Here is a 72,089-nt window from a genome sequence, read left to right on the forward strand (position 1 = left end):
GAAAGGGAGAGACAAACAGACAGAGAATTTGAACTTGAGAAGTTGTGGCTTCATCAGCAAAGGCGGAAGTGGGTATTGCAGATGCTGGAGATTAGAGTTTAGATTAGAGTGGTGCTGGAAAAGCACAGCAGGTCAGGCAACATCCGAGGAGCAGGAAAATCGATGTTTCAGGCAAAAGCTCTTCATCAGAAATGAAGGGTTTTTTGCCCGAAATGTCGATTTTTCTGCTCCTCGGATGCTGCATGACCTGTTATGCTTTTCCAGCACTATTCTAATCATGACTTCATCAGAAAAGTCAAGTTAACAAGCTGGAGATTAAAAGAGCATGTAGTGATATATCCAAATATGTCAAAACTTTGAAATAGTTTGATGAGAAAGATGTTGAAGCCTTCTTTACTTCATTTGAAAAATTGGTTAGAGAGATGGAGTGGTTTGAGGACTTGTGGGTAATGCTAGTTCAGACTATGCTGGTAGGTAGAGTGAATGAGGTATTTGCAGTGCTGTCAGATGAGGGGTCAAGAGATGATGAAGAGGTCAAACCAGCAGTTTTAAGTGCTTATGAATTGGTACCCCCATTCCCCCACCATCACACCTACTCCAGGTACTGGCTCCGACCCCACTCCCAGCTCTACACCCACACCAGCTCCCAACTCCCAGCTCTGCTGAGTTTTCACCATCCCCTCAGACCTCCCCCTCACTGAGGATGAACGATCAGTCCTCAGCAAAGGACTCACCTTCGTCCCCCTCCGTCCACGCATCAATGAATTTAATACACGCCGTGACATCGAACTATTCTTCCGTCGCCTCCGCCTCCGAGCTTACTTTCACAATCAGGACACCCGCCCACCTTCCGAGGACCCCTTCGCCCACCTCCAACACACTACATCCACCTGGACACCCCGCGCTGGCCTATTACCTGCCCTCGACCTCTTCATTTCCAACTGCCACCGGGACATTAACCGCCTCAACCTGTCGACCCCCCTCCCCCACTCCAACCTCTCACCCTCACAACGCGCAGCCCTCCAATCCCTCTGCTCCAATCCTGACCTCACCATTAAGCCAGCGGACAAAGGGGGCGCAGTGGTAGTCTGGCGCACTGACCTCTACATCGCTGAAGCCAAACGCCAACTCGAGGACACCTCTTCCTACCGCCCCCTTGACCATGACCTTACCCCCCATCACCAAACCATCATCTCCCAGACCATACAGAACCTCATCACCTCAGGAGATCTCCCACCCACAGCTTCCAACCTCATAGTCCGGGAACCCTGCACTGCCCGGTTCTACCTCCTTCCCAATATCCACAAGCCTGACCACCCTGGCCGACCCATTGTCTCAGCATGCTCCTGCCCCACTGAACTCATCTCTACCTACCTCGACACTGTCCTATCCCCCCTAGTCCAGGAATTCCCCACATACGTTCGAGACACCACCCACGCCCTCCACCTCCTCCAAGACTTCCGTTTCCCCGGCCCCCAACGCCTCATCTTCACCATGGATATCCAATCCCTCTACACCTCCATCCGCCATGACCAGGGCCTCCAAGCCCTCCGTTTTTTCCTCTCCAGACGTTCCCAACAGTACCCCTCCACCGACACTCTCATTCGTTTGGCCGAACTGGTCATCACCCTTAACAATTTCTCCTTTGAATCCTGCCACTTCCTCCAGACCAAAGGGGTAGCCATGGGCACACGTATGGGCCCCAGCTATGCCTGTCTCTTTGTTGGCTACGTAGAGCAGTTGATCTTCCGTAATTACACCGGCACCAGTCCCCACCTCTTCCTCCGCTACATTGATGACTGCATTGGCGCCACCTCGTGCTCCCGCGAGGAGGTTGAGCAATTCATCAACTTCACCAACACATTCCACCCTGACCTTAAATTTACCTGGACCATCTCTGACACCTCCCTCCCCTTCCTGGACCTCTCCATCTCCATCAGTGACGACCGACTTGACACTGACATTTTCTACAAACCCACCGACTCCCACAGCTACCTGGATTACACCTCTTCCCACCCTACCTCTTGCAAAAATGCCATCCCGTATTCCCAATTCCTCCGCCTCCGCCGTATCTGCTCCCAGGAGGAGCGGTTCCACCATAGAACACACCAGATGGCCTCCTTCTTTAGAGACCGCAATTTCCCTTCCCACGTGGTTAAAGATGCCCTCCAATGCATCTCATCCACATCCCGCACCTCCGCCCTCAGACCCAACCCCTCCAACCGCAACAAGGACAGAACGCCCCTGGTGCTCACCTTCCACCCTACCAACCTTCGCATAAACCAAATCATCCGCCGACATTTCCGCCACCTCCAAAAAGACCCACCACCAGGGATATATTTCCCTCCCCACCCCTCTCCGCCTTCCGCAAAGACCGTTCCCTCTGTGACTACCTGGTCAGGTCCACGCCCCCCTACGACCCACCCTCCCATCCTGGCACCTTCCCCTGCCACCGCAGGAACTGTAAAACCTGTGCCCACACCTCCTCCCTCACCTCCATCCAAGGCCCTAAAGGAGCCTTCCACATCCATCAAAGTTTTACCTGCACATCCACTAATATCATCTATTGTATCCGTTGCTCCCGATGGGGTCTCCTCTACATTGGGGAGACTGGGCGCCTCCTAGCAGAGCGCTTTAGGGAACATCTCAGAGACACCCGCATCAATCAACCAAATCGCCCAGTGGCTCAACATTTCAACTCCCCCTCCCACTCTGCCGAGGACATGGAGGTCCTGGGCCTCCTTCACCGCCGCTCCCTCACCACCAGACGCCTGGAGGAAGAACGCCTCATCTTCCGCCTCGGAACACTTCAACCCCAGGGCATCATTGTGGATTTCAACAGTTTCCTCATTTCCCCTTCCCCCACTTCATCCTAGTTTCTAACCTCCAGCAACTCGACTTGTCCGGACTTGTCCAACCTGCCCAGCTCCTTTTCCACCTATCCACTCCACCCTCTCTTCCCTGACCTATCACCTTCATCTCCTCCCCCACTCACCTATTGTACTCTATGCTACTCTATCCCCACCCCCACCCTCCTCTAGCTGATCTGTCCACGCTTCAGGCTCTCTGCCTTTATTCCTGATGAAGGGCTTTTGCCCGAAACGTCGATTTTGCCTGTCCTCGGATGCTGCCTGAACTGCTGTGCTCTTCCAGCACCACTGATCCAGAAACTGGTTTCCAGCATCTGCAGTCATTGTTTTTACCAGAAGCATATGGACAGTGGTTTAGAAACATAAAGAAGCAATCAGGTCAGATGTATGTTGAATTTGAAAGAATTAAGCACAGTCATTTTGATAGATGGATGCGGGCCTCAACAATAGATAAGACCTATGAGACTGTCAGGGAGATTATTCTGCTGCAGGAGTTTAAAACCTCACTTCCAGAGATGGGAAGAATTCACATGGAGGAACAGAAAGTTCAGGAAGTGAGAAAGGCAGCAGATCTAGCAGATGAGTACATGTTGGGGCATAAGGCAAGCTTCTGGCTAGAATTTCATCCTGTGAGGGATAGAAGTTGGGAGAAGGGGAGATCCTACACTATGAAACAAAGAGTAGAGGACACTGGTAAGAGCTTACCGCAGGATAAAGAAGAAGCCCAAGAGGGTGGAAAAGGCTCCAAGTGTTTCTACTGTGGTAAAGTGGGCCACATAAAGTCAGTGCTGGTCTTAAAGAAAGGCACTGTGGGAAAAGATGTGGTAAAAGAAGCTAAGCCAGTGGTATTAGTGAAGGTAGTAAAGGAAAATTGGAAAGAAAAGTTGAGGAGCTGCAGGAGACTGCACAGCCGAGGCAGGGGCTGACTGTACAGTTCGTGCCTGATCTCTATAAAGACTTCGCCTCTGTGGGTAAAGTTTACTTAGAAAGAACAGGGGAGAATGAGGAAGTTACAATTTTGAGAGATACAGGATCAAACCAGTCTCTAATAGTAAGAGATGAACAAATTTACATTCTTTCTGACCTGTTGTCTGAGAGAGTGCTAATTTATGGGATAGATTGACAGAAATTTAGTGTTCCCCAATGTAGGATCAGATTGGAGTGCCAACTGAAGACTGGAGACGTAATTGGCAGAGTGTCAGTTCCAGGAATCCATTATGTTCTTGGGAATGATTTTAGCAGGGTCCAGAAGTGGGAGTGCCACCCTTGTTGTGGGAAAAACCCAAGTTTGGTAAAATTCTGGAATCCATTATTTTAGGATGAGATTTCTAAATTCTTGGAAGTGCAGGGTCAGATTAGAACAAGTCAGCATGGATTTAGTAAGGGAGGTCATGCCTGACAAACCATTCACCGCAGAACAATCAACAGACAGGAGTATTCCCTCCCAGTCAGAGAACTCTTCAGTGGTCCAGAACATTTGACCTCAGATCTTCGGGTGACCTTCCTCCAGGGCAGACTTCGGGACAGGCAACAACGAAAAGTGGCCAAGGAGAGGCAGATAGCCAAGTTCAGTACCCATGGGGATGGCCTCAACCGGGACTTTGGGTTCATGTCACACTACAGGTGACCCCATTACACTAGACACAGACACAGACACAGACAGACACACTCAGACCCTCTCTCATACACTCATACATACACTCCCACACACACCCTCTCACAGACTTAAATCCCTTGACACTCACACTTACATACATACACATATCCTCTCACAGACACTCATAACCCCCCCCCCCACACACACCCCACATGCACACATACACATATAAGTTTGTGGGGTGAATCTGTACTTGCCAAATTACATTTTATTTTGCTCAAAAACTGCATGAATCCATGTAAGATTCTGTCAATCTGTTTTTTAGATTCAAATCAGTCTGACCATTGTGGCACAAACAGCCTCACAGAGAGTTAACACCTTCAATACCTTATCTGGGCCGACATGACACCAATTGTTAAAGTGCTCTTGAAAATGTAACTTTTAAAAGAAGTTTTGCGATTTACATATGAAAGAACTGAAACCAACATGGTCATTCCAAAAGATGAGAGACTTAGCAAACAATCCAGGTCTTTTTCAATATATAATTTCAGTTACATCACACTGTAAACGTTTGCTATAAATTCTGTGTCTTACAATCTTATTCTCCACAATCACCTGATGTAGGAGCAGCACTCCGAAAGCTAGTGCTCCCAAATAAACCTGTTGGACCATAACCTGGTGTTGTGTGATTTTTAACTAAGTAAAGGATGACTTGGTGATGGGATAGCAGCCTCTGTGAACTATTTCAGTGGTGACGAGAGAAAAAAATGGAGAATCCTAAAAACATTCACTCGCAACCGTCATCTTTGAGCTGTGGTAAGCATTTCGAACATCGTGCTGTTATTTGGGAAGCTTGACTCGTTTAAATCTGCCATCGAAGACTGGGGCCCAGTGTGTGGAAAGAATGAATTATTTTTTCCAGGAAAATAACATTGGTGACAGATGAAAAATGAGTAATTCTCCAGACAGCTGGTAGACCTGCAGCTTTTTCAGTTAATAGGAACCTAATGTCTCATGAGGCACCATATAACAAAAGTTTCAAGAATTGATGGATTTACTTAAGAAATACTATGATCCAAAGCCTCCTCTAATTCTGAGATGCTATCGGTTTTATTTGGCAATTCTAGAGCCACAGGCATTCGTATCAGGATTTTTGATGAGGTTTAGGCGACTGGCAGAGGTGTGAGATTTTGGTTTAACCCTTAATGAGAAGCTGAGAGACCGTTTGATATGTGGGAATAATGATGTAACAATACAAAACCTGCTTACTAGCTGAAGCCCAACTAGACTTCAAACAGTCACTACAACTGACTTTCTCATTACAAAATGCACCCTTCCCACAGAGGGTGGTGGGCGTTTGGAATGCGTTGCCAGCAGGGGTGGTAGAGGCGGCACGGTAGATTCATTTAAGATGCGCCTGGACAGATGTATGAGTAGGTGGGGAGCTTAGGAATTGACCTACAGGTTTAGACAGCACATTTGGATCGGCTCAGGCTTGTAAGGCCGAAGGACCTGTTCCTGGGCTGTAAATTTTCTTTGTTCTTTGTTCTTCTTTGGAACATATGAGTTACAGAGTGTGCTGTTGGAAGTGGACACCATCACCAGTCTGACAGAGCTTGGGGAACACAACTTGAGCGATGGCAATTGCATAGTCTTACTCAGGACATATCCTGAACACAGGGTCTCTCGGTCACCCAGCAGCAAAACCCCAAAACAAAGTTAAGCCTAGGCCAAATGGTTAATATTTTCTTCAGGATTGGCAAACCATTGTATTTGCTGCTGATATGTGAATTGCAGATAGCAAAATGGTTTCAGTAGACCAGAATTGAGGAAGTGAACTCATAGGCTGTATCCAGAAGAATGCACTCCCTGGAAAGCCCACCTACATCTGGCCTGGAACAGTTAAATTGCTCAGCATAGAGTCAAAGAGATGTACAGCATAGAAACAGACCCTTCGGTCCAAACCGTCCATGCTGACCAGATATCCCAACCCAATCTAGTCCCAACTGCCAGCACCCTTCCTATTCATATACCCATCCAAATGCCTCTTAAATGTTGCAATTATACCAGCCACCACCACTTCCTCTGACAGCTCATTCCATACCCGTACCACCCTCTGTGAGAAAAAGTTGCCCCTTCGGTCTCTTTTATATCTTTCCCCTCACACCCTAAACCAATGCCCTCTAGTTCTGGACTCGCCGACTCCAGGGAAAATACTTTGCCTATTTACCCTATCCATGCCCTTCATAATTTTGGAAACGTCTATAAGGTCACCCCTCAGCCTCCGACGGTCCAGAGAAAACAGCCCCAGCCTGTTCAGCCTCTCCCTATGGCTCAAATCCTCCAACCCTGGCAACATCCTTGTAAATCTTTTCTGAACCCTTTCAAGTTTCACAACATCTTTCAGATAGCAACATCCAAATCAGAACCGATTAAAATAAACATCTTGTGAATTGGTCGTCTGGTTCTCATGGAGTTGAGAGTGTGTTGCTGGGAACAGGTCAGGCAGCATCTGAGGAGCAGGAGAATCAACATTTCAGGCAAAAGTCCTTCATCAGGAATGGAGGTCAATATTGGTGCAACTGTATCAGTGATTACAGAACCAGTTCACAAGTTTGTGCAAGAGTTTGGCACGGTGGCCCAGTGGTTAGCACTGCTGCCTCACAGCGCCAGAGACCCGGGTTCAATTCCTCCTCAGGCAACTGTCTGTGTGGAGTTTGCACGTTCTCCCTGTGTCTGCGTGGGTTTCCTCCGGGTGCTTCAGTTTCCTCTGACGGTCCAAAAATGTGCAACTTAGGTGAACTGGCCGTGCGAAATAGACCATAGTGTTAGGTGTAGGGGAATGGGTCTGGGTGGGTTGTGCTTCGCTGGCTCGGTGTGGACTTGTTGGGCCGAAGGACCTGTTTCCACACTGTAACTAATCTAATCAAGAACCTAGCTGGAAATGTGTTGCTGGAAAAGCGCAGCAGGTCAGGCAGCATCCAGGGAACAGGAGAATCGACGTTTCGGGCATAAGGGCTTAAGGAAACCCACGCTTATGCCCGAAACGTCGATTCTCCTGTTCCCTGGATGCTGCCTGACCTGCTGCGCTTTTCCAGCAACACATTTCCAGCTCTGATCTCCAGCATCTGCAGACCTCACTTTCTAATCAAGAACCTACACTAGGGAACCTTTACAGATAAAAGGAACAACTTTGCCACTGGTTTCATATGAGTAGCAGCTGATTGTAGTAAAAGATTCAGGCCCAAGCCTGGTGAGGTGAAATGTTTTTTTAGATTAGATTACTTACAGTGTGGAAACAGGCCCTTCGGCCCAACAAGTCCACAATGACCCTCTGAAGAGCAACCCACCCAGACCCATTCCCCTATATTTACCCCTTCATCTAACACTGTGGACAATTTAGCATGGCCAGTTCACCTAACCTGCACAGCTTTGGACTGTGGGAGGAAACCCACGCAGGCACGGGGAGAATGTGCAAACTCCACTCAGACAGCTGCCTGAGGAGGAATTGAACCCGGGTCTCTGGCGCTGTGAGGCAGCAATGCTAACCACTGTGCCACCATGCCGCCCTTGATTGGTTGAGAAAGATTCACTTTGATTGGCTCAACATTTTTTGATTAGAAAATGGCTGCCTGAATGATGTCCTAATTAAATACCCAATCCCTCACAAAACTGGCTGTTGGGTTGTCCTTCACAAAACTGGACATGAGCCATGCTTATCTGCAATTACAGGAGTCCCAGAAATATGCAACAATTATTACCCATAAGGATTTGTACCAATATGTGAGACTGCCATTTGGAGTATTGTCAGTCTGTGCCACTTTTCAGCGGACAATGGGGAACATTTTGTAACATCTACCCCCATGTCACTATTTATGTGGATGAAATGCTAATAATAACAGGGAAGACCAATAAAGAGCACTTGGTTCAGGAACTCCCCACATAGAACATAGAACATAGAACAATACAGCACAGAACAGACCCTTCAGCCCACGATGTTGTGCCGACCATTAGAGTCATAGAGTCGTAGAGATGTACAGCATGGAAACAGACCCTTCGGTCCAACCCGTCCCTGCCAACCAGATATCTCAACCCAATCTAGTCCCACCTGCCAGCACCCGGCCCATATCCTTCCAAACCCTTCCTATTCATATACCCATCCAAATGCCTCTTAAATGTTGCAATTGTACCAGCCTCCACCACATCCTCTGGCAGCTCATTCCATACACGTACCACCCTCTGCGTGAAAAAGTTGCCCCTTAGGTCTCTTTCATATCTTTCCCCTCTCACCCTAAACCTATGCCCTCTAGTTCTGGACTCCCCAACCCCAGGGAAAAGACTTTGCCTATTTATCCTATCCATGCCCCTCATAATAGAGGTGATCCTCATGTATGCACCCTCAAATTTCTGTGACCATATGCATGTCCAGCAGTCTCTTAAACGTCCCCAATGACCTTGCTTCCACAACTGCTGCTGCCAACGCATTCCATGCTCTCACAACTCTCTGTGTAAAGAACCCGCCTCTGACATCCCCTCTATACTTTCCTCCAACCAGCTTAAAACTATGACCCCTCGTGTTAGCCATTTCTGCCCTGGGAAATAGTCTCTGGCTATCGACTCTACCTATGCCTCTCATTATCTTGTATACCTCAATTAGGTCCCCTCTCCTCCTCCTTTTCTCCAATGAAAAATGTCCGAGCTCAGTCAACCTCTCTTCATAAGATAAGCCCTCCAGTCCAGGCAGCATCCTGGTAAACCTCCTCTGAACCCTCTGCAAAGCATCCACATCTTTCCTATAATAGGGCGACCAGAACTGGACGCAGTATTCCAAGTGCGGTCTAACTAAAGTTTTATAGAGCTGCAACAAGATCTCACGACTCTTCAACTCAATCCCCCTGTTAATGAAAGCCAAAACACCATATGCTTTCTTAACAACCCTGTCCACTTGGGTGGCCATTTTAAGGGATCTATGTACCTGCACACCAAGATCCCTCTGTTCCTCCACACTGCCAAGAATCCTATCCTTAATCCTGTACTCAGTTTTCAAATTCAACCTTCCAAAATGCATCACCTCGCATTTATCCAGGTTGAACTCTATCTGCCACCTCTCAGCCCAACTCTGCATCCTGTCAATGTCCCGCTGCAGCCTACAACAGCCCTCTATACTGTCAACGACACCTCTAACCTTTGTGTCGTCTGCAAACTTGCTGACCCATCCTTCAATCCCCTCATCCAAGTCATTAATATAAATTACAAACAGTAGAGGCCCAAGGACAGAGCCCTGTGGAACACCACTCACCACTGACTTCCAGGCAGAATATTTTCCTTCTACTACCACTCGCTGTCTTCTGTTGGCCAGCCAATTCTGTGTCCAGACAGCTAAGTTCCCCTGTATCACATTCCTCCTGACCTTCTGAATGAGCCTACCATGGGGAACCTTATTAAATGCCTTGCTGAAGTCCATATTCACCACATCCACTGCTCGACCCTCATCAACTTTTCTAGTCACATCCTCAAAGAACTCGACAAGGTTTGTGAGGCATGACCTGCCCCTCACAAAGCTGTGTTGACTGCATTTAATTAAGCCATGCTCTTCCATGGGCGGCACGGTGGCACAGTGGTTAGCACTGCTGCCTCACAGCGCCTGAGACCCGGGTTCAATTCCCGCCTCAGGCGACTGACTGTGTGGAGTTTGCACGTTCTCCCCGTGTCTGCGTGGGTTTCCTCCGGGTGCTCCGGTTTCCTCCCACAGTCCAAAGATGTGCAGGTCAGGTGAATTGGCCATGCTAAACTGCCCGTAGTGTTAGGTAAGGGGTAAACGTAGGGTTGCGCTTCGGCGGGGCAGTGTGGACTTGTTGGGCCGAAGGGCCTGTTTCCACACTGTAAGTAATCTAATCTAATCTAATCTAATCCAGATGGTCATAAATCCTATCCCTCAGAATCCTTTCTAACACCTTGCAGACGACAGATGTGAGACTTACTGGTCTGTAATTGCTGGGGATTTCCCTATTTCCTTTCTTGAAGAGAGGAATTACATTTGCCTCTCTCCAGTCCTCAGGTACGACTCCAGTGGAGAGCGAGGATGCAAAGATCTTCGCAAGTGGCGAAGCAATTGCGTTTCTCGTTTCCCAAAGAAGCTGAGGACAAATCTGGTCCGGGCCTGGCGACTTGTCAATCTTAATGTTTGACAAAATTTTCAGCACATCAGCTTCCTCTATCTCTATCCATTCCAGCATGCACACCTGCTCTTCAAAGATTTCATTCACGACAAAGTTGGTTTCTTTCGTAAAGACAGAAGCAAAAAAATCATTTAGGGCTTCCCCTATCTCCTCAGTCTCCACACACAAGTTCCCTATGCTATCCCTAATCGGCCCTACTCTTTCTTTGACCATTCTCTTATTCCTCACATAAGTGTAAACTCCCACAGTTCTCTAAAGTTTCCAAGGGGGGGACAGGACGGTGTCAAGGTATGAGAAAATAAGTTTGGTGGGGCAGGAGCAGCGGAGATGATAGGTCGACTGAAGCAGTCAGGTGTTTCAATTTTGGGTAAGAGGTGGATAACTCCTCACACACATTTGTGACACCACCCATGCCCTCCACTTCATTCATGACCTCATTCATGGGCGGCACGGTGGCACAGTGGTTAGCACTGCTGCCTCACAGCGCCAGAGACCCGGGTTCAACTCCCGCCTCAGGGCGACTAACTGTGTGGCGTTTGCACATTCTCCCCGTGTCCGCATGGGTTTCCTCCGGGTGCTCCGGTTTCCTCCCACAGTCCAAAGATGTGCAGGTCAGGTGAATTGGCCATGTTAAACTGTTAGGTAAGGGGTAAACGTAGGGTTGCGCTTTGGCGGGGCAGTGTGAACTTGTTGGGCCGAAGGGCCTGTTTCCTCACTGTAAGTAATCTCATCTAATTTAATTTCAAGTTCGCTGTTTCATTTCCCCGGCCCTTAATGCCTCATATTCACCATAGACAGCGAGTCCCTATATACGTCCATCCGGTATGACAAAGGCCTCCAAGCCCTCCATTTCTTCCTCTCCCACCAACCCAATCAGTACCCCCCCATCGACACACTCATTCATTGGTGGAACTGGTTGCCACCCTCAACAACTTCTTCTTGGAATCTTCCCACTTTCTTTAGACCAGAGGGGCCCCAGCTATGCCTGCCTCTTCATTGGGTACTTGGAACACTCCATCTTCTGCAGCTACACCAGCACCACTCCCCACCTCTTCCTCCACTACATTGATGACAGTATCAGCGCCACCACGTGCTCCCACGAGGAGGGTGAACAGTTCATCAACTTCACCAACACATTCCACCCCGACCTTAAGTTCACCTGGACCATCTCAGACACCTCCCTCCCCTTCCTGGACCTCTCCTTTTCCAGCTCAGGCAACTGACTCAACAAGGACATTGAATACAAGCCAATGACTCCCACAGCTACCCGGACTGCACCTCCGCCCACTCTACCTCCTGTAAAAATGTGATTTCTTATTCCCAATTCATTCACCTCTGCCCGCATCTGCTCCCAGGAAGAGCAATTCCACCATAGAACATTCCAGACAGTCCCCTATTTCCAACTGCAATTTTCCTCCCACATGGTCGATGAGGCCTTCGAGCGCATTTCCTCCACTTCCGGCACCTCTGCCCTTGAACCCCACCCTTCCAACTGCAACAAGGATAGAACCTCCCTTGTCCTCACCTTCCAGTCCACCAACCTCCGGATTAAAAATGCGCCTTTTCCTCTGCCATTTCCACCACCTATAATCCAATCCCACCACCAGAGATATAATTCTCCCCCTTCTCCTATCCGCATTCCACAGAGACCATTCCCTCCGTGAGTCCTTCCTTAGTCCACGCCCCAAACCAACCCACCCTCCACAGCCGGCACCTTCCCTTGCCACCACAAGAAATATAAAATCTGCGTCCACACCTCCCCCCTCACCTCCATCCAAGGCCCCAAAAGGTCCTTCCACACCTGGCAGAGGTGTTCCTGCACATCTACCCACCTCATCTACTGTGTCCATTGCTGTCAATGTGGTCTCCTCTGTATTGTGGAGAAAAGACACTGACTTGCAAAACGTTTCAGGGAACATCTCTGGGACACATGCATCGAACAACCCCACCTCCCTGTGGCTGACCACTTCAACTCCTCTCCCACTCCATCAAAGACATGCAAGTCCTGGGCCTCCTCCACTGCCCCCAGCAACCTATCACAATCACCCTCACCTATCGCCTTTCCAGCTACCTGCCCCCCACCTCCACCCCCGAACTCCTATTTACCAGTTAGGGAGCCCTAGTTGACAGGTATGAACAAGCGTGTCAGAGGTTCTACTTACTCTGAAAGCTAGCTCTGAGGAAGTTGGACCAGTATTAAGTACTATGCACAAACAAATAAAAGGTGACTTAGTGACATAAACTAGCCTCTGTGTCGTTATTTCAAACACCATCCAGAACAAAGCAGCCCATTTGATTTGCATTACATTAACAAATATCCATTCCCTCCACCAGCAACAATGTGTATAATTATCTATAAATGCAGAAATTCACCAAAGATCCTTTGACAGCATCTTCCAAACCAACTGTCACTTCTATATCAAAGGACAAGGGCAGCAGATATATGGGAACATCACTGCCTGCAGCTTTCCCTTCTAGCCACACACCATCCTGAGATAGAAATACATCACCGTTCTTTCATTGATCCTGGGCCAAAATCCTAAATTTCCCTCCCTGTGGGCATTTTGGTCAACCCACACTATGTCAAAAAGTGTGGTGCTAGAAAAGCACAGCCAGTCAGACAGCACCTGAGCAGCAGGCGAGTCAATGGTTTGAGCATTGCTCTTCATCAGGAAACCCACAGTATGTGCGCTGCAGCAGTTCAAGAAGGCAGCTCACCACCACCTTCTCGAGGGCAACTAGGGATTGACAGCGATGCATCGATCCCATATAATGACACTATCAATCCTGTCAAAGGCTTCAGTCAGTCTGAGAGAGAATGTTTACATGTTTCACAATGTTAGAACACTCTGTGATTTTTCATTGTTTTTAGCTTTGTTCTCTTATCGCTTTTGGTTTGGAACTGGGAATTGTTAGCTGAGAATAACTTTTGGACTTGGAAATGTTTGTGGTGAAGAAAAAGAACAGAGAAAACAAGCTTTGTTTCTTTGTGAGGTCAGGTACGGAGGGTAATTATGGGCTGACTCTTGATTAAAAAAGATCCTACATTTACAGCAATCCCAGGAAGAGCAATGTAGCAATGTGGTTAAAAAGGTAGCAGAGGCTGGCTATTAACCAGGTCCGAATCTGAGACTTGGTTCAGACACGTCTGGGAGGTAGCCTTTGTTCAAGCAAATTGCAGATGTTCAACGATCATTAAGTCTTTGGGAATGGTCAGTCAGTCTGGCAAGGTGGAAGTAGAATTGAAGGTGGTTCTATTGAACTGTGCTGATGGAGGAGACGAGCTTGGCTGCTGACAAGACAGCACGAAGATTTGAAAACTTCCTGCCCTACCTGCCACACTTTCTGCTGTAAACCCCAAGAGTAGAAAGCTGAGTTGAGCAGCAATTCCAGAAAAGTAACCAAGGAGTCCACGTCAATGCTTGTGAAACAACGCATTGTGAAAATCATTTAAGTGATTTGGCCAGTTTTACTCTTTTCTTTATATTTATCCCCTAACTGTGTTTGTTTGTCTGTCTGTCTGTCTGCATTTTGTGTGAATGGGGGCTGGAAACAAATGTTTTGGGTTTAAGGTATCAACATTAATTATGGTTGAAACTTTATTGCTGGAACAGCACAGCAGGTCAGGCAGCATCCAGGGAACAGGAGATTCGACGTTTCGGGCACAGGCCCTTCTTCAGGAATGAGCAGAGAGTGTTCAGCAGGAGAAGATAAAAGGTAGGGAGGAGGGACTTGGAGGAGGGGAGTTGGAAATGTGATAGGTGGAAAGAGGTCAAGGTGAGGGTGATAGGTCGGAGTAGGATGGAGGCGGAGAGGTCAAGAAGAAGACTGCAGGTCAGGAAGGCGGTGCCGGGCTGGAGGGATCCGGCTGAGACAAGGTGGGGGGAGGGGGGATGAAGAAACTGGTGAAGTCCAAGTTCATCCCCTGCGGTTGGAGGGTTCCCAGTCGGAAGATAAGACGCTCCTCCTCCGACCGTCGGGTTGTTGTGGTTTGGCGGTGGATGAGTCCAATGACCTGCATATCCTCGGTGGAGTGGGAGGGGGAGTTGAAATGCTGTGCCACAGGTTGGTTGGGTTGGTTCGTCCGGGTGGCCCAGAGGTGCTCTCTGAATCGCTCCGCAAGTAGGCGGCCTGTCTCCCCAATATAGAGGAGGCCACACCGGCTGCAGCGGATGCAGTAGATGATGTGGGTGGAGGTGCAGGTGAATCTGTGGCGGATATGGAAGTTTCCCTTGGGGCCTTGGAGAGAAGTGAGGGGGGAGGTGTGGGCGCAAGTGTTGCACCTCCTGCGGTTGCAAGGGAAGGTGCCGGGAGTGGTGGTTGGGTCGGTGGGGGGTGTGGATCTGACAAGGGAGTCGCGGAGGGAGTGGTCTTTACGGAAAGCTGATAGGGGAGGGGAGGGAAATATATCCTTGGTGCTGGGGTCTGTTTGGAGGTGGCGGAAGTGACGGCGGATGATGCGCTGTACATGGAGATTGGTGGGGTGGTAGGTGAGGACCAGTGGTACATGGAGATTGGTGGGGTGGTAGGTGAGGACCAGTGGTACATGGAGATTGGTGGGGTGGTAGGTGAGGACCAGTGGTACATGGAGATTGGTGGGGTGGTAGGTGAGGACCAGTGGTACATGGAGATTGGTGGGGTGGTAGGTGAGGACCAGTGACCACTCCCGGCACCTTCCCTTGCAACCGCAGGAGGTGCAACACTTGCGCCCACACCTCCCCCCTCACTTCTCTCCAAGGCCCCAAAGGAAACTTCCATATCCGCCACAGATTCACCTGCACCTCCACCCACATCATCTACTGCATCCGCTGCAGCCGGTGTGGCCTCCTCTATATTGGGGAGACAGGCCGCCTACTTGCGGAGCGATTCAGAGAGCACCTCTGGGCCACCCGGACGAACCAACCCAACCAACCTGTGGCACAGCATTTCAACTCCCCCTCCCACTCCACCGAGGATATGCAGGTCATTGGACTCATCCACCGCCAAACCACAACAACCCGACGGTCGGAGGAGGAGCGTCTTATCTTCCGACTGGGAACCCTCCAACCGCAGGGGATGAACTTGGACTTCACCAGTTTCTTCATCCCCCCTCCCCCCACCTTGTCTCAGCCGGATCCCTCCAGCCCGGCACCGCCTTCCTGACCTGCAGTCTTCTTCTTGACCTCTCCGCCTCCATCCTACTCCGACCTATCACCCTCACCTTGACCTCTTTCCACCTATCACATTTCCAACTCCCCTCCTCCAAGTCCCTCCTCCCTACCTTTTATCTTCTCCTGCTGAACACTCTCTGCTCATTCCTGAAGAAGGGCCTGTGCCCGAAACGTCGAATCTCCTGTTCCCTGGATGCTGCCTGACCTGCTGTGCTGTTCCAGCAATAAAGTTTCAACTTTGATCTCCAGCATCTGCAGACCTCACTTTCTCCATCAACATTAATTACCTTATTTAATTTTCTCTATGTGAAAGGCATTGTGTATTTAATAAATAATTGTCTTTCATTTCAGATATATAGCTGATTTCTGTCAATTAATTATTCACAAAGTCTGGTTAGGAATGTTGGAGTGATTAATTGGGGTCCTCAGTGGTTTAGTTATACTATTAGCGAGTTTTGAGAAGATTAATTATACTATGTTGTGAAGATAAAGATAGAAAGGCTGATTTGGTTTAGCAGTCAGAGTCATAACAACAGTTTAATGAGATGCTTATCAAAATTAAAATCTTGTAAAAGGTTGTAAAGATTGCTTCTAATTCCATATTTTATGAGCAGATTTTCTGTCATAAAACATGGTGTGGAGGTGCCAGAATTGGACTGGGGTGGGCAAAGTTAAAGATCAAAGTTAAAAAGATTCCTGAGGAAAGGCTCATGCTTGAAACATCGATTCTCCTGCTCCTTGGATGCTATCTGACCTGCTTTTCCAGCACCACACCCTCGATTCTGATCTCCAGTATCTGCAGTCCTCACTTTCTCAAAGTTAAAAATCACACAACATCAGGTTATAGTTCAAGTTTATTTTGAGGTATAAACTTTCAGAGCACTGCTCCTTCATCATGTACCTAACTACCTAATGGACGAGCAGCACTCTGAAAGCTCCAAATAATCTTGGATTATAACCTGGTGTTGTATCATTTTTAACTTCGTCATAAAACAGGTGGCATAGTGACACAGTCAGCAACACCTTTTTCCTGTTGAATATAAACATTTTATTTCACTTACAACCTTTTCCCAACTGAACGAACAGGTCACAGGTTAAAATCATTGACTATTTTAGCTTAAGTTTCACGAACATGAATAAAATGCAGAGAAGTATCTGTCAGTTTACCTGAGTCCTGAGCAGGTGCTTGCAGAGACCTGGGATCCAGGGAATCTTCTCACAGATCCCTGATAGTAACACTGGTACTGTAAGAAGATGGTCAGATCTCAGTATCAATCCCTTCTCATTTCATAGCGTCCCAAACAAAACTCTCAGTCATTTCTCCATATGTTAAATGCCATTAACATTACGGAACAGATGTAACAAGAACACTGGGTCTTGTAAAGAGACAACAGGGACAAAACATTGACTGATATTCAAATCCAGAATGAAAATGAGAAACGTCAAGCAGGTGCTGCTTCAGACTTGCATGTTGCAGATGAGCAAAGATCATCTCAGAGCATGTTCCATAGGCACCAACTGCATGCACGCCTTCATCAGGGGCATCAGCAGATGGCATTAATTAGTTCCTTCCTGAGGCACTGGCCAGCACAGCAAAACTAGAACATAGGCAAGACCAGGAAAGGCAAGACCTTTTTAAGGATTATCAGGAACAAGGCATCAAATTAAAGAATTGTCCTCAAGGGTTATAACCTCCGATTCAGCATGGTGGCTCCATGGTTAGCACTGCTGCCTCACAGCACCAGGGTCCCAGGTTTGATTCCAACCTTGGGCGACTGGGTGTGTGGAGTTTGCACATTCTCCCCGTGTCTACATGGATTTCCTCCGGGTGCTCCGGTTTCCTTCCTCAATCCAAAGATGTGCAGGTCAGGTGAATTGGGCATGCTAAATTGCCCATAGTGTTAGGTGCATTAGTCAGAGGGAAATGGGTCTGGGTGGGTTACTCTTCTGAGGGTCGGTGTGGACTTGTTGGGCCGAAGGGCCTGTTTCCACACTGTAGGGAATCTAATCTAATCCACTGCCCAAGCCACACACAAATTGGCACAGGGACACGAGAATAAGGGAAGTAAACACGTGACTAAAAGAGTGGGGTGGGAAAGAGGGATTCCTTCTCATGGGCACTGGCATCAGTATTGGAAAAGGAGGGATCTGTACTGTTGGGACGGGTTCTACCTGAACCGAGCTGGGACCAGTGTTCTAGCGAGAAAGGTAAATAGGGTGATCAACAGGACTTTAAACTAGAAAGTTGAGGGGAAGGTAAGGGTAAAACTCCAATGACCAATGGGAAGCAAAGCTGCAGGGTAACATCGGAGGGGGTGGATTCAACTGAATTGAAAAATATGAAAAGGAAGGAGAACTCAGGAGCGGTTATTAAAGTCTCCACCACACAAAACAGGAAGGGTGTTTGGAAAGGGTTAGGAATCAAACTCCAAACACACCAGGCTAAATAAATAACAGGACTGAATGTGTTGTATCTGAATGTGCACAGTATACAAAATAAGGTTAATGAGCTTGTGGCGCAAATCAAAATTGGTAGGTTTGATGTGGTGGGCATCACAGAGACGTGGCTGCAAGGGGATCAGGACTGGGAGCTAAATACCCCAGGATATACATCCTATCGAAAAGACAGGAAGGTGAGCAGAGGAGGTGGGGTTGCTTTATGAGTAAAAAATGAAATTAAATCAACAGCAAGAAGTGAACTCGGGTCAGATGATGTTGAGTCTGTGTGGATAGAGTGAAGGAATTGCACAAGTAAGAAAACCATAATGGGAGTTATCTACAAGCCACCAAACAGTAGTCAGGATTTAGGGTATAAGATCCACCAGGAGTTAGAAAACGTGTGTAAGAACGGTAAGGTGACAGTGACCATGGAGGATTTCAATATGCAGGAGGACTGAGAAAACAAGATTGGTTGTGTATCAGAAGGAAAGGAATTTGTGGAATGTCTATGAGATGGCTTCTTGGAACAACTTGTGGTGGAGCCCACGAGGGAACAGGCAATTCTGAATTTAGTGTTGTGCAATATGACAGACTTGATAAGGGAGCTTAAGGTGAAGGAATCCCTAGGAGGCAGTGACCATAACATAATAGAATTTACTCTGCAGATGGAGAGGGAGAAAATAGAATTACAGCTGAATAAAGGCAACTTCAGAGGCACGAGGGAGGAGCTGGGTAGAAATGACTGGGAGAGAAGCCTCGCAGGAAAGACAGTGGAACAGCAATGGCAGGAGTTTCTGAGGATATTTCAGGAAACGCAGCAAAAATTTATCCCTGGGACAAAGAAGCAGACGAAAGAGAGGAGTAGGCAACCATGGCTGGCTGGGGAGGTCAGGGACAACATAAGAGCAAAAGAGAAAAGCAGAAATGTGGTGAACAAAGAGTAGTGAACTCAGCCTGGACAACCACAAAGGCCAACCTCCCATCTCGAGACTCCATCTACCAGGCCCGCTGTCAAGGAAAGGCCACCAGCATTCTCAAAAATCCATCCCACCCTGGCAATGTTTTTCGACAACCTCTACCATCGGGGAGAAGGGACAGAAGTCTGAACACACACCAGCCAGATTTGAAACAGTTTCTACCTTACTGCTGTAAGAATACTGAATGGACCCACAAACACTTAGCATTTGCCTATACCTCTGGTTTTTGCTTTTGCCGCTTTTTACTAATTTTTTTTCTTATCTCTGCTACTTAATGATGTGACCTGCCTATATTGCTCGCAAGACAAATCTTTCCAGTGTGCCTCTGCATACGTGACAATAAATTCAATTCAATGTAGCATAGGGTAGTAGTAAGCCAGAGGATTGGGAATCCTACAAAGACCAACAGAGAGCATTGAAGAAAGAAACAAGGAGAAAGAAAATTAACTATGAGGATAAGCTGGCCCAGTAATATTAGGAAAGATTGCAAGAGTTTCTTTCGATATGTCAAGGGCAAAAGAAAAGCAAAAGTGGAGACTGGGCCACTGGAAAATGATGCTGGAGAAGGGGTAGCGGGAAATAAAAAAACGACTGAGGAGCTGAATAAGTATTTTGTGTCAGTCTTTACGGTTGAAGGCATGAGTAGTACCCCATAAATTCAAGAGAGTCGGTGTGTGGGTGGGGTTGGGCAATCAGAGATGAGTACGGTGGCCATCTCCAAGGAGAAGGTGCTAGAAAAACTGAAAGGTCTGAATGTGGACAAATCACGTGGACCTCATGAACTAGATCACAGAGTTCGAAAGGAGATAGCTGAAGACATAGTGGAGGCGTTAGTGGTGATCTTTCAAGTATCACTGGAGTCAGGGAGAATCCCAGAGGACTGGAAAATTGCTAATGTAACCCCCATTTCAGAATGGAACAAGGCAAAAGATGGAAAATGATAGGCTGATTACCTGACCTCATTCATTGGTAAGATTTTGGATTCTGGATTAGTGGTGCTGGAAGAGCACTGCAGTTCAGGCAGCATCCGAGGAGCTTCGAAATCGACGTTTCGGGCAAAAGCTCTTCATCAGGAATAAAGGCAGTGAGCCTGAAGCGTGGAGAGATAAGCTAGAGGAGGGTGGGGGTGGGGAGAAAGTAGCATAGAGTTCAATGGGGGAGGGGATGAAGGTGATAGGTCAGGGAGGAGAGGGTGGAGTGGATAGGTGGAAAAGGAGATAGGCAGGTAGGACAAGTCCGGACAAGTCATGGGGACAGTGTTGAGCTGGAAGTTTAGAACTAGGGTGAGGTGGGGGAAGGGGAAATGAGGAAACTGTTGAAGTCCACATTGATGCCCTGGGGTTGAAGTGTTCCGAGGTGGAAGATGAGGCGTTCTTCCTCCTGGCGTCTGGTGATGAGGGAGCGGCGGTGAAGGATGCCCAGGACCTCCATGTCCTCAGCAGAGTGGGAGGGGGAGTTGAAATGTTGGGCCACGGGGCGGTGTGGTTGATTGGTGCGGGTGTCCCGGAGATGTTCCCTAAATCGCTCTGCTAGGAGACGTCCAGTCGCCCCAATGTAGAGGAGACCGCATCGGGAGCAACGGACACAATAAATGATATTAGTGGATGTGCAGGTAAAACATTGATGGATGTGGAAGACTCCTTTAGGGCCTTGGATAGAGGTGAGGGAGAAGGTGTGGGCACAGGATTTACAGTTCCTGCGGTGGCAGGGGAAAGTGCCAGGATTGGAGGGTGGGTTGTAGGGGGGCGTGGACCTGACCAGGTAGTCACGGAGGGAATGGTCTTTGCGGAAGGCGGAAAGGGGTGGGGAGTGAAATATATCCCTGGTGGTGGGGTCTGTTCGGAGGTGGCAGAAATGTCGGCAGATGATTTGGTTTCTGCGAATGTTGGTAGGGTGGAAGGTGAGCACCAGGGACGTTCTGTCCTTGTTATGGTTGGAGGGGTGGGGTCTGAGGGCGGAGGTGTGGGATGTGGATGAGATGCATTGGAGGGCATCTTTAACCACGTGGGAAGGGAAATTGCGGTCTCTAAAGAAGGAGGCCATCTGGTGTGTTCTGTGGTGGAACTGGTCCTCCTGGGAGCAGATATGGCGGAGGCGGAGGAATTGGGAATACGGGATGGCATTTTTGCAAGAGGTAGGATGGGAAGAGGTGTAAGCCAGGTAGCTGTGGGAGTCGGTGGGTTCGTAAAAAATGTCAGTGTCAAGTCGGTCGTCGTTAATGGAGATGGAGAGGTCCAGGAAGGGGAGGGAGGTGTCAGAGATGGACCAGGTAAATTTAAGGTCAGGGTGGAATGTGTTGGTGAAGTTGATGAATTGCTCAGCCTCCTCGTGGGAGCACGAGGTGGCGCCAATGCAGTCATCAATGTAGCGGAGGAAGAGGTTGGGAGTGGTGCCGGTGTAATTACAGAAGATCAACTGCTCTACGTAGCCAACAAAGAGACAGGCATAGCTGGGGCCCATACGTGTGCCCATAGCTACCCCTTTGGTCTGGAGGAAGTGGGAGGATTCAAAGGAGAAATTGTTAAGGGTGATGACCAGTTCGGCCAAACGAATGAGAGTGTCGGTGGAAGGGTACTGTTGGGGACATCTGGAGAGGAAAAAACGGAGGGCTTGGAGGCCCTGGTCATGGCGGATGGAGGTGTAGAGCGATTGGATATCCATGGTGAAGATGAGGCATTGGGCCCGGGAAACGGAAGTCTTGGAGGAGGTGGAGGGCGTGGGTGGTGTCTCGAACGTATGTGGGGAGTTCCTGGACTAGGGGGGATAGGAAGCGTCGAGGTAGGTAGAGATGAGTTCAGTGGGACAGGAGCATGCTGAGACAATGGGTCGGCCAGGGTGGTCAGGCTTGTGGATCTTGGGAAGGAGGTAGAACCGGGCAGTGCGGGGTTCCCGGACTATGAGGTTGGAAGCTTTGGGTGGGAGATCTCCTGAGGTGATGAGGTTCTGTATGGTCTGGGAGATGATGGTTTGGTGATGGGGGGTGGGGTCATGGTCGAGGGGGCAGTAGGAAGAGGTGTCCTCGAGTTGACGTTTGGCTTCAGCAGTATAGAGGTCAGTGTGCCAGACTACCACTGCGCCCCCTTTATCCGCTGGCTTAATGTTGAGGTTGGGATTGGAGCAGAGGGATTGGAGGGCTGCGCGTTGTGAGGGTGAGAGGTTGGAGTGGGGGAGGATGGTAGACAGGTTGAGGCGGTTAATATCCCGGCGGCAGTTGGAAATGAAGAGGTCGAGGGCAGGTAATAGGCCAGCGCGGTGTGTCCAGGTGGATGCAGTGTGTTGGAGGTGGGCGAAGGGGTCCTCAGAAGGTGGGCGGGAGTCCTGATTGTGAAAGTAAGCTCGGAGGCGACGGAAGAATTGTTCGACGTCACGGCGTGTATTAAATTCATTGATGCGTGGACGGAGGGGGATGAAGGTGAGTCCTTTGCTGAGAACTGATCGTTCGTCCTCAGTGAGGGGGAGGTCTGGGGGGATGGTGAAAACTCGGCAGGGCTGGGAGCTGGGATCTGATGTGGGTGTAGAGCTGGGAGTGCGGGCAGAGCCAGTAACGGTGCGGCACGGTGGCACAGTGGTTAGCACTGCTGCCTCACAGCGTCTGAGACCCGGGTTCAATTCCCGCCTCAGGCGACTGACTGTGTGGAGTTTGCACGTTCTCCCCGTGTCTGCGTGGGTTTCCTCCGGGTGCTCCGGTTTCCTCCCACAGTCCAAAAGATGTGCAGGGTCAGGTGAATTGGCCATGCTAAATTGCCCGTAGTGTTAGGTAAGGGGTAAATGTAGGGGTATGGGTGGGTTTCGCTTCGGCGAGTCGGTGTGGACTTGTTGGGCCGAAGGGCCTGTTTCTACACTGTAATGTAATCTAATCTAAACTTAGAACATAGAACATAGAAGAATACAGCGCAGTACAGGCCCTTTGGCCCTCGATGTTGCGCCGATCCAAGCCCACCTAACCTATACTAACCCACTATCCTCCATATACCTATCCAATGCCCGCTTAAATGCCCATAAAGAGGGAGAGTCCACCACTGCTACTGGCAGGGCATTCCATGAACTCACGACTCGCTGAGTGAAGAACCTACCCCTAACTTCAGTCCTATATCTACCCCCCCTTAATTTAAAGCTATGCCCCCTTGTAATACCCGACTCCATACGCGGGAAAAGGTTCACACTGTCAACCCTATCTAACCCCCTAATCATCTTGTACACCTCAATCAAGTCACCCCTAAACCTTCTTTTCTCTAATGAAAACAGCCCCAAGTGTCTCAGTCTTTCCTCATACGATCTTCCTTCCATACCAGGCAACATCCTGGTAAACCTCCTCTGCACCCGTTCTAGTGCCTCCACATCCTTCCTATAGTATGGCGACCAAAACTGCACACAATACTCCAGATGCGGCCGCACCAGAGTTTTATACAACTGCATCATGACCTCAGGACTCCGGAACTCAATTCCTCTACCAATAAAAGCCAGTACGCCATATGCCTTCTTCACCGCACTATTTACCTGGGTGGCAACTTTCAGAGATCTGTGTACATGGACACCAAGATCCCTCTGCTCATCCACACTACCAAGTATCCGACCATTAGCCCAGTACCCCATCTTTTTGTTATTCTTCCCAAAGTGAATCACCTCACACTTAGCTACATTGAATTCCATTTGCCACCTTTCTGCCCAGCTCTGCAGCTTCTCTATATCCTGCTGTAACCTGCCACATCCTTCCCCACTGTCAACAACTCCTCCGACTTTCGTATCATCCGCAAACTTGCTCACCCAACCTTCTAACCCCCCTTCCAGGTCATTTATAAAAATGACAAACAGCAATGGTCCCAAAACAGATCCTTGCGGAACACCGCTAGTGACGGCACTCCATGAAGAAACTTTGCCATCAACTACTACCCTCTGTCTTCTTCCATCCAGCCAATTCCTAATCCAAACCTCCAACTCACCCTCAATGCCATATCTCCGTATTTTCTGCAGTAGCCTACCATGGGGAACCTTATCAAATGCCTTACTAAAATCCATATATACCACATCTACCGCTTTCCCCTCATCAACCTCCTTCGTCACCTTTTCAAAGAATTCAATAAGGTTTGTGAGGCACGACCTGCCCTTCACAAAACCATGCTGACTTCCTTGATCACATTATTCCTATCCAGATGTGCATAAATCCTATCCCTTACAATTCTCTCTAAGACTTTGCCCACAACAGAAGTGAGACTCACCGGCCTATAGTTACTAGGGTTATCCCTACTCCCCTTTTTGAACAAGGGAACCACATTTGCTATCCTCCAGTCTTCTGGCACTACTCCTGTAGACAAAGAGGACATAAAAATCAAGGCCAATGGCTCTGCAATCTCCTCCCTTGCTTCCCAGAGAATCCTAGGATAAATGCCATCAGGCCCAGGGGACTTATCTATTTTCACCTTTTCCAGGATTGGAGTGGGTGTGATGGTGGGGGGAATGGGTGTGGAGTCATGAGCAGGGGTAGTGTTCCCCTCGGGGTTCTGGGGCGTGGGGATAGTGACAGTGGGATCTGTGGGGACGTGTCAGCAGAATGCAGGTGAGTGGCGCTGGTGGGGGCGGAAGTGGTGGTGACAACGGCAGTAGGGGTGGCGGAAGTCACTGAGCATGTGGCATCAGCGATGATGTGAAGGGCGGAAGTGATGTCACGTGTGATGCATGAGGAATTGTGAGGGGTGGAATTGGTTGTGGGAGTGGCCATGATGGGGGCGGAAGTGACATCATCAATCAGCGTGGGGGTGGCAGCTGCATCAGCCGCATGGCTAATGGTGGAATATGTTCCGAGGCCGGAGGAATCTTCTGGAATGTTTGAGGAGCGCTGGTTATGGAGGTGGGTGGATAAAAGTTTGTTGTACTTACAGTTTTTGATGTTTGAGATGGAATTGAAATACTGTTTGTTGAGAGTATGAATTCTCCTGAGGATGTAGTACAGAGTGGGTCCTTTGCAATTCTGAGAGAGTGTGGCCCTCAGCTGAGGCAGGGCTGACTGTAGAGAGGTTAGGTGCCGGCGCATTGCTGCAAGCGTGGAGCGGAGGATCTTGAAGGAGAACCCTTGCTGGTGTTTTTGAATCTGTAGTCTGTAGTGTTTGTCCTGTTCAGGTCCGAACGCTGCTGGTTTAAAGGTGGACCGGAGTCCGTGTGGGATGAGTTGGTTACGGAGGCAGGCACTGAGGAAGCAGATGTGGCTGTGATAGCGAGTTTGTTTCAGGACATGGTTAAAGAGCTTCAGGGCAGAGGAAATGACCTGGGAGTTGCAGTGGGAAAGGGACTCCCTGAGATTCTTGTAGAGAGAGGAGGAAAACTTCTTCAAGTCAGGCATCCTTGCAAGAGGATTCGCAGTAGGGTTTTTACCTCGTAAGATTTTGGAGCCCATTGTGAAGGATGAGATTTCTGAATACTTGGGTGTGTATGGTAAAATAGGGCAAAGTCAGTAAGGTTTCATCAAGGGTACATCATGCCTGACAAATCTGCTAGAATTCTTTGAGGAAGTAACAAGCAGGTCAGCCACTGGATGTTGTCTACCTGGACTTCAAGAAGGCCTTTGATAAGGTGCCATATGGGAGTAAGGTTAGGGCACATGGTCTTAGAGGCCAGGTACTAGCATGGATAGAAGCTTGGCTGTCTGTCAGAGGGCAGAGTGTGGGGATAAAAGGGGCCTTCTCGGGATGGTAGCCGGTGGCTAGTGGTATTTCACACAGATCAGTGCTGGGACCACAACTTTTTACTTTGTACATTAATGATCTGGATGAAAGAATTGAGAGCAGGTCATACGTTTTGGCAGGAAGAACAGAGAAATAGACTATTTTCTGAAGAGGGAGAAAATTCAGAGATCCGAAATGCAAAGGGACTTGGGAGCCCTAGTCCAAGTTTCTCTTAAGGTAAACGTGCAGGTTGAGTCAGTAGTTAAGAGGGTAAATACAATGTTCTCATTCATCTTGAGAAGACGAGAATATAAAAACTGGGATGTACTTCTGAGGCATTAGAAGGCTCTGGTCAGAGCACATTTCAAGTATTTTGAGCAATTATGAGCCTCATACCTCAGGAAAGGTGTACTGGCACTGGATCAAGTCTAGAGGAGATTCAGAAGAATGATCCCAGGAATGAAAGGCCGAACATATGAGGAACTGGGATTATACTCGATGGATTATATTAGAAGGATGAGGGGGAATCTGATTGAAAGGTTCAGGATACTGAATGGCCTGGACAGTGTGGACATTGGGAAAATGAACCCATTGGCAGCAGAGACTAGGACCCTACAGCACAGCTTTAGAGTAAAGAAAATTCCCTTTAGAATGGAGATAAGGAGGAACTTATTCAGCCAGAGAAGCCACAGAAGGCTGTGTCGGCCAGGTCATTGAGTATATTTAAAACAGAGATAGATAAGTTCTTCATTGCTAAGAAGATCAAAGGTTATGGGGAAAAAGTGGGAAAATGGAGTTAAATAGCCCATCATCCACAATTTAATGGAGGGAGACAAAAAAACTTGCAGATGCTGGAATCTGAAATACACAGGAGGCTGGAAGAACACAGCAAGCCAGGCAGCATCAGGAGGTGGAGAAGTCAACGTTTCGAGTGTAACCCTACTTCAGGACTGGGGGTGCATGACCAAATCTCTCTTGTACACATCTTCATGGTCAAGCCTATTTATAGACCCCCCGCCCTCCTGCCCACTGTTTGAAGCAGTAGCTGTATAAACAGCACTTACAAAGAGGGTGAGGTCACTTGCTTTTTAAAAGTGCAGTAATCCTTTCCACATTCATTGGTTTCCCATCTCAGTTCACAATCAAAAATACAGGAAAATAAAAAGACACGGTTTTTTTGACCACATTCAATGAAATTCCATCTAGTCGCATTTTACAAGAGATTGCTTACCAGATCAGTGTTTGTCTCTGTCATCCAAGTGTTATTTGATAGATAGTATAATACCTGGAACTCTTTGGTTATGAGGTATCTGTGGAGAAAAGAGCATGTTGAACAGAGTTCCTCAGTACTGATCTATCCATATAGGATATACTGAGGCTGAGATGCTGACCATTAAACTGTCACAAAGGCCAAAAGACAAATACAGCAAAAGATGCCTTTCCCTTAAGGATATGAATGAACCAGATATTCTTACAATAATTAATGATAATTTCATGCCACTGTTACTTCAACTAGATTTCAGATCCAGATTAATTCATGGAATTGGAGGCAGGGTTGCATCACAGGAATTACACTGGATTAGTAATCCAGAATCTGGAGTTTAGGATGTGGGTATAAATCTCACCATGGCAGAATGTGAAGTTTAAATTCTGTAAACATTTTGAATTTGTTTAAAAGGCAAGGTTGCTGTGGCAATTGAATCTTTCTTTCTGTGATTCATAAGAAGATGTTTTCAAATAGATCTTGTGCAGTGCAACGGAATTTGCACTTTTCTTGTGTTTTATAGTTAAAAGTACACAGGCAGCCTCTTGTGAAGATGTTCAGTGACTGATCATCACTGTAAATGTAAACAACAAATAAAACTTCTGATGTATCAAACCGGAATTTCTTTGGTGTCTGACTGGTGTGTAACCAGGAGCTCTAGATTTAGTCATATTATCTTTTACTTTGTCAGAACATGTCTGCACTGAGCCCATAGAATCTCATTTATGAATGTCACCAATTGATATGTCACCAATTGGCCACCAAGTAGCTATCGGCAGAGGTGGGTACTGAAGATACTAGAGATTAGAGTCAAGATCAGAGTGGTGCTGGAAAAGCAGAGCAAGTCAGGCAGCATCCGAGGAGCAGGAAAATCAACCTTTCAGGCAAAAGGAATGATGAAGGATTTTTGCCTGAAATGTTGAAAGTAGAGTCGCAGGTAGATAGGATAGTGAAGAAGACGTTTGGTATGCTTTCCTTTGGTCAGAGTATTGAGTACAGGAGTTGGGAGGTCATGTTGCGGCTGTACAGGACATTGGCTAGGCCACTGTTGAAATATTGCGTGCAATTCTGGTCTCCTTCCTATCGGAAAGAAGTTCTGAAGCTTGAAAGGGTTCAGAAAAAATTTACAAGGATGTTGCCAGGATTGGAGGATTTGAGCTACAGGGAGAGGCTGAACAGGCTGTGCTGTTTTCCCTGGAGCATCGAAGGCTGAGGGGTGACCTTATAGAGGTTTATAAAATCATCAGATACATGGTTAAGATAAATAGACAAAGTATTTTCCCTGGGGTGGGGAGTCCAGAACGAGAGGGCATAGGTTTCGAGTGAGAGGGGAAAGATATAAAAAAGACTAAGGGGCAACTTTTTAACCTTGTCTGGACTGGGCTGCCTGAGGAAGTGGTGGAGACTGGTACAATTGCAATATTTAAAAGGCATCTGGATGGGTATATGAATAAGAAGGGTTTGGAGGAATATGGGCCAGGAGCTGGCAGGTGGGACTAGATTAGGTTGGGATATTTGGTCGGCATGGACGGGTTGGACTGAAGGGTCTGTTTCCGTGCTGTACATCTCTAAGACTCTATGACTCTAAATCTGGTAGGTTGATCAATCGAATTCCATTTGGAATGCAATACCTTACATTTACTTTTTAAATAAGATAAAGTGAGGGTTGAGGCTACCTTAATATTTTGAGGGGGTTTGGTCTGACCCACAACAAAGGTAAATTATTTCTTGCTGTTAAAGTGCATCAAGATGTTTCATCTTCTGGGGCAATCTGGAACAAGAGGCCATAGTATTAGGATAAGAGTAGCCGATTTAAAACAGATAAGGAAAAATCACTTCTCTCAAAGGGTTGTGACCCTGTGGAATTTAGTCCTACAGAGTGTGGTGGATATTGGGACATTGAGTAAGTTTAAGGGGGAGCTAGACAGGGTTTAATTAGTTGCAGGTTGAAGGGTTATGGAGTGCAGGGCAGGAAAGTTGATGATAAGACCATTAGCAGAATTAGGCCAGTTGGCCCATCGAGTGTGCTCCACCATTCAATCACGGCTGACATGTTTCTCAACCCCATTCTCCTGCTTTCTCTCTGTAACCCTTGCTACCCTTACCAACACATCAAAATACAGAAAGGAGATAAAGGGATTGGTGATGTGGTGCATTGAGAACAGTTTCTCTCAATGTCAGCAAAACTAAAGAACTGATCATTTACTTTAGAAAGAAAGGAACAGAACATGCCCTCATCTAGATCAACAGAACTGAGGTGAAGAGGGTGGAGAGCATCAAACTCCATGGAGTAACAATAGCCGACAATCTGGCTTGGACTTCCCATGAAGCTGTGGCAGTCAAGAAGGCACAACAATGCATCTTCTACCTCAGGCAGCTCAGGAAATGTGTCCATAAGGACCCTCACCAACTTCTACAGGTACACCATTGAGAGCAGACTATCCAGGAGTACAACAGAAAAAGTGAGGACTGCAGATGCTGGAGATCAGAGCTGAAAAATGTGTTGCTGGAAAAGCGCAGCAGGTCAGGCAGCATCCAAGGAGCAGGAGAATCGATGTTTCGGGCATGAGCCCTTCTTCAGGAATGAGGAAAGTGTGCCAAGCAGGCTAAGATAAAAGGTAGGGAGGAGGGACTTGGGGGAGGGGCGTTGGAAATGCGATAGGTAGAAGGAAGTTAAGGTGAGGGTGATAGGCCGGAGTGGGGTGGGGGCAGAGAGGTCAGGAAAGAAGATTGCAGGTTAGGAAAGTGGTGTTGAGTTCGAGGGTTGGGACTGAGACAAGGTGGGGTGCGGGGAAATGAAGAAACTGGAGAAATCTGAGGACTCCTCCATCGCCAGACCATAGCAACACGACGGTTGGAGGAGGAGCGCCTCATCTTCCACCTAGGAACCCTCCAACCACAGGGGATGAACTCAGATTTCTCCAGTTTCCTCATTTCTCCTCCCCCCACCTTGTCTCAGTCCCAACCCTCGAACTCAGCACCACTTTCCCAACCTGCAATCTTCTTCCTGACCTCTCTGCCCCCACCCCAACTCTAGCCTATCACCCTCACCTTAACTTCCTTCCACCTATCGCATTTCCAACGCCCCTCCCCCAAGTCCCTCCTCCCTACCTTTTATCTTAGCCTGCTGGGCACACTTTCCTCATTCCTGAAGAAGGGCTCATGCCCGAAACGTCGATTCTCCTGCTCCTTGGATGCTGCCTGACCTGCTGCGCTTTTCCAGCAAGACATTTTCAGGTGTATAACGGCCTGATACGGTAATTGCTCTGCCCAGGACCGTAAGAAACTATAGAAGATTTAATTGAGGTTCGAGCGCTCCGTGCTGTACTGGGATTCAAGTCCCCTGGGTGGGTTAATTAAGGTTCGAGTGATCTGCGCTGTATTGGGGTTCAAGTCCACTGTGTGAGTTAAATTGAGGTTCGGGTGTTCTGCGTTGTACTGGGTATGAGGTACCTGGGTGGGTTTAATTGGGGTTCGAGACCACTATGTGGGTTTAATTGAGTAGGTAAAAACAATGACTGCAGATGTTGGAAACCAGATTCTGGATTAGTGGTGCTGGAAAAGCACAGCAGTTCAGGCAGCATCCGAGGAGCAGTAAAATCAACGTTTCAGGCAAAAGCCCTTCATCAGGAATACCAGGGTTTAATTGAGTTTCAAGGGCTCTGCACAGTACTGCGGTTTGAATCCCCTGGGTGGTTTACATTGACGTTTGAGCGTTCTGCATTGCATTGGGGTACGACGTCCCTCAGTGGATTAAATTGAGGTTCGAGTGCTCTGGTTGGGTTTTGAATTGATGTTCGACTACTCTGCACCGTATTAGGGTTTGAGTCCCCTGTGTGAATTCAATTGAGGTTCAAATGCTCTGCGCAGTATTGGGGTTCGAGTCCCCTGGTTGGTTTAAACTGAGGATCGAGGGCTCTGCACAGCAATTGAGTTTAAGTGCTCTGCACAGTTTAATTGAGATACGAGTCCTCCATGTCCAATGGGGTTTCGAGTTCCCTGGGTGGGTTTAATTGAGGTTTGAGTCCCCCTGGGTGGGTTGAATTGAGGTTTGAGTCCTCCATGTTAAGTCGGGGTTTGAGTTCTCTGGGTGGGCAAAATTGAGGATGAAGTGATCTGCACAGTGTTGCAGTTCAATCTGCTAAATGTGTTTAATTGAGGTTCAAGTGTTCTGCGCTGTATTGGGGTCTCGAGACCCCTGTGTGCGTTTAATTCAGGTTCGAGTGCTCTGCACAGTCCTGTGCTTTGAGTCCTCTGGGTGGGTTAAATTGAGGTTTGAGTGCTCTGTGCAGTATTGGGGTTCAATCTCCGGGGTGGATTTAATTGAGGTTCGAGTGCTCTGTGCTATATTGGGGTTCGAGTCCCTGGGTGGGTCTAATTGAGGTACGAGTCCTCCATGTTCAATTGGGGCTCGGGTCCCCTGGGTAGTTAAATTGAGGTTCGTGTGCTCTGCGCAGTATTGGGGTTTGAGTCACCTGTGTGGGTTAAATTGAGATTTGAGTGCAGTGCACAATATTGGGGTTCAATCCCTGGGGTGGGTTTAATTGAAATTCAAGTGCTCTGCGCTGTGTTGGGGCTGAGTCCCCTAGTGGGTTTATTTGAGGTACGAGTTCTCTGCACTGTTTTGGGGTTCGAGTCCCCTGTGTCGGGTTAATTGAGTTTTGAGGGCTCTGTGCAGTACTGCGGTTTGAATTCCCTGGGTGGTTTAAATTGATGTTTGAGCACTCTGCACTGTCTTGGGGTTCGAGGTCCCTCAGTGGATTAAATTGAGGTCCGAGTGCTCTGCGCTGTATTGGGGTTTGGGGCCACTGGGTAGGTTTATTTGAGGTTCGAATGCTCTGGTTGGGTTTAATTGATGTTCAACTTGTCTGTGCTGCGTTGGGGTTCAAGTCCCGTGGGTGGGTTAAATTGAGTTTTGAGTGCTCTGCATTGTACTGGGGTTTGAGACCCCAGGATGGGTTTAATTGGGGTTCGAGTCCCCTGTGTGGGTTTAATTGAGTTTTGAGGCCTCTGTGCAGTACTGCGGTTTGAATCCCCTGGGTGGTTTAAATTGATGTTTGAGCGCTCTGCGCAGTATTGGGGTTTGAGTCCTCTCAGTGGATTAAATTGAGGTTCAAGCGTTCTGCACTGTATTAGGGTTCGAGTGTCCTTGTGGGTTAAATTGGGGTTCGAGTGCTCTGTGCTGTATTGGGGTTCGAGTCCCCTGTGTAGGTTAAATTGAGGTTCGAGTGCTCTGTGCTGTATTGGGGTTCGAGTCCCCTGGGTGGATTTAAATGAGGTTTGAGTGCTCTGTACAGTATTGGGGTTCAATCCTCTGGGTGGATTAATTGATGTTCAAGTCCTCCATGTTTAATGGGGTTTCAAGTCCCCTGGGTGCTTTAAATTGCGGTTCGAGTGCTCTGTGCTGTGTTGGGGTTCAAGTCCCCTGTGTAGGTTAAATTGAGGTTCGAGTGCTCTGTGCTGTGTTGGGGTTCGAGTCCCCTGTGTCGGTTAAATTGAGGTTCGAGTGCTCTGTGCTGTGTTGGGGTTCGAGACCCCTGGGTGGGTTTAGTTGAGTTGAGTGTTCTGCACTGTATTAGGGTTCCAGTCCCCTGGGTAGGTTTAATTGAGGTTCGAGTCCTCCATGTTCAACTGGTGTTCGATACCCCTGGGTTGGTTGACTTGAGGTTCGAGTGCTCTGCGCTGTATTGGGGTTCGATCCCCTGGGTGGGTTTAATTGAGGTTTGAGTCCTCCGTGCAGTATTGGGATTGAGTCCTCTGTGCACTATTGCAGTTTTCAAGTTCCCTGTGTGGGTTTAATTGAGGTTCAAGTGCTCTGCGCTGTATTGGGGTTCGATCCCCTGGGTGGGTTTAATTGAGGTTTGAGTCCTCCGTGCAGTATTGGGATTGGGTCCTCTGTGCACTATTGGGGTACGAGTCCCCTGGCTCGGTGTAATTGATGATCGAGCCCTCCACGCTGTGTTGGGGTTCAAGTCCCCTGTGTGGGTTTAATTGAGTTTCGAGGCCTCTGTGCAGTACTGCGGTTTGAATTCCCTGGGTGGTTTAAATTGATGTTTGAGCGCTCTGCGCTGTATTGGGGTTCGAGGTCCCTCAGTGGATTAAATTGAGGTTCAAGTGTCTGCGCTGTATTGGGGTTCGGGGCCACTGGATAGGTTTAATTGAGGTTCGAATGCTCTGGTTGGGTTTAATTGATGATTGACTGACTGGTCTGTGCTGTGTTGGGGTTTGAGTCCCCTGGGTGGGTTTAACTGAGGTTCGAGTGCTCTGCGCTGTATTGGGGTTCGAGATCCTTGGGTGGGTCAAATTGAGGATGGTGTGCTCTGCGCTGTATTGGGGTTCAATCCTCTGGGTAGATTAATTGATGTTCGAGTCCTCCATGTTCAATGGGGTTTGGAGTCCCATGGGTGTTTTAAATTGAGGTTCGAGTGCTCTATGCTGATTTGTGGTTCGAGTTTCCTGGGTGTGTTAAATTGATGTTTGACTGCTCTGTGCAGTATTGGGGTTCAAACCCCTGGGGAGGTTAAATTGAGGTTCAAGTCCTCCATGTTCAATTTGTGTTCGAGACCCCTGGGTTGGTTAAATTGAGGTTCGAGTGCTCTGCGCAGTATTGGGGTTCGAGACCCCTGGGTTGGTTAAATTGAGGTTCGAGTGCTCTGCGCAGTATTGGGGTTCGAGACCCCTGGGTTGGTTTAAACTGAGGATCGAGTGCTCTGCGCAGTATTGGGGTTCGAGACCCCTGGGTGGGTTTAATTGAGGTTCAAGTCCTCTGCGCAGTATTGGGATTGAGTCCTCTGTGCACTATTGGGGTTTGAATCCCATGGGTATGTGCAATTGATGAGGTAAAAACAATGACTGCAGATGCTGGAAACCAGATTCTGGATCAGTGGTGCTGGAAGAGCACAGCAGTTCAGGCAGCATCCGAGGAGCTTCGAAATCGACGTTTCGGGCAAAAGCCATTCATCAGGAATAAAGGCAGTGAGCCTGAAGCGTGGAGAGATAAGCCAGAGGAGGGTGGGGGTGGGGAGAAAGTAGCAAAGAGTTCAATGGGTGAGTGGGGGAGGGGATGAAGGTGATAGGTCAGGGAGGAGAGGGTGGAGTGGATAGGTGGAAAAGGAGATAGGCAGGTCGGACAAGTCTGGACAAGTCATGGGGACAGTGCTGAGCTGGAAGTTTAGAACTAGGGTGAGGTGGGGGAAGGGGAAATGAGGAAACTGTTGAAGTCCACATTGATGCCCTGGGGTTGAAGTGTTCCGAGGTGGAAGATGAGGTGTTCTTCCTCCAGGCGTCTGGTGATGAGGGAGCAGCGGTGAAGGAGGCGCAGGACCTCCATGTCCTCGGCAGAGTGGGAGGGGGAGTTGAAATGCTGGGCCACGGGGCGGTGTGATTGATTGGTGCGGGTGTCCGGAGATATTCCCTAAAGCGCTCTGCTAGGAGGCGCCCAGTCTCCCCAAAGTAGAGGAGACCGCATCGGGAGCAACGGATACAATAAATGATATTAGTGGATGTGCAGGTAAAACTTTGGATGTGGAAGGCTCCGTTAGGGCCTTGGATGGAGGTGAGGGAGGAGGTGTGGGCGCAAGTTTTACAGTTCCTGCGGTGGCAGGGGACGGTGCCAGGATGGGAGGGTGGGTCGTAGGGGGGTGTGGTCCTGACCAGGTAGTCACGGAGGGAACGGTCTTTGCGGAAGGCGGAAAGAGTTGGGGAGGGAAATATATCCCTGGTGATGTGGTCTGTTTCGAGGTGGCGGAAATGTCGGTTTATGCGAAGGTTGGTAGGGTGGAAGGTGAGCACCAGGGGCGTTCTGCCCTTGTTACGGTTGGAGGGGTGGGGTCTGAGGGCGGAGGTGCGGGATGTGGATGAGATGCGTTGGAGGGCATCTTTAACCACGTGGGAAGGGAAATTGCGGTCTCTAAATTAGGAGGCCATCCGGTGTGTTCTGTGGTGAAACTGGTCCTCCTGGGAGCAGATCCGGTGGAGGCAGAGGAATTGGGAATACGGGATGGCATTTTTGCAAGAGATAGGGTGGGAAGAGGTGTAATCCAGGTAGCTGTGGGAGTGGGTGGGTTTGTAAAAAATGTCAGTGTCAAGTCGGTCGTCATTAATGGAGATGGAAAGGTCCAGGAAGGGGAGGGAGGTGTCAGAGATGGTCCGGGTAAATTTAAGGTCAGGGTGGAATGTGTTGGTGAAGTTGATGAATTGCTTAACCTCCTCGTGGGAGCACGAGGTGGTGCCAATGCAGTCATCAATGTAGCGGAGGAAGAGGTGGGGAGTGGTGCCGGTGTAATTACGGAAGATCAACTGTTCTACGTAGCCAACAAAGAGACAGGCATAGCTGGGGCCCATACGTGTGCCCATAGCTACCCCTTTGGTCTGGAGGAAGTGGGAGGATTCAAAGGAGAAATTGTTAAGGGTGAGGACCAGTTCAGCCAAACGAATGAGCGTGTCGGTGGAAGGGTACTGTTGGGGACGTCGGGAGGCTTGCAGCAATCCGCCGGCACCTAACCTCTTTACAGTCAGCCCTGCCTTAGCTGAGGGCCACACTCTGTGCTCTGTCCCCTGGGTAGTTAAATTGACATACGAGTCGTCCGTGCACTATTGGGTTTTGAGTCCCCCGGGTGAGTTTAATTGAGGTTCAAGTGCTCTCCGTAGTCTTGGGGTTCAAGGGTGGATTAACTCTGGGCTTCAGTCCTCTGTGCATTGTTGGGGTTTAATTCCGCTGTGTGGGTTTAATTGGGGTTCGAGTCCCGTGGGTGGGTTTAATTGATGTTCGAGCCCTCCACGCTGTATTGGAGTTCGTGTCCCCTGAGTGGGTTAAATTGAGGTTCAAATGTTCTGCGCTGTATTGGGGTTCAAGTGTCCTTGTGGGTTAAATTTTGGTTCAAGTTCACTGTGCTTTATTGGTACTCGTGTCCCCTGGGTGGTTTTAATTGAGGTTCAAGTGCTCTGTGCTGTATTGGGGTTCAATCCCCTGGGTGGGTTAAGTTGAGGTTCAAGTGCTCTGCACTTTATTGGGGTTCGAGATCCCTCAGTAGGTTAAACTGAGCTTCAAGTGCTCTTTGTAGTAATGGGGTTCGAGTCCCCTGGGTGAGCTAAATTGAGGATTGAGTGCTCAGGATAGTGTTGGGGTTCAATCCCCTGGGTGGGTTTAATTGAGGTTCGAGCGCTCTGCGCAATATTGGGGTTTGAATCCCCTAGTTGTGGTAAATTGATGTTCGAGAGCTCTATGCAGTGTTGGGTTCGAGACCGCTGCATGGGTTTAATTGAGGTTCAACTGCACTGCGCAGTATTGGGGTTCAAGTCCCCTCGGTCGGATTATTTGAAGATTGAGTGCTCCATGCTATATTGGAGTTCGAGTCCCCAGGCTGGGTTTAAATGAGGTCCTTGTCCTCTGTGCAGAATTGGCGATCGAGTCCCCTCTGCGGGTTAAATTGAGGATCATGTGCTCTGCGCTGTGTTGGGGTTCGAGTCCCCTCTGTGGGTTAAATTGAGGATCATGTGCTCTGCGCTGTGTTGGGGTTCGAGTCCCCTCTGCGGGTTAAATTACGGATCATGTGCTCTGCGCTGTGTTGGGGTTCGAGTCCCCTCTGCGGGTTAAATTGAGGATCATGTGCTCTGCGCTGTGTTGGGGTTCGAGTCCCCTCTGTGGGTTAAATTGAGGTTTAAGTGTTCTGCGCTGTGTTGGGGGTAAATGTCCCCTTGGTGGTTTAAATGAGATTCGGGTCCTTTGTGCAGTATTGGGGTTCGAGTCCCCTGAGTGGGTTAAATTGAGGTTCAAGTGTTCTGCGCTGTATTGGGGTTCGCGTGTCCTTGTGGGTTAAATTTTGGTTCGAGTTCACTGCGCTGTATTGGTATTTGGGTCCCCAGTGTGGGTTTAATTGAGGTTCAAGTGCTCTGCGATGTATTGGGGTTCAATCCCCTGGGTGGGTTAAATTGAAGTTGGAGAGATCTGTGCTGTATTGGGGTTCGGGTCCCCTCAGTGAGTTAAGTTGAGGTTCGAATGCTCTGCATTTATTGGGGTTCGAGATCCCGCAGTGGGTTAAATTGGAGTTCAAGTGCTCTGTGCAGTATTTTGGTTTGAATCCCCTGGGTGGGCTAAATTGAGGATCGAGTGCTCAGGACAGCGTTGGGGTTCAATCCCGTGGGTGGGTTTAATTGAGGTTCGAGTGCCCTGTGCTGCATTGGGGTTCGAGTCCCCTCTGTGGGTTAAAGTGAGGTTCAAGTGCTCTGCGCTGTATTGGGGTTCAATCCCCTGGGTGGGTTTAATTGAGGTTCGAGTTCTCTGTGCAGCAGAGAGGAGCTGGGCAGAACTGAAGTTGGAGTGCAGAGGCTGTTGGGAAGGTGGGTGAGTGTTATTTAAGTAGGTTTGTTCTAGGCCTCAGGTCCTACACAGTAGGGCCTCCTCTAACCTAAATTAAAAGTCCACAGACTTGCAACAAAACACAGGGGTCGAGGGAAGTGTCTGTTGAGAAAAGGACGAGTGTTTGGCTCAGGAGTCTTCGAAAAAGAAGTTGAGAGAAGTGATTAGGCCACAGTTGAAGAGGGTGAAGACATGACTGCCATGCTGATTCAGGGTACTGCGTGTATGATGTGGGAGGTCAGGGACTCTGGTGTAGCTGGCTCGTATAACTGTGGAAAGTGTGTGCACGTTCAGCTACTGACAGAGCATATTGCAGCACTGAAGAAAGAACGAGATGACCTCAGGCTCATCCGAGAGAATGAGATCTTTCTAGACAGGACCTTCAGCGAGGTGATTACACTGAGCATATCAGAAGAGAGTAGAAGGGAGAAGACGATGAGGAAGGCAGATGAGACAGGTGCAAGAGACCCTGGGGGAAGTACCTGTCAGGAACAGGTTGAATCTCTTGGAAACCGTAGAGACAGGCGTCAGGTCTGCCAATCAGAAATTGGTGTGGAGGCAGAGCCGCGGAGTCATAACACAGAGCCGTAGTAATAGGGGACTTCATAGTGAGAAGGACTGAGAGGGGTTTCTGTGGCACAGGTGGGATTTGAGATGGTGTGTTGCCTTCCTGGTGCCAGGATTATGGACATCACAGACAGAGTGCAAGAAATCCTCAAGGGCGAAGGTGAAGAGCCAGAGGTGGTGGTACATGTCGGCACAAATGATGTCGGGAAGAAGAGGAGGGACATTCTACAGCAGGACTTCGGAGAACTCGGAAGGCGGCTGAAAAGCAGGATGTCCAGGGTGGTTATCTCAGGTTTGCTTCCAGTTCCTCGGGCTGGAGAGGACTAGGAACAGGAAGATAATGGACTTGAACGTGTGGCTGGGGAACTGGTGCAGGAAGCAAGGATTTAAATTCTTGGATCACTGGGGTATGTTTAGCAGTAAGGATAAATTATACAAGAAGGACGGGTTGCACCTTAATAGGTGGGGGGCCAGCATTCTGGCAGGTAGCTTTGCTACTGCAACACAGCTGTGTTTAAACTAAATAGCGGGGGGGAGGGGACAAGCTGGAAGTTTAAGAAGGAAGTTAAAGGGAAAGTTAGAACAAGAGAAATTAAGAAAGACAATGGAATCAATGGAGCAGAAAATTCAAAAGAGGATCATGCGGTAAGATCAAGTGAACTAGGGATTGATAGGAAGGGTGAGGGCAGTAGCAAATTAAAAATATTAGAAAAAAGGTGGATGAGCTTGAGGCTCATTTGGAAATTGGCAGTTACGATATTGTGGGGATAACTGAGACGTGGGTTCAAGTGGACAGGGCCTGGGAAATGAATATTCAAGGCTATACGTGCTATCGTAAGGACAGACTGACGGGCAGAGGGGGTGGGGTGGCCATGTTGGTAAGGAATGATATTCAGTCCCTAGCGTGGGGGGACCTAGAATCGGGGGCTTTTGCCCGAAACGTCGATTTCGCTGCTCCTTGGATGCTGCCTGAACTACTGTGCTCTTCCAGCACCACTAATCCAGGGTGTAGAGTCAGTGTGGATAGAGCTGAGAAATTCTAAGGGTAGAAAGACCCTCTTGGGAGTTATCTACAGGCCCCCAAACTGTAGTCTGGATGTCGGATGTAAGTTGAATCAGAAGCTGAAATTGGCCTGTCGCAAAGATATTACTACAGTTGTTATGGAGGATTTCAACATGCAGGTAGACTGGGAGAATTAGGATGTTACTGGACCCCAAGAAAGGGAGTTTGTGGAGTGCCTCCGAGATGGATTCTTAGAACAGCTAGTGCTGGAGCTGACCAGGGAGAAGGGAATTCTGGATCTGGTGTTGTGCAATGAACTGGATTTGATCAGGGACGTCGAAGTAAAGGAGCCATTAGGAGGTAGTGACCATAATACAATAAGCTTTAATCTGCAGTTTGAAAGGGAGAGGGTAGAATCGGAAGTGACAATATTTCAGTTGAATAAAGGGAACTATGGAGCGATGAGGGAGGAGCTGGCCAAAGTACAATGGTGCAATACCTTAGCAGGGATGACAGTGGAGGAACAATGGCAGGTATTTCTGGGTATAATGCAGAAGATGCAGGATCAGTTCATTCCAAAAAGGAAGAAAGATCCTAAGAGAAGGCAGGGGCAGCTGTGGCTGACGAGGGAAGTTAAGGACCATATAAAGACAAAAGGGAAAAGGTATAACATAGCAAAGATGAGTGGAAAATCAGAGGACTGGGAAGCTTTTAAAGAACAACAGAGGATTATTAAGAAGGAAATACGCAGAAAAAAAATAAGGTACGAAGGTAAACTGGCCAAAAATATAAAGGAGGATAGTAAAAGCTTTTGTCGGTATGTGAAAGCGAAAAAAATGGTTAAGACTAAAACTGGGCCCTTGAAGACAGAAACAGGGGAATATATTACGGGGAACAAAGAAATGGCAGAAGAATTGAATTGGTACTTCAGATCTGTGTTCACTGGGGAAGACACGAGCAACCTCTCAGATGTAATAGTGGCTGAAGGACCTGAACTGAAGGGAATTTATATTAGGCAGGAAATGGTGTTGGAGAGACTGTTAGGTCTGAAGGTTGATAAGTCCCCGGGCCCTGATGGTCTGCATCCCAGGGTACTGAAGGAGGTGGCTCGAGAAATCATGGATACATTGGTGATTATTTTCCAATGTTTTATAGAATCAGGATCAGTTCCTGCAGATTGGAGGGTGGCTAATATTGTCCCACTTTTTATGAAAGGAGGGAGAGAGAAAACAGAGAATTATAGACCAGTTAGTCTGACCTCAGTGGTGGGAAAAATGCTGGAGTCAATTATAAAGGACGAAATTATGACACATCTGGATAGCAGTGACAGGATAGGTCAGAGTCAGCATGGATTTATGAAGAGGAAATCATGCTTGACTAATCTTCTGGAAGTTTTTAAGGATGTAACTCTGAAGATGGACAAAGGAGATCCAGTGGATGTAGTGTACCTGGACTTTCAGAAAGCCTTTGATAAAGTCCCACATAGGAGGTTAGTGAGCAAAATTAGGGCGCATGGTATTGGGGGCAAAATACTGACTTGGATTGAAAGTTGGTTGACTGACAGGAGACAAAGAGTAGTGATAAACGGCTCAATTTCGGAATGGCAGGTCATGACCAGTGGGGTACCGCAGGGATCAGTATTGGAACTGCAGCGTTTTACAATATATATTAATAATATAGATGATGGTATTAATAGTAACATTAGCAAATTTGCTGATGACACAAAGCTGGGTGGCAGGGTGAAATGTGAGGAGGATTTTAGGAGGTTACAGGGTGACCTGGATAGGCTAGGTGAGTGGACGGATACATGGCAGATGTAGTTTAATGTGGATAAATGTATGGTTATCCACTTTGGTGGCAAGAACAGGAAGGCAGAATACTACCTAAATGGAGTCAGGTTAGGTAAAGGGTTGAAACTTTATTGCTGGAACAGCACAGCAGGTCAGGCAGCATCCAGGGAACAGGAGATTCGACGTTTCGGGCACAGGCCCTTCTTCAGGAATGACTGTAGAGAGAGGCAGAGAGCTTCTTCAAGGAAGGCATCCTTGTAAGAGGATTCGCAGTAGGTTGAAATCTTCGAGGAGAAAGTGAGGTCTGCAGATGCTGGAGATCAAAGTTGAAACTTTATTGCTGGAACAGCACAGCAGGTCAGGCAGCATCCAGGGAACAGGAGATTCGACGTTTCGGGCACAGGCCCTTCTTCAGGAATGAGGTAAAGGGGCAGTACAGAGAGATCTGGGTGTTCTTGTACACCAGTCAATGAAAGCAAGCATGCAGGTACAGCTGGTAGTGAAGAAAGCTAATAGCATGCTGGCCTTCATAATAAGAGGGATTGAATATCGAAGCAAAGAGGTCCTTCTGCAGCTGTACAGGGTCCTGGTGAGACCACACCTGCAGTTTTGGTCTCCAAATTTGATGAAAGACATTCTGGCTATTGAGAGAGTGCAGCGTAGGTTCATGAGGTCAATTCCTGGAATTGCGACTATCTTACACTGAAAGTTTGGAGAGACTGGGCTGAGTTTTGAAGGCTGAGGGGGGATCGGATTGAGACGTATAAGATTATTTAAGGATTGGACACTCTGGAGGCAGGAAACATGTTTCCGCTGATGGGTGAGTCCTGAACCAGAGGACACAGTTTAAAAATAAGGGGTAGGCCACTTAGAACAGAGTTGAGGAGAAACTTCTTCACCCAGAGAGTGGTGGTAGATGGAATGCTCTGCCCCAGAAGGTTGTGGAGGCCAAGTCTCTGGATACTTTGAAGAAACAGTTGGATAGAGCTCTTAAGGATGGTGCAATCAAGGGTTATGGGATAAGGCAGGAACAGGATACTGATTAAGGATGATCAGCCATGATCATAATGAATGGTGATGTTGGCTCGAAGGGCAGAATGGCCTACTCCTGCACCTACTGTCTATTGTCTATTGGGATTCGAATCCCCTGGGTGGGTGACATTGAGGTCCGTGTGCTCTCTGCAGTATTGGGGATCGAGTCCCCTAGTTGAGTTTAATTGAGGTTCGAGTGCTCTGCACTGTATTGGGGTTCGAGACCCCTGGGTGGGTTAAATTGAGGTTCAGTTCCGCCATGTACAATTGGGGTTCGAGTCCCCGGGTTAAATTGAGGATCAAGTGCTCTTCGCACTATTGGGGTTCAGGTCCCCTGGGTGAGTAAAATTGAGGTCGACTGCACTGCACAGTATTGGGGTTTGAGATGAGGTTCAAGCATTCCGCACTATATTGTGGTTCAAGTGTCCTTGTGGGTTTAATTGAGGTTCGGGTTCACTGTCCTGTGTTGGGATTCAAGTCCCCTGGGTGGGTTTAATTGAGGTTCCAGTGCTCTGCGTTGTATTGGGGTTCGAGTCCCCTGGGTGGGTTTAATTGAGGTTCCAGTGCTCTGCGTTGTATTGGGGTTCGAGTCCCCTGGGTGGGTTTAATTGAGGTTCCAGTGCTCTGCGTTGTATTGGGGTTCGAGTCCCCTGGGTGGGTTTAATTGAGGTTCCAGTGCTCTGCGTTGTATTGGGGTTCGAGTCCCCTGGGTGGGTTTAATTGAGGTTCCAGTGCTCTGCGTTGTATTGGGGTTCGAGTCCCCTGGGTGGGTTAAATTGAGGGTCAGTTCCACCATGTTCAATTGGGCTTCGGGTCCCCGGGTTAAATTGAGGATCGAGTGCTCTTCACAATATTGGGGTTCGAGTCCCCTGGGTGGGTTAAACTAAGGTTAGAGTGCTCTGCGCTGTATTGGGGTTCGAGTCCCCGGGTGGGTTAAACTGAGGATCGAATGCTCTTCACAATATTGGGGTTCGAGTCCCCTGGGTGGGTTAAACTGAGGATCGAATGCTCTTCACTATATTGGGGTTCGAGTCCCCTGGGTGGGTTAAACTGAGGTTAGAGTGCTCTGCACTGTATTGGGGTTCGAGTCCCCGGGTGGGTTAAACTGAGGATCGAATGCTCTTCACAATATTGGGGTTCGAGTCCCCAGGTGGGTTAAACTGAGGATCGAATGCTCTTCACTATATTGGGGTTCGAGTCCCCTGGGTGGGTTAAACTGAGGTTAGAGTGCTCTGCACTGTATTGGGGTTCGAGTCCCCGGGTGGGTTAAACTGAGGATCGAATGCTCTTCACAATATTGGGGTTCGAGTCCCCAGGTGGGTTAAACTGAGGATCGAATGCTCTTCACAATATTGGGGTTCGAGTCCCCGGGTGGGTTAAACTGAGGTTCGAGTGCTCTTCACTGTATTGGGGTTCGAGTCCCCTGGGTGGGTTAAACTGAGGTTCGAGTGCTCTGCGCTGTATTGGGGTTCGAGTCCCCTTTGAGTGTTTAATTGAAGTTTGAGTCCTCCATGCACTATTGGGCTTTGAGTACCTTGGGTGGCTTTAATTGAGGTTCGAGTGCTCTGCGCTGTATTGGGGTTCGAGTCCCCTGGGTGGGTTAAATTGAGGTTCGAGTGCTCTGCGCTGTATTGGGTTCAATCCCCTGGGTTGGTTAAATTGAGATTCGAGTGTTCAGTGCTGTATTGGGGTTCAGGGTCCCTGGGTGGGTTTAATTGGGGTTCGATCCCCTAGGTGGGTTTAATTGAGGTTCGGGTACTCCTTGCTGTATTGGAGTTCGAGTCCCCTGTGTTGGTTTATTTGAAGATTGTGTGCTCAATGCTATACTGGGGATTGAGACCCCTGGGTGGATGAAATAAGGTTTGAGTGCTCTGCGCTATGTTAGGGTTCGAGTCCCCTGGGTCAGATTATTTGAAGATTGAGTGCTCCATGCTATATTGGGGTTCGGGTCCCCAGGCTGGGTTTAAATGACGTTTAATTCCTCTGTGATTTGAGTCTCCTTGGTGGGTTAAATTGAGGTTCGAGTGCTCTGCGCTGTATTGGGATTAGAATCCCCTGGGTGGGTTTAATTGAGGTTCGAGTGCTCTGTGCTGTATTGGGATTAGAATCCCCTGGGTGGGTTTAATTGAGGTACGGGTGCTCTGTGCTGTATTGGGATTAGAATCCCCTGGGTGGGTTGAATTGAGGTACGGGTGCTCTGTGCTGTATTGGGATTAGAATCCCCTGGGTGGGTTTAATTGTGGTACGGGTGCTCTGTGCTGTATTGGGATTAGAATCCCCTGGGTGGGTTTAATTGTGGTACGGGTGCTCTGTGCTGTATTGGGATTAGAATCCCCTGGGTGGGTTTAATTGAGGTACGGGTGCTCTGTGCTGTATTGGGATTAGAATCCCCTGGGTGGGTTAAATTGAGGTACGGGTGCTCTGTGCTGTATTGGGATTAGAATCCCCTGGGTGGGTTTAATTGAGGTACGGGTGCTCTGTGCTGTATTGGGATTAGAATCCCCTGGGTGGGTTTAATTGAGGTCCGGGTGCTCTGTGCTGTATTGGGATTAGAATCCCCTGGGTGGGTTTAATTGAGGTACGGGTGCTCTGCGCTGTATTGGGATTAGAATCCCCTGGGTGGGTTTAATTGAGGTACGGGTGCTCTGCGCTGTATTGGGATTAGAATCCCCTGGATGGGTTTAATTGAGGTACGGGTGCTCTGTGCTGTATTGGGATTAGAATCCCCTGGGTGGGTTTAATTGAGGTCCGGGTGCTCTGTGCTGTATTGGGATTAGAATCCCCTGGGTGGGTTTAATTGTGGTACGGGTGCTCTGTGCTGTATTGGGATTAGAATCCCCTGGGTGGGTTTAATTGTGGTACGGGTGCTCTGTGCTGTATTGGGATTAGAATCCCCTGGGTGGGTTAAATTGAGGTACGGGTGCTCTGTGCTGTATTGGGATTAGAATCCCCTGGGTGGGTTTAATTGAGGTACGGGTGCTCTGTGCTGTATTGGGATTAGAATCCCCTGGGTGGGTTTAATTGAGGTCCGGGTGCTCTGTGCTGTATTGGGATTAGAATCCCCTGGGTGGGTTTAATTGAGGTACGGGTGCTCTGTGCTGTATTGGGATTAGAATCCCCTGGGTGGGTTTAATTGAGGTTCGAGTGCTCTGTGCTGTATTGGGATTAGAATCCCCTGGGTGGGTTTAATTGAGGTACGGGTGCTCTGTGCTGTATTGGGATTAGAATCCCTTGGGTGGGTTTAATTGAGGTACGGGTGCTCTGTGCTGTATTGGGATTAGAATCCCCTGGGTGGGTTTAATTGAGGTTCGAGTGCTCTGCGCTGTAATGGGTTAGGTTCCTCTGGGTGGGTTAAATTGAGGTTCGAGTGCTCTGCGCTGTGCTGGGGTTCGTGTGTCCTTGTGCGTTAAATTTGGTTCGAGTGCTCTGCGCTGTATTGGGGTTCGAGTCCCCTGGGTGGGTTTAATTGAGGTACGGGTGCTCTGCGCTGTATTGGGATTAGAATCCCCTGGGTGGGTTTAATTGAGGTACAGGTGCTCTGTGCTGTATTGGGATTAGAATCCCCTGGGTGGGTTTAATTGAGGTCCGGGTGCTCTGTGCTGTATTGGGATTAGAATCCCCTGGGTGGGTTTAATTGAGGTCCGGGTGCTCTGTGCTGTATTGGGATTAGAATCCCCTGGGTGGGTTTAATTGAGGTTCGAGTGCTCTGCGCTGTATTGGGATTAGAATCCCCTGGGTGGGTTTAATTGAGGTACGGGTGCTCTGTGCTGTATTGGGATTAGAATCCCCTGGGTGGGTTTAATTGAGGTACGGGTGCTCTGTGCTGTATTGGGATTAGAATCCCCTGGGTGGGTTTAATTGATGTACGGGTGCTCTGTGCTGTATTGGGATTAGAATCCCCTGGGTGGGTTTAATTGAGGTTCGAGTGCTCTGCGCTGTATTGGGATTAGAATCCCCTGGGTGGGTTTAATTGAGGTTCGAGTGCTCTGCGCTGTAATGGGTTAGGTTCCTCTGGGTGGGTTAAATTGAGGTTCGAGTGCTCTGCGCTGTGCTGGGGTTCGTGTGTCCTTGTGCGTTAAATTTGGTTCGAGTGCTCTGCGCTGTATTGGGGTTCGAGTCCCCTGGGTGGGTTTAATTGAGGTTCGAGTGCTCTGCGCTGTATTGGGGTTCGGTTCCCCTGTGTGGGTTTAATTGAAGTTTGAGTCCTCCATGTTCAGTTTGGGTACGAGTCCCCTGGGTGGGTTTAATTGAGGTACGGGTGCTCTGCGCTGTATTGGGGTTCATGTCTCCTGGGTGAGTTTATTTGAAGATTGAGTGCTTCATGCTATATTGGGTTTCGAGTCCCCTGGGTGGGTTTAATTAAGATTTGATTGCTCTGCACATTAATGTAGTCCGAGTCCCCTGGGTGGGTTTAAATGAGGTTCAGGTCTTCTGTGCAGTACTGTGGTCCGAGTCCCCTGGGTGGGTTAAATTGAGGTTCACGTTCTCTGTGCAGTATTGGGTTTGGTTCCCGTTGGTGGGTTAAATTGAGATTCGAGTGCTCTGCACTCTTTTGGGGTGTGAGTCCCCTCTGTGGGTTAAATTGAGGTTCAAGTGCTCTGCGCTGTATTGCGGTTTCAGTCCCCTGGGTGGGTTTAATTGAGGTTCGAGTGCTCTGCACTGTATTGGGGTTTAATCCCCTGGGTGGGTTTAATTGAGGTTCGAGTGCTCTGCGCAGTATTGGGGTTTCAGTCCCCTGGGTGGGTTTAATTGAGTTTTGAGAGATCTGTGCTGTGTTGGGGTTCGAGTCCCCTCTGTGGGTTAAATTGAGGTTCGAGTGCTCTGCGCTGTATTGGGATTCGAATCCCCTGGGTGGGTTTAGTTGAGATCCGTGTCTCTGCACAGTATTGGGGTTTGAGTCCCCTGGGTGGGTTAAATTGAGGTTCGAGTGCTCTGCACTGTATTGGGGTTCGAGTCCCCTAGGTGGGTTTAATTGAGATCCGTGTCTCTGCACAGTATTGGGGTTTGAGTCCCCTGGGTGGGTTAAATTGAGGTTCGAGTGCTCTGCGCTGTATTAGGGTTCGAGTCCCCTCTGTGGGTTAAAGTGAGGTTCGAGTGCTCTGCGCTGTATTGGGGTTTAATCCCCTGGGTGGGTTTAATTGAGTTTTGAGAGATCTGCGCTGTATTAGGGTTCGAGTCCCCTCTGTGGGTTAAATTGAGGTTCGAGTGCTCTGCGCTGTATTGGGGTTCGATCCCCTGGGTGGGTTTAGTTGAGGTTCGGGTTCTCTGTGTTGCATTGGGATTCGAATCCCCTGGGTGGGTGAAATTGAGATCCGTGTCTCCGCACAGTATTGGGGTTTGAGTCCCCTGGGTGGGTTAAATTGAGGTCCATGACTCTCTGCTATGTTGGGGTATGAGTCCCCTGGGTGGGTTAAATTGAGCTTCAGTTCCATCATGTTCAATTGAGGTTCAGGTCCCCTGGGTTAAATTGAGGATACAGTGCTCTTCACAATATTGGGGTTCAGGTCCCCTGGTTGCATTAAACTGAGGTTCGACTGCACTGTGCAATATAGGGGTTTGAGTCCCCTCGGTGGGTTAAATTGAGGTTCAAGTGCTCTGTGCTGTATTGCTGTTCAGGCTCCCTGGGTGGGTTTAATTGGGGTTCGAGTGCTGTGGGTGGGTTTCATTGAGGTTCAAGTGCTCTGTGCTGTATTGGGGTTTGGTCCCCCTGGGTGGGTTTAATTGAGGTTTGAGTCCTCCATGGTCACTTGGGGTACAAGTCCTCTGGGTGGGTTTAATTGAGGTTCAACTGCTCTGCGCTGTATTGGGGTTCAATCCCCTAGGTGGGTTAAATTGAGATTCGAGAGATCTGTGCTGTGTTGGGGTTCGAGTCCCCTCAGTGAGTTAAGTTGAGAGTCGAGTGCTCTGCATTTATTGGGATTCGAGATCCCTGGGTGAGCTAAATTGAGGATCGAGTGCTCAGGACAGTGTTGGGTTCAAACCCCTGGGTAGGTTTAATTGAGATTCGAGTGCCCTGTGCAGTATTGGGGTTTGTGTCCCCTGGGTGGGTTTATTTGAGATTCGAGTGCCCTGTGCAGTATTGGGGTTTGTGTCCCCTGGGTGGGTTTATTTGAGATTCGAGTGCTCTGTGCAGTATTGGGGTTCGAGTCCCTTCTGTGGGTTAAATTGTGGTTCAAGTGCTCTGCGCTGTATTGGGGTTCAATCCCCTGGGTGGGTTAAATTGAGATCCGAGTGCTCTGCGCAGTATTGGGGATCGAGTCCCCTTGGTGGTTTTAATTGAGGTTTGGGTGCTCTGTGCTGTATTGGGGTTCGAGACCCCTGGGTGGGTTAAATTGAGGTTTAGTTCCGCCATGTACAATTGGGGTTCGGATCCCCGGGTTAAATTGAGGATCAAGTGCTCTTTGCATTATTGGAGTTCAAGTCCCGTGGGTACGTTAAATTGAGGTTCGAGTCCCCTGGGTGGGTTAAATTGAGGTACGGGTGCTCTGTGCTGTATTGGGATTAGAATCCCCTGGGTGGGTTTAATTGAGGTTCGAGTGCTCTGCGCTGTATTGGGATTAGAATCCCCTGGGTGGGTTTAATTGAGGTCCGGGTGCTCTGTGCTGTATTGGGATTAGAATCCCCTGGGTGGGTTTAATTGAGGTACGGGTGCTCTGTGCTGTATTGGGATTAGAATCCCCTGGGTGGGTTTAATTGAGGTCCGGGTGCTCTGTGCTGTATTGGGATTAGAATCCCCTGGGTGGGTTTAATTGAGGTCCGGGTACTCTGCGCTGTATTGGGATTAGAATCCCCTGGGTGGGTTTTATTGAGGTACGGGTGCTCTGTGCTGTATTGGGATTAGAATCCCCTGGGTGGGTTTAATTGAGGTTCGAGTGCTCTGCGCTGTATTGGGATTAGAATCCCCTGGGTGGGTTTAATTGAGGTACAGGTGCTCTGTGCTGTATTGGGATTAGAATCCCCTGGGTGGGTTTAATTGAGGTACGGGTGCTCTGTGCTGTATTGGGATTAGAATCCCCTGGGTGGGTTTAATTGAGGTCCGGGTGCTCTGTGCTGTATTGGGATTAGAATCCCCTGGGTGGGTTTAATTGAGGTACGGGTGCTCTGTGCTGTATTGGGATTAGAATCCCCTGGGTGGGTTTAATTGAGGTCCGGGTGCTCTGTGCTGTATTGGGATTAGAATCCCCTGGGTGGGTTTAATTGCGGTTCGAGTGCTCTGCGCTGTATTGGGATTAGAATCCCCTGGGTGGGTTTAATTGAGGTACAGGTGCTCTGTGCTGTATTGGGATTAGAATCCCCTGGGTGGGTTTAATTGAGGTTCGAGTGCTCTGTGCTGTACTGGGATTAGAATCCCCTGGGTGGGTTTAATTGAGGTCCGGGTGCTCTGTGCTGTATTGGGATTAGAATCCCCTGGGTGGGTTAAATTGAGGTACGGGTGCTCTGTGCTGTATTGGGATTAGAATCCCCTGGGTGGGTTTAATTGATGTACGGGTGCTCTGCGCTGTATTGGGATTAGAATCCCCTGGGTGGGTTTAATTGAGGTCCGGGTGCTCTGTGCTGTATTGGGATTAGAATCCCCTGGGTGGGTTTAATTGAGGTACGGGTGCTATGTGCTGTATTGGGATTAGAATCCCCTGGGTGGGTTTAATTGAGGTTCGAGTGCTCTGTGCTGTATTGGGATTAGAATCCCCTGGGTGGGTTTAATTGAGGTACGGGTGCTCTGTGCTGTATTGGGATTAGAATCCCCTGGGTGGGTTAAATTGAGGTTCGAGTGCTCTGTGCTGTATTGGGATTAGAATCCCCTGGGTGGGTTAAATTGAGGTTCGAGTGCTCTGTGCTGTATTGGGATTAGAATCCCCTGGGTGGGTTTAATTGAGGTACGGGTGCTCTGCGCTGTATTGGGATTAGAATCCCCTGGGCGGGTTTAATTGAGATTCGAGTGCTGTGTGCTGTATTGGGATTAGAATCCCCTGGGTGGGTTTAATTGAGGTACGGGTGCTCTGCGCTGTATTGGGGTTCGAGTCCCCTGGGTGGGTTTAATTGAGGTACGGGTGCTCTGCGCTGTATTGGGATTAGAATCCCCTGGGTGGGTTTAATTGAGGTACAGGTGCTCTGTGCTGTATTGGGATTAGAATCCCCTGGGTGGGTTTAATTGAGGTTCGAGTGCTCTGTGCTGTATTGGGATTAGAATCCCCTGGGTGGGTTTAATTGAGGTCCGGGTGCTCTGTGCTGTATTGGGATTAGAATCCCCTGGGTGGGTTAACTTGAGGTACGGGTGCTCTGTGCTGTATTGGGATTAGAATCCCCTGGGTGGGTTTAATTGATGTACGGGTGCTCTGTGCTGTATTGGGATTAGAATCCCCTGGGTGGGTTTAATTGATGTACGGGTGCTCTGTGCTGTATTGGGATTAGAATCCCCTGGGTGGGTTTAATTGATGTACGGGTGCTCTGTGCTGTATTGGGATTAGAATCCCCTGGGTGGGTTTAATTGATGTACGGGTGCTCTGCGCTGTATTGGGATTAGAATCCCCTGGGTGGGTTAACTTGAGGTACGGGTGCTCTGCGCTGTATTGGGGTTCTTGTCTCCTGGGTGGGTTTATTTGAAGATTGAGTGCTTCATGCTGTATTGGGGTTCGAGTCCCCTGGGTGGGTTTAATTGAGATTCGAGTGCAGTAATTTCAAAGAATGTTGATCTCTACCAAAATTGCCACTGTTATTCCGGCTGCTTTATTTGGGAGGTTTCATTTGGAGAACATTATTTTAATATATTCTACATTTGTTTCCCACGAATATTTGAGATTTAAATCTGAACTGAAACTGTCTCTTCAACTTCGATGTCACAGGAAATATTTTGTTGTTTCTTGCTGTTGCAGACTTTTGAAATACTTTTCCTGACAGCTTTCACATTAGCCCAGTATCAATTCGTACAAGAAAACTAATTTTTGAATGGGTTCCACGAGGTTTTGATTTTAGGATGTTGATTGTTGTTTATAATTGACCTGAATTGTTTAGGTAGTACAATTTTGAAGTTTAAGGATTGTATAAGACTTGATAATGTCATAAATAGTGAACAGAGTAATAAACTTCAAGAATTCAAAGAAAGTTGAAATAGGCAGACACAATTTAGTGTAATTAAATGTGAGACTGCCTTCATACCGATAACCACCTTGGCCAGGAAGGAATGAGAGAGGAAATGTAGAGATATATTCAGCAGCTAACATCATCTATAGAGTTTCTCCATTCACAGGTAAAGAATGCCTTCAGACCACCGCCCGCCCCTTCACAACCTGATCCAATAGATTCAATCAGCTCCCCAGTCATGAGCATGAAAAGTAACGAAGCTAACAACAGTGAAGAAGAGGTCAGTATGTTTTTTTGTCAGTGGCCTTTCTGTGGACATTAAACCATGTGAGCTTTACCTTGTCTTTCGATCATTTAAGGGATGTGAAGGCTACTGATGAAGCTAACATCACAGCAGCCAGTTGGCTTTGTTACATCTAACAGCAGAGCGGGAGCAGAAGCAGCAAAGAATGCTGCACTCACCTAGCCAACTACTGCACAACACACTCAGATGCACTGGTACAAAAGAAAAAGTGCATCCCAGAGTTCTGAGAGAAGTGGCTGAGGAAATACAGGAGGCGCTGACTGTGATCTTTCAAAAATCACTGAAGTCAGGGAAAGTCCCAGATGATTGGAAAATCACTTCTGTAACCCCCTTGTTCAAAAAAGGATCAAAACAAAAGATGGAAAATTATAGACCAATTAGCCTATCCTTGGTTGTAGGTGAAATTCTAGAATCCATTGTTAAGGATGAGATTTCTAAATTCTTGGAAGTGCAGGGTTGGATTAGAACAAGTCAGCATGTATTTAGTAAGGAGGGGTCATGGCTGACAAACCTGTTAGAAATCTTTGAAGAGGTAACAAGTAGGTTTAGACCAGGGAAACCCAGTGGATGTCATCTGTCTAGACTTCCAAAAGGCCTTTGATAAGGTGCCTCATGGGAGGCTGCTGAGTAAGGTGAGGGCCCATGGTGTTCGAGGTGAGCTACTGGCATGGATTGAGGATTGGCTGTCTGAACGAAGGCAGAGAGTTGGGATAAAACGTCCTTTTTCAGAATGGCAACTGGTGACAAGTGGTGACCCGCAGGGCTCGGTGTTGGGGCCGCAGGTGTTCACTTTATATGTTAATGATCTGGATGAAGAGACTGAGGCATTCTGGCAAAGTTTGCCAATGATACGAAGTTAGGCGGGCAGACAGGTAGTTCTGACGAGGTGGGGAACCTGCAGAAAGATTTCGTCAGTTGAGCAGAGTGGTCCAGGAAATGGCTGATGAAATACAACGTGAGCAAGTGTGAGGTCTTGCACTTTGGAAAAAAGAGTACACGCTTGGAGTATTTTTTTAAACGGTGAGAAAATTCATAAAGCCAAAGTACAACGGGATCTGGGAATGCTAGGCTAGGATTCTAGGATGCTAGCTAGGATTCTAGGATGCTAGGTTGGTTCAGTCAGTGATTAAGAAAACAAATGTAATGTTGTCATTTATCTCAAGAGGGCTGGAATATAAAAGCCGCGACGTGCTTCTGAGACTTTATACAGCTCTAGTTTGGCCCCATTTAAAATACTGTGTCCAATTTTGGGCCCCACATCTCAGGAAAGACATACTGGCATTGAAGCGTTGCACTGGAGATTCACATGGATGATCCCAGGAATGGTAAGCATTACATATGATGATCGGCTGAGGATCCTGGGATTGTATTCATTAGAGTTTAGAAGGTTGCGGAGAAATCTGAAGAAATGTTCAAGGTAATGTATGGCTTAGAAAGGGTGGACGCTGGGAAGTGGTTTCCGTTAGTCGGGGAGATGAGGACCCATGGGCAAAGGCTTAAAATTAGAGGGGGTCAATTTAGAACAAAAATGAGGAGACATATCTTCAGCCAGAGAGAATGGTGGGCTTGTGGAATTCATTGTCACGGAGCGTATGAAAGCCGGGGCGTTAGGTATCTTCAAGGCAGAGATTGATAAATTCTTGAACTCGCAAGGGGAGAGTGTGGGTAAGTGGAGTTGAAACACCCATCAACCATGATTAACTGGCAGAGTGGACTCGATGGGCTGAATGGCCTTGCTTCCACTCTTCCGTCTTATGTTCTTATGTTTCATGATGTCCTCCATCTGAAGCATCTCCAGAAGGATGGAAGTCTCATCAGCTATGTATTTAACTGTCCCGCTCCCCGAAAACTGAGTTAAGGAACTGGAGCTGGATGAACTATGGATCATCCAGGAGTCTGAGGGGGAAATTGAGAGGTTGTACAGCGAGGTGGTCACTCCTCAGACACAGGATAAAGACAGCTGGGTTACTGTCAGGGGGAGGAAAGGGAACCGACGGTCAGAGCAGGGATCCCCTGTGGCCGTTCCCCTCAGCAAGAAGGATATCGTTTTGGATACTGCTGGTGGGGACAGCCTACCAGGGGGAAGCCATAGTTGCCAGGTCTCTGGCACTGAGCCTGGCACTGTGGCTCAGAAAGGAAGAGGGGGGGGAGAATAGAAAAGCGCTAGTGGGAGGGGACTCAGTAGTGAGACGGATTGACAGGAGATTTTGTGGTCAGGAACGGGACTCCCGGAAGGTATGTTGCCCCCCCCCCCCCCCCCCCGGTGCCAGGGTCCGGGATGTCGCCGATCGGGTTTACAGGATTCTGAAGGGGGAGGGGGAGCAGCCAGAAATCGTGGTACATATTGGCCCCAGTGATATAGCCAGGAAAGGGATGGAGGATCTGAAAAGTGACTACAGAGAGTTAGGGTTGGAAGCTGAAGGGCAGGACGAATAGAGCAGTGATCTCAGGTTTGCTACCGGTGCCACGAGATAGTGAGATGAGGAACAGTCAGTCAGCGAGTGCAGCTTAACATGTGGCTGCGAGGCTGGTACAGGAAACAGGGTTTCAGATACTCAGACCATTGGGATGCCTTCTGGGGAAGGTGGGACCTGTACATGAAGGACGGGTTGCACCTGAACTGGAGGGGTACAAATGTCCTGGGTGGGAGATTTGCTCATATGATTCAGGAGGGTTTAAACTAGTTTGGCAGGGGGGTGGGAATCAGAGCCACACGTCTGAGAGGGGGGCAGTTGCAGACGGGACAGTGACAGGATATCTTAAATCTATCAGGAAGGTTTCTCACGCGATGAAACAAAAGGATTGGTTAAAGTGTGTTTGCTTTAATGCAAGGAGTGTCCGAAATAAGAGTGATGAACTTAGAGAAAGGATCAGTCCTTGGGGCTACAATGTTATGGCCATAACGGAGACGAGGGTTTCACTGGGGCAGGAATGGTTGCTAGATGTTCCAGGGTTTAGAACGGTTAAAAAGAACAGGGAGGGTGGAAAAAGAGGAGGGGGTGTAGCATTGCTAATCAGAGAGTGCATCACAGCTACAGAAACAAAGGTTGTTGAGGAAGGTTTGTCTAATGAGTCAGTATGGGTGGGAGTTAGGAACAGCAAGGGGGCAGTCACTGCATTGGGGGTTTTCAACAGACCCCCTAATAGCAGTAGGGAGATTGAAGATCTCAAAGACGGGCAGATTCTGGAAAAATGCAGAAGTAGCAGGATTGTTGTTATGGGTGACTTCAACTTTCCCAATATCGACTGGAACCTCCTCAGTGCAGATGGTTTGGATGGAGCCGTTTTTGTCAGGTGTATTCAGGAGGGTTTCCTTACTCAGTACGTAGACAGACCAATGAGGGGAGAGGCCATTTTGGATTTGGTGCTTGGCAACGAGCCAGGACAGGTGTCAGATCTCATGTGGGAGAACACTTTGGTGAAAGTGATCACAACTGCCTCACATTTAGCATAGCCTTGGAGAGGGAAAGGTGAAGTTACCAAGGGAAGATATTTGATTGGGGAAAAGGAAATTATGACGCTTTGAGACAGGAGTTGGGAAGTAGAGACTGGGAGCAATTGTTCCACAGGGCACAGCAGACATATGGGGACTGTTTAAGGAGCAGTTGTTGTGAGTGATGCACGAATTTGTTCCTCTGAGACAAGTAAGAAGAGGTAAGATTGAGGAACCTTGGATGATGAGAACAGAGGAGCTTCTCGTCTAAAGGAAGAAGGCAACTTATATAAGGTGGAGGCAGCAAGGAGCTAGCACAGCTTTAGAGGATTACAGGTTTTCTAGAAAGGAGCTCAGAAATGGACTGAGGAGAGCCAGGAGGGGGGCACGAAAAAGGCTTGGCATGAAGGATTAGGGAGAACCCAAAGGTGTTTTACTCATATGTGAGGAATAAGAGAATGATCAGGGAGAAGGTAGGGCCGGTCAGGGATAGCGGAGGGAACTTGTGTGTGGAGTCTGAGCAGATAGGGGAAGCCTGAAATGTGTTTTTTGTTTTGGTTTTCACCAAGGAAAGGGACCTTGTTGTAAATGAAAACATAGAGGAGCTGGGATACAGGCTTGACCAGATCAAGATTGATGAAGTTGACGTGCTGGAAATTTTGGAAAACATTAAGATTGATAAGTCTCCAGGGCCAGACCAGATTTATCCTCGGCTGCTCCAGGAAGTGAGAAAGGTGGTTGCTAAGCCGCTGATGAGGATATTTGTCTCCTCCCTCTCCACGGGAATCGTACCGGAGGATTGGAAGGAGGCAAATGTTGTTCCTCTTTTCAAGAAGGGGAATAGGGAAATCCCTGGCAATTACAGAGCAGTCAGTCTTACATCTGTGGTCAGCAAAGTTTTGGAAAGAATTCTGAGGGATAGGATTTATGACTATTTGGCAAAGCATAGTGTGATTAAAGACAGTCAGCATGGCTCGGTGAGGGGCAGGTCATGCCTCACAAATCTTATTGAGTTCTTTGAGGAGATGACAAGACAGGTCAACAAAGGTCAAGCAGTGGATGTGGTGCATATGGACCTCAGCAAGGCATTTGATAAGGTTCCCAATGGGAGACTCATTCATAAAGTCAGGAAGTATGAGATACAGAGAGATTTGGCTGTCTGGATTCAGAATTGGCTGGCTGACAGAAGGCAGAGAGTGGTTGTAGATGGATAGTATTCTGCCTGGAGGTCAGTGTAGAGTGGGGTCCTGCAGGGCTCTATTCTTGGGCCTCTGCTCTTTGTAGTTTTTATAAATGACTTGGAGGAGGAGGTTGAGGGGTGAGTTAGTAAATTTGCAGATGACACAAAGTTTGGAGGTATCATTGATAGTATAGAGGGCTACTGCAGGCTGCAGCACGACATAGACAGGATGCAGAGCTGGGCTAAGAAATGGCAGATGGAGTTCAACCTGGATAAATGCGAACTGATTTTGGAAGGTCGAACTCAAATGCTGAATATAGGATTAAAGACGGGATTCTTGGCAGTGTGGAGGAACAGAGGGATCTAGGTGTGCAAGTACATAGATTCCTCAAAGTTGCCACTGTAGGGGGTAGTGTAATTTTTAAACGGTTAGCTGCATTTTAGTCTTTTCTACCTTATAGTAAACACAAGCAGACACTCGAAACCGGTGCCGGACCTCCCCCATGTTTTTATGAATGAAACAATTGTAACAGCTTTCCTCGATAGCTGAGAGACCGCCCTTAACCACAGTTGTACAACATCATCCATATAAGGAAAGAACGGGGAACTCGAACACTGATTGGCCAAGTGAGTAACAGGCACCAGAACCCAAATAAGGAAAACAGTGGGGAACCCTAGCACTCGTTGGTCAAGACAGCAGTAGGAGACCCAGCCCACATTTACGTGTATATAATGTGTGGAGATTATGATTAAGGTGTGTGTGTACCATTTTTTTCGCACCCGACTTTGCAAAGTTGAATGAAAAGTTTTGGACAGACTCCTCCGTGTCTTTGTTCCTGGGAAGGGAAATAAAAGTGCCGGAGATGGGGCTGGACAGCCGCATATCTCGCACACCACCCAAGTGGACAGGGTTGTTAAGAAAGCATATGGTGTTTTGGCTTTCGTTAACAGGGGGATCGAGCTTAAGAGCTGCGAGGTTTTGCTGCAGTTCTACAAGTCCCTGGTGAGACCACACTTGGAATATTGTGTCCAGTTCTGGTCACCCTACTATAGGTAAGATACAGAGGCTTTGGAGAGGGTGCAAAGAAGGTTTACCAGGATGCTGCCTGGACTGGAGGGCTTGCCTTATGAAGAAAGGTTGAATAAGCTCAGACTTTTCTCTCTGGAGAGAAGGAGGAAGAGAGGAGACCTGATCGAGGTGTACAAAATAATGAGAGGAGTAGATAGAGTCAATAGCCAGAGACATTTCCCCAGGACAGGATTGACTGGTATGAGTAGTCATAGTTTGAAGATATAAGGAGGAAGGTATAAAGGAGATATCAGAGGTAGGTTCTTTACGCAGAGAGTTGTGAATACATGGAATGCGTTGCCAGCTGTGATGGTGGAAGCAGAGTCATTGGGGACATTTAAGCGACTGCTGGACATGCACATGGATAGCAGTGAGTTGAGGGGTGCGTAGGTTAAGTTATTACATTTTACATTAGGATTAAACCTCGGCACAACATCGTGGGCCAAAGGGCCTGTTCTGTGCTGTACTTTTCTATGTTCTAAGTCAGATTTCTCCATGGACTGATGCACAAGGACAGATTGAATTTTGTTTTCAGGTTGGACTTTACTGAAGGAGATTTTGGAGCTGGCTCATTTCCACTTGACTTGGAGGGGATGGAGTGGTCACTAAGGACTGTGGATTTAAGAACTTTACTAGTGAATTTTTTTGCCACATGGGAGGATTCTTCAAATTCTCTTTACTATAACGGACTAGTAATTTTTATTATTGTAATCATTATATGTTGTGTATCAATAACTTTCTTAAATATTGGCTTCAGAGTCTTATGAAAGCTGGTTATCATGAAATGATAAAAGGAGGGAATGAGAAAGTGTATCAGGTATGAGTAAGTCAGGAAAGAGTTAAGTTTTGAGTTTTGTGAAATAAAGGTTCAGCTGTGCATGATCAGATCAGATAAGAATCTGGGGCGGCACGGTGGCTCAGTGATTAGCACTGCTGCCTCACAGCGCCAGGGACCCAGGTTCGATTCCAGTTTCGGGCGACTGTGTGTGTGAAGTTTACACATTCACCCTGTGTCTGCGTGGGTTTCCTCCAGGTGCTCCTGTTTCCTCCCACAGTCCAAAGATCTGCAGATCAGGTGAATTGGCCATGCTAAATTGCCCATAGTGTTAGGTGCATTAGTTAGTCTGGGTGGGATACTCTTTGGAAGGTCGGTGTGGACCTGTTGGGTCAAAGGGCCTGTTTCCATGCTGTAGGGAGTCTAGAAGAACTTGCAGTAATCAATGACGTATTGGAGGCTGAGATAGTGGTTTAACAAGATGAAGAAATATTCATTATGTAAAGCCATTTCACAATATGAAACAGCATTCAGTACATAAAGTCAGTTCACAAGGTGAAAAGTCTTCATTTTGTGAAGCCAGTTATTCATTGTATAATGCCAGATGGCTCAATCTTTACTATTGACACTCGCTGAGTGTAACGTTAACCAAATCAATGTGTATATTGCCTTATCTGGATGCCTCGCCCTGCAAGTGACCATATAATTCATCAAGAAACTACCTTTTGAGAGAACACTGAGAACTCATGTCCCTGTATACATGGGCAATTGTTCTCTCTCCCTCCAGAGTGCAGAATAAAGATGAAGGAGGTAAAACTATACTGTGTCTCTGAGCGTTTTGCTTCGACAGAGGTGGGAATGGGACAACAGTGGGAAGTTGCACGTGGAGTCAGAGGAGATAGGGAAAGTGCTAAGTGAATACTTTTCATCAGTATTCACACTAGAAAAAAATAATGTTTAGGCAAATACTGAGAAACAGGCTACTAGACTCAATGGGATTGAGGTGTATAAGGAGGAAGTGTCAGCAATTCTGGAAAGTGTGAAAATAGATAAGTCCCCTGGGCCGGATGGGATTTATCATGGAGTCCCTTGGGAAACGAGACAGGAGATTGACAAGCCTTTAGTTTTGATCTTTATGTCATCACTGTCTACAGGAATAGTGCCAGTAGACTGGAGGGTAGAAAATGTTGTCCCCTTGTTGAAGAAGGGGAGTAGAGACAACCCTGGAAATTATAGACCAGTGAGCCTTATTTCAGTTGTGGGTAAAGTGTTGGAAAAGGTTATGAGAGAGAGAATTTATAATCATCTAGAGAGAAATAAGTTGGTTAGGTATAGTCAAGGGTAGGTCATGCTTCACAAACCTTATTGAGTTATTTGAGAAGGTGACCAAAAAGGTGGATGAGGGAAAAATGGTCGATGTGGTATATATGGATTTCAGCAAGGTGTTTGATAAAGTTTCTCATGGTAAGTTATTGCACAAAATGCGGAGGCATGGGATTGAGGGTGATTTGGGGGTTTGGATCAGAAATTGGCCAGCTGAAAGAAGACAGAGAGTGATGGTTGAATGGAAATATTCATCCTGGAATTCAGTTATGAGTGGGGTACCACAAGGATATGTTTTGGGGCCACTGCTGTTTATCATTTTTATAAATGACCTGAATGAGTGCGTAGAAGGATGGGTTAATAAATTTGCAGATGACACTAGGGTTGGGGTGGATAGTGACGAATGATGTTGTAAGGTACAGAGAGAGACATACATAAGCTGCAGAGCTGGGCTGAGAGGTGGCAAATGGAGTTTAATGTTGAGAAATGTGAAGTGATTCACCTTGGAAGGAGCAACAGGGGTGCAGATTACTGGACTGATGGTAAGATTCTTGTGTAGATGAGCAGAGAGATCTCGGTGTTCAGGTCCATAGATCCATAAAAGTTACCACCCAGGTTGATAGGGTTGTTGAGGCATCATTCAGTATGTTAGCTTTTATTGATAGAGGGATTGAGTTTTGGAAGCATGAGATCATGTTGCAGCTGTACAAAAGTCTGGTGTGTCCACATGTGGAGTATTGTGTACAGTTCTGGTCACCATATTATAGGAAGGATGTGAAAGCTTTGGAAAGGTGCAGGGGAGATTTACATGGATGCTGTCTGGTATGGAAGGAAGATCTTATAAGAAAAGGCTGAGGGACCTGAGGCTGTTTTCGTTAGAGAGAAGAAGGTTGAGACGTGACTTAATTGAGACATATAAGATAATCAGAGGGTTAGATAGGATGGACAGGGAGAGCCTTTAAACATCTCGATTACGATTTACAGAAAAATAATCACGTTTCAAAACCAGTCAGCTTTGCAGAGTTTCCTCTGTAGATCCTCTCTCCAGGTCAGTTTCAATGTTTTTCTGTGTAAACTCCTTCTCCAGACAGGTACCTCTCAGAGAGCTCTCACGGGCAGCTAACATCTGTTGGTCATTTGGCAATTCTCTTTACTGCTCTGGCTAAATGTTCAAAATATTTGATATTGTGACCGAGCTCCATATGCCTGCCTTTGGTCTATATCCATGAATACAGTATAGGATGCAGTTTCTTTTCAAGCATTTCTAGAGCACATTACACCAGGACTGGTTAGATATAGAGTGAACACTTCTATTATGAACACTTTGGGAAGGTCACACCTCCATTTAATATTTCAATGGAAAATTCTCGTCTACCAGAGTGACAAAGGCTTAAAATGTGGGTGACTGTTCCACATTGTTTCTGATACAAAGTAAGATTTACTCACCTATTTTTTTTGAGATCCAGTATTACTTCTGCTCCATCTAACTCCACTGAAATGCTGATGTCATCTGGTTGGCTTCGCTGCACAGGAGACAACACAACACATATCATTGGTGCAGTAAAGTTGACATAAATACACAGACAAAAATGTTTGTTATTTGTTTAGAATTTAGAATCCCTACAGTGTGGAAACAGGTACTTCGGCCCAACAAGTCCACACCAACCCTCTAAAGAGTAACCCACCCAGACCCATTCCCCTATATTTACCACTGACTAATGCACCTAACCTACACATCCATGAACACTCTGGGCAATTTAGCATGGTCATTCACCTAACCGGCGCATCTTTGAATTGTGGGTGGAAACCGGGTGGACACTGCTGGCTCCCTAGGTTTGTTTCTCATACCCATTACCCGTACAAGCTAATGCTGCAACTACAGTGACAATTAGTTGTGTATTTGTGCATTCTCTGGTTGAGATTAAGAGGAACTCACATGGATTGGAGAAAGATTATCACTGCCCACCTGAGGGGAAGCTTGTCTGCAAAAGAGATAATACTCTGCGCTTTGCCCGTACAGGTAGATCTTCTACAATGTGATGGTTGCCTCTTGTCCAACCCGGTATTACAGAAACATCGCACTTTAGAAACAGCGCTTAAAGTGTCGGCATTGTAGTTGTGTTACAGACAACACACATTTAAAAATTTGTGTTTTAGAACCAGTGCACATAACTCGTCAATTGCGTTATTGGGAATTTGTTAACAAAACGCGTTATAGCTGATACTTTTGCATTGTTGTGAACCACAGGTGAGGTTCCGGAAGACTGGAAGGTAATGAGTGTTGTACCCTTATTCAGGAAGGGCTGCAAAGAAAAGCCTGGGAACAATAGACCAGTAAGGTTAACATCTGTGGTAAGGAAGTTACTTGAGAAGATTCTGAGATATAAGACACACATGCTTTTGCAAAGACAGGGTTTGATTAGGTTCGAGACACCACCCAGACCCTCCACCACCTCCATTTCTTCCTCTCCTGATGTCCCCAACAGTACCCTTCCACCGACACTCTCATTCGTTTGGCTGAACTGGTCCTGACCCTTAACAATTTCTCCTTCGAATCCTCCCACTTCCTCCAGAACAAAGGGGTAGACATGGGCACACGTATGGGTCCCAGCTGTGCCGTGTCTTTATCAGCTACGTGGAACTACATAGTTACACTGGCACCACTCCCCCACCTCTTCCTCCGCTACATTGATGACTGCATTGGTGCCACCCCGTGCTCCCGCGAGGAGGTTGAGCAATTCATCAACTTCACCAACACATTCCACCCTGACCTTGAATTCACCTGGACCATCTCTGACGCCTCCCTCCCCTTCCTGGACCTCTCCATCTCCATTAATGACAACCGACTTGACACTGACATATTTTACAAACCTGGATTATATAGCTACCTGGATTACACCTCTTCCCACCCGACCTCCTGCAAAAATGCTCTCCCATATTCCCAATTCCTCCGCCTCTGCCGTATCTGCTCCCAGGAGGACCAGTTCCACCACAGAACACACCAGATGTCCTCCTTCTTTAAAGACCGCAATTTCCCTTCCCATGTGGTTGAAGATGCCCTCCAACGCATCTCATCCACATCCCGCACCTCCGCCCTGAAACCAAACCCCTCCAACCGTAACAAGGACAGAACCCCCCTGGTCCTCACCTTCCACCCTACCAACCTTCACATAAACCGTATCATCCGCCAACACTTCCACCATCTCCAAACGGACCCCACCACCAGGGATATATTTCCCTCCCCATCCCTTTCCTCAAAGACCATTTCCTCCGTGACTACCTGGTCAGATCCACGCCCCCCTACAACCCACCCTCCCCTCCTGACACCTTCCCCTGCCACCGGTGGAATTGCAAACTTGCGCCCACACCACCTCCTTCACCTCCATCCAAGGCCCCAAAGGAGCCTTCCACATCCATCAAAATTTCACCTCCACATCCATCAATGTCATTTATTGTATCCGTCGCTCCCGATGCGGTCTCCTCTACATTGGGGAGACTGGACGCCTCCTCTCAGAGCGCTTTAGGGAACATCTCTGGGACACCCGCACCAATCAACACCACCGCCCCGTGGCCCAACATTTCAACACCCCCTCCCACTCTGCCGAGGACATGCAAGTACTGGGCCTCCTCCACTGCTGCTCCCTCACCACCCAACGCCTGGAGGAAGAACGCCTCATCTTCCGCCTCGGAACACTTCAACCCCAGGGCATCAACGTGGACATCACCAGTTTCCTAATTTCAACCTCCCCCACCTTACCCCAGTTACCTTCCAGCTCATCACCATCCTCATGACCTGTCCTCCCTGTCAATCTTCCTTCTCACCTATCCACTCCACCCTCCTCTCTGACCTATCACCTTTATCTCCACCCCTATCCACCTATTGTACTCCATGCTACCTTCTCCCCACCCCCAACCCCTTCATTTCACTGTTTTCATTTCACTGTGTCATGAGTTCATGGATGGTAGGGTGGCTCAGTGGTTAACATGGCTACCTCACAGCACCAGGAACTCAGCCTCGGGCAACTGTCTGTGTGGAGTTTGCACATTCGCCCTGTGTCTGTGTGGGTTTCCTCCAGGTGTTCCGATTTCCTCCTACAATCCAAAGATGTGCAGGTTAGGTGGATTAGCCATGCTAAATTGCCCATGACATTCAGGGGTATGTAAGCTGGGTGCATTAGTTAGAGGAAATGTAGTGCAATAGGGTAGAGGAATGGGTCTGGGTGGGATAGTCTTCACAGGGTCAGTGTGGATTTATTGGGCCACACTGTAGGGATTCTATGATAGTGAGGCTGATTTGGCCTGGCTTGCTCTCCCTGGGTCATATCTATTGTCAGTAACATAGTGAGAGGGAGTTCCAAAATGTCAACCGAGTGGAAGGACAGTGATATAGGTCCAATTAGAACAGTGGGTAACATGCAGGTAAAGTGTGTACTGTAGTTCCCATTTATCTATTACTCCTCAACACCAGGTTATAGCCCAATAGGTTTATTTGGAAGCATTAGTTTTCAGACCACTGCTCCTTCATCAGGTAGCTGTGGAACAGGATTGTAAAACACAGAATTATGGCAAAAGGTTACAGTGTCTTGCAACTGTAATGATATATTGGCAAACCTAGATTGCTGCTAAGTCTTTCATCTTTTAGAATGCGTTGCAGGCTTCGGTTCGTTAATATGCAAATCCCAGAGTGTGGACTTGGATACCACATTACAGAGGACACCACCCACTATGTTTGCAGGAGGTACTCATGTGACTCAGCCAATGTTGTCTATCTCATACGCTGCAGGTAAGAATGCCCCGAGGTATGGTACATTGACAATACCAAGCGGAAGCTAAGAAGAGGAAGCTCTCACTTATCTCTGCACCCTTCAGGCTCTCTGTCTGTATTCCTAATGAAGGGCTTTTGCCTGAAACATCGATTTTCCTGCTCCTTGGATGCTGCCTGACCTGCTGTGCTTTTCCAGCACCACTCTAATCTAGACAAGCAGAAGCTAAGATAGCAGATGAATGGACACTGCACAGCAATCACTAGCCAGCGGTGATACCTTCCAGTCAGGGAAAACTTCAGCGGTCAGGGACATTCAGCCTTGGATTTTCGCGTGACCATCCTCCAAAGTGGATTGCAGGATACGCAACAACGTAAAGTGGCCAAACAGAGGCTGACTACCAAGTTCAGTACCCATGAGGATGGCCTGAAACGAGACCTTTTTTTGTTTTAGTGCAGGAAGAGCAGGAGTGTTGACCAGGGTGTTCATGGGAAGGTGGATCACTGATATAAAAACTAAAAACTTACCTCGTGAATAGATGGAGCACACGTTGAGCAGCAGCAGACTGATGAGTAACTGAAGTAACATATTTGGGTGGTTGGGTTACCAGAAACACCCATCCTCCTCCTCAATTCAAAAAAAAGGTTCTGTGCTCCAGATTGGTAACTAGGCTTTTTATTCTTTATTTTTCTAGTCTCGTTTGGAATTTAGAATAGTGGGAATGGAGGTTAGGGCAGTTGAATGTTCCTCCTGCAGAACGTGGGAGGTAAGGGTCACCACTAGTGTCCCTGCTGACTGCATCTGTGGGAAATAAACCCAACTCCAGCTCCTCAAAAATCACGTTAGGGAACTGGAGCTGGAGCTGGATGAACTTCGGATCATTCGGGAGGCGGAGGGGGTTATTGAGAGGAGTTACAGGGAGGTAGTCACTCCTCAGGTACAAGAAAAAGGCAGATGGGTTACAGTCAGGGGACAGAAAGGGAACCGGCAGGCAGTGCAGGGATCCCCTGTGGCCGTTCCCCTCAATAACAAGTATATCATTTTGAATACTGTTGGGTTGGGGTGGTAGGGGAGACTTACCAGGGATAAGCCATAGGGGCAGGTCTCTGGCACAGAGTCTGTCCCTGTTGCTCAGAAGGGAAGGGGGGAAGAGGAGCAGAGCATTAGTCATTGGGGACTCCATAGTTAGGGGGACAGATAGTAGGTTCTAAGGGAACGAGAGAGACTCATGGTTGGTATGTTGTCTCCCAGGTACCAGGGTTCATGATGTCTCGAATCATGTTGTTAGGATCTTTGAGGGGGAGGGAGTGCAGCCCTAAGTCATGGTCCACAAGGTACTAATGACAGATAGGAAAAAGGGATGTGGATTGAAGGCAGAAATTCAGGGAGCTAGGGTGGAAGCTTTGTGCTAGAACAAACACAGCTGTTATCTCTAGTCTGTTGTCCCTATCCCGTGCTATCAAGGCGAGGAATAGGGAGAGAGAGAGGAGTTGAACACATGGAGACAGGGATGGTGCAGGAGAGTGGGTTTCAGATACCTGGATATTGGGGTTTATTCTGAGGTAGGTGGGACCTCTATAAATAGGATGTTCTACATCTGAAACAGAGGGGTACCTATATCCCATGGGGGGAAATTTGCTAATGTTCTTCAGAAGGGTTTAAACTAATTCAGCAGGGGGATGGAACCTAAATTGTAGTTCCAATGTACAGGAGGTTGTGAGTAGTGAGGTCAGAAATGAGGTTTCAAAATCGCAAGGGTTCATCAGCAAGCAGGAAGGTCATAGAGAGTCAGAGATGCACAGCATGAAAACAGACCTGTCAGTCCAACCCGTCCATGCTGACTAGATATCTCAACCCAATCTAGTCCCACCTGCCAGCACCCAGCCCATATCCCTCCAAACCCTTCCTATTCATATACCCATCCAAATGCCTCTTAAATGTTGCAATTGTACCAACCTCCACCACTTCCTCTGGCAGCTCATTCCATACACGTACCACCCTCTGTATGAAAACGTTGCCCCGTAGGTGTCTTTTATATCTTTCCTCTCTCACCCTAAACCTATGCCCTCTAGTTATGGACTCCCCCACCCCATGGAAAAGACTTTGTCTATTAATCCTTTCCATGTCCCTCAATTTTGTCACCCCTCAGCTCCAGGGAAAAAAAGCCTCAGGTTGTTCAGCCTCTCCCTGTAGCTCAAATCCTCCAACCCTGGCAACATCTTTGTAAATCTTTTCTGAACCCTTTCAAGTTTCACAACATCTTTCCGATAGGAAGGAGACCAGAATTGCATGCAATATTCCAACAGTGGCCTAACCAACATCCTGTACAGCCACAACATGCCCTCCCAACTCCTGTACTCAATACTCTGACCAATAAGCGAAAGCATACCAAACGCCTTCTTCACTATCCTATCTACCTGCAACTCCACTTTCAAGCAGCTATGAACCTGTACTCCAAGGTCTCTTTGTTCAGCAACACTCCCTAGGCCCTTACCATTAAGTGTATAAGTCCTGCTAAGATTTGCTTTCCCAAAATGCAGCACCTCGCATTTATCTAAATTAAACTCCATCTGCCACATCTTGGCCCATTGGCCCATCTGGTCCAGATCCTGTTGTAATGTGAGGTAACCTTCTTCGTTGTCCACTACACCTCCAATTTTGGTGTCATCTGCAAACTTACTAACTGTACATCTGTAAGCTCACATCCAAATCATTTATGTAAATGACAAAAAATCGAGGACCCAGCATCGATCCTTGTGGCACTCCACTGGTCACAGGCCTCCAGTCTGAAAAACAACTCTCCACCACCACCCTCTGTCTTCTACCTTTGAGCCAGTTCTGTATTCAACTGGCTAGTTCTCCCTGTATTCATTGAGATATAACTTTGTTAACCAGTCTACCATGGGGAACCTTATCGAACGCCTTACTGCAGTCCATATAGATCACATCTACCACTCTGCCCTCATCAATCCTCATTGTTACTTCTTCAAAAAACTCAATCAAATTTGTGAGACATGATTTCCCACGCACAAAGCCATGTTGACTATCCCGAATCAGTCCTTGCCTTTCCAAATACATGTACATCCTGTCCCTCCAGATTCCCTTAAACAAGTTGCCCACCACTGAGGTCAGGCTCACTGGTCTATAGTTCCCTGGCTTGTCTTTACCACCCTTCTTAAACAGTGGCACCACGTTTGCCAACCTCCAGTCTTCCGACACCACACCTGTGACTATCGATGATACAAATATCTCAGCAAGAGGCCCAGCAATCACTTCTCTAACTTCTCAGAGTTCTCGGGTACACCTGATCAGGTCCTGGGGATTTATCCATCTTTCTGCATTTCAAGACATCCAGCACTTCCTCCTCTGTAATATGGACATTTTGCACGGTGTCACCATCTATTTCGCTACTTTCTGTATGTTCTATGCCCTTCCACAGTAAATACAGATGTAAAATACTCATTTAGTATCTCCCCCATTTTCTGCAGCTCCACACAAAGGCCTCCTGCTGATCTTTAAGGGGCCCTATTCTATCCCTCGTTACCCTTTTACCTTAAAATGTATTTGTAAAATCCCTTTGGATTCTCCTTAATTCTATTTGCCAAAGCTATTTCAAGTCCCCTTTTTGCCCTCCTGATTTCTCTCTTAAGTATACTTCTACTGCCTTTATACTCTAACAATTCACTCAATCTATCCTGTCTGTACCTTACATATGCTTCCTTGTTTTTGTTAACCAACCCCTCAATTTCTTTAGTCATCCAGCATTCCCAATACCTACCAGCCTTTCCTTTCACCCTAACAGGATTATACTTTCTTTGGATTCTCGTTATCTCATTTCTGAAGGCTTCCCATTCTCCAGCCATTCCTTTACCTGTGAACATCTGCCCCCAATCAGCTTTCGCAAGTTCTTGCCTATGTATAATGTATATGTATATCCACAAAAGACTCCTGCCCTAGGTGCTTACTTCTCTTACCCTTCCTGGAGTTAACCCATCTATGTGACTGTAACTGAGACTTTCCCCCCTTCCTGGAACTGCCATCCATCACATACTGTTGCTGTTGCAAATTCCTCATCGCTTCTACCTGTCTCTCCAAACGGTCCACTCGATCTGATAAGATTTGCATCCAACAGCATTTATGGCAGATATAATCCGCAGTAACCCTTAAACTCTCTTTAAACTCCCACATCACTGCAAAGGCCATTTTTGCTCCTTCACAATCTACAGACCCAGAAAATAACACTGTCTTATTCCTCTACAAAACACTGCCCCAGGTTAAATGAATAGTTATGGCTTATATTTCAAGTTTAATCAAGAGACTTATCTCCAAAAACATATAATCAAGAAAGAACCCACTATACTCACTAATACAGCCTTTCTCTTGGACAGACTTAAAACAACGATTAACTTATCTGATTCTGTGCTGTTATTGGGAAGATGTTAAACTTGAAAGCGTTCAGAAAAGATTTACAAGAATTTGCCAGGGTTGGAGGGTTTGAGCTGTATGGAGAGGCTGAATAGCTGAGTCTGCTTTCCCTGGAGCTTGGAGTTTGAGGGGTGACCTTATAGAGGTTTATAAAATCATGAGAGACATGGATACGGTAAATAGACAAAATCTTTTCCCTGGAGTGGGGGAGTCCAACACCGGAGGGCATAGATTTAAGGTGAGAGGGGAAAGATATAAAAGGGATCTAAGAGGCAATTCTTTTCACATAGAGGGTGGTACATATTCATGGAATGGACGACTAGAGGAAGCAATGGAAGCGGGTACAATTGCAACATCTGGATGGGTATATGAGCAGGAAGGACTTAGAGGGATATGACCAAATACTGGCAAATGGGACTAGATTAATTTAGGATATCTGGTTAGCATGAACAAATTTGACAGAAGGGTCTGTTTCTGTGCTTCACATCTCTAAGACTCTAGCTGCAGAAGCAGTGCTGAACTCAATCCAGTCTACTGATTTGCCACTCACAATACGGCCTCCCTGACATCAGGAAAACCAAACACAGCCTGAGTGAACACCTATCTTCTGTCTGCAAAAATGACGCTGGGCTACCAATTGCCTGCACACACAATGTGTTCCCTGGCCAACATTTCTGTCTCAGATTTGCTGCAGAGCTCCAGCAAGGTGAAGAACATAGAGATCATAAATAACGTTTCAAGGTCGCAGGAGTGTATATGGCAGGCAGGATGTTCGTTTGAAGTGTGTCTACTTCAACACCAGGAGCATCTGGAATAAGGTGGGTGAACTTACAGCATGGGATCGGTTCCTGGGATTTCAATGTTATGATCATTTCGGACACATGGGTAGAGCAGAGACAGGAATGATTATTGCAAGTTCCAGGATATAGATGTTTCAGTACAAACAGGGAAGGTGGTAAAAGAGGGGGAGGTGTGGTATTGTTAGTCAAGGACAGTATTATGGTAGCTGAAAGGATGTTTGAGGGCTCGTTTACTGAGGTGGTATGGGCTGAGGTTAGAAACAGGAAAGGAGATCACCCTGTTGGGAGTTTTCTATAGGCCTCCAAAAAGTTCCAGAGATGTAGAGGAAAGGATTGCAAAGATGATACTGGATAGGAGTGAAAGTAGTAGGGTAGTTATGACTTTATCTTTTCTAATATTGACTGGAAATGCAATCATTCGAGGACCTTAGATGGGTCTGTTTTTGTCCAATGTGTGTAGGGTTTTCTGACACAGACAAGCCAACAAGGGGCGAGGCCACTTTGGATTTGGTACTGGGTAATGAACCCAGCCAGGTGTTAGATTTTGGAGGTAGGTGAGCACATTAGTGATAGTGACCACAATTTGGTTATGTTTACTTAAGTGATGGAAAGGGATAGGTATATACCACAGGGCAAGAACTATGGCTGGGGGAAAGGCAATTATGTTGCAATTAGGCAAGATTTAGGATGTATTGGATGGGGAAGGAAACTGCAGTGGATGGGCACATTTGAAATCTGGGGTTTAATCAAGGAATACCTACTGTATGTCCTTGATAAAAGTATGTCCTGGTGAGGCAGGGAGGAAGTGGTCGAGCAAGGGAGCCATGGTTTACTAAAGAAGTTGAAACTCTTGTCAAGAGGAAGGAGGCGGTTTATGTTAAGATGAGGCGTGAAGGCTCAGTGAGGGCGCGTGAGAGTTACAAGTTTGATATGAAGGACCTAAAAAGAGAGCTAAGAAGAGCCAGGAGGCGACATGAGAAGTCTTTGGCAGGTAGGCTTAAGAAAAACCCTAAAACTTTCTATAGCTAAGTCAAGAATAAAAGAATGACTGGAGTAAGATTAGGACTTGAGTGTTATAGGGTAGCCAGGAAGGACCTGAAGAGAGAGCTAAAAGCAGCAAGGAGGGGACATGAAAGGTCCTTAGTAGATAGGATTAGGGAAAACCCTAAGGCTTTCTATAGGTATGTTAGGAATAAAAGAATGACTAGGGTAGGAATAGGTCCAGTCAAGGATAGTAGTGGGAAGTTGCGTGTGGAGGCGGAAGAGATTGGGGAGACACTGAATGAATACTTTTCTTCAGTATTCACTCAGGAACAGGGCATTGTTGTCGATGAGAATACTGAGGCACAAATAAGTAGAATGGATGGCTTTGAGGTATGTAGAGAAGAGGTGTTGGAAATCCTGGAAAAGGTGAAAATAGATAAGTCCCCTGGGCCTGATGGCATTTATCCTAGGATTCTCTGGGAAGCAAGGGAGGAGATTGCAGAGCCATTGGCCTTGATTTTTATGTCCTCTTTGTCTACAGGAGTAGTCCCAGAAGACTGGAGGATAGCAAATGTGGTTCCCTTGTTCAAAAAGGGGAGTAGGGATAGCCCTAGTAACTATAGGCCGGTGAGTCTCACTTCTGTTGTGGGCAAAGTCTTAGAGAGAATTGTAAGGGATAGGATTTATGCACATCTAGATAGGAATAATGTGATCAAGGATAGTCAGCATGGTTTTGTGAAGGGCAAGTCGTGCCTCACAAACCTTATTGAATTCTTTGAAAAGGTGACGAAGGAGGTTGATGAGGGGAAAGCGGTAGATGTGGTATATATGGATTTTAGTAAGGCGTTTGATAAGGTTCCCCATGGTAGGCTACTGCAGAAAATACGGAGATATGGCATTGAGGGTGAGTTGGAGGTTTGGATTAGGAATTGGCTGGATGGAAGAAGACAGAGGGTAGTAGTTGATGGCAAAGTTTCTTCATGGAGTGCCGTCACTAGCGGTGTTCCGCAAGGATCTGTTTTGGGACCATTGCTGTTTGTCATTTTTATAAATGACCTGGAAGAGGGGTTAGAAGGTTGGGTGAGCAAGTTTGCGGATGATACGAAAGTCGGAGGAGTTGTTGACAGTGAGGAAGGATGTAGCAGGTTACAGCAGGATATAGAGAAGCTGCAGAGCTGGGCAGAAAGGTGGCAGATGGAATTCAATGTAGCTAAGTGCGAGGTGATTCACTTTGGGAAGAATAACAAAAAGATGGGGTACTGGGCTAATGGTCGGATACTTTGTAGTGTGGATGAGCAGAGGGATCTTGGTGTCCATGTACACAGATCTCTGAAAGTTGCCACCCAGGTAAATAGTGCGGTGAGGAAGGCATATGGCGTACTGGCTTTTATTGGTAGAGGAATTGAGTTCCGGAGTCCTGAGGTCATGATGCAGTTGTATAAGACTCTGGTACGGCCGCATCTGGAATATTGTGTGCAGTTTTGGTCGCCATACTATAGGAAGGATGTGGAGGCATTGGAACGGGTGCAGAGGAGGTTTACCAGGATGTTGCCTGGTATGGAAGGAAAATCGTATGAGGAAAGACTGAGGCACTTGGGGCTGTTTTCACTAGAGAAAAGAAGGTTTAGGGGTGACTTGATTGAGGTGTACAAGATGATTAGGGGGTTAGATAGGGTCGACAGTATGAACCTTTTCCCGCATATTGAGTCGGGTATTACAAGGGGGCATAGCTTTAAATTAAGGGGGGGTAGATATAGGACTGATGTTAGGGGTAGGTTCTTCACTCAGCGAGTCGTTAGTTCATGGAATGCCCTGCCAGTAACAGTGGTGGACTCTCCCTCTTTATGGGCATTTAAGAGGGCATTGGATAGGTATATGGAGGATAGTGGGTTAGTGTAGTTTAGGTAGGCTTGGATCGGCGCAACATCGAGGGCCCAAGGGCCTGTACTGCGCTGTATTCTTCTATGTTCTATGTTCTATGTTCTATGACTTGAGGAGAAAGTGAGGTCTGCAGATGCTGGAGATCAGAGATGGAAATGTGTTGCTGGAAAAGCGCAGCAGGTCAGGCAGCATC

This window comes from Chiloscyllium plagiosum, unplaced genomic scaffold, assembly GCF_037043375.1.
Source record: "Chiloscyllium plagiosum isolate Xiang-an unplaced genomic scaffold, Cpla_swu_hap1 HiC_scaffold_1, whole genome shotgun sequence".
NCBI lineage: Eukaryota > Metazoa > Chordata > Chondrichthyes > Orectolobiformes > Hemiscylliidae > Chiloscyllium > Chiloscyllium plagiosum.